We start from the raw sequence: 72089 nt of genomic DNA, 5'->3' as shown, positions 1-72089 counted from the left end.
CCAACAGCAGCACCAACAGCAACAGCAACAGCACCACCAATACCAAAACCAACAGCACCACCAACACCAACAGCACCACCAACACTAACAGCAACACCAACAGCAGCACCAACAGCAACACCAACAGCACCACCAACACCAAAACCAACAGCACCACCAACACCAAAACCAACAGCACCACCAACACCAACACCAACAGCAACAGCAACACCAACAGCAACACCAACAGCACCACCAACACCAAAACCAACAGCACCACCAACACCAACACCAACAGCAACAGCAACACCAACAGCAACACCAACACCATCAGCACCACCAACACCAACAGCCACAGCAACACCAACAGCACCACCAACACCAACAGCACCACCAACACCAACAGCACCACCAACACCAACACCAACACCATCAGCACCACCAACACCAACAGCAACACCAACAGCGCCACCAACATCAACAGCACCACCAACACCAACACCAACAGAAACACCAACAGCAACAGCACCACCAATACCAACACCATCAGCACCACCAACAGGAACAGCAACACCAACAGCACCACGAACACTAACACCAACAGCACCACCAACACCAACACCAACAGCACCACCAACACCAACAGAAACACCAACAGCAACAGCACCACCAACAGCACCACCAACACCAACACCATCAGCACCACCAACACCAACACCAACAGCACGACCAACACCAACACCAACACCATCAGCACCACCAACACCAACAGCAACAGCAACACCAACAGCACCACCAACACCAACAGCACCAGCTATAGCAACAGCAACACAAACAACACCACCAACACCAACAGCACGACAAATAGCAACAGCAACACCAACAGCAACAGCAGCAACACTAATACCAAAACCAACAGCACAACCAACAACAGCACTACCAATAGCAACAGCACCAGCAACAGCAACAGCACCAGCAACATCACCACCAAAACCAACGCCAACGGCAACACCAACAGCGGCACCACCAATGCCAAAACCAACAGCACACCAACACCAACAGCACACCAACACCAACAGCAACACCAACAGCTCTACCAAGAGCAACAGCACCACCAACACCAACAGCATCACCAACACCAACAGCAACAGCAATACCTACACCAGCACTAACAGCAACACCAACAGCGCCACCAATAGCAACAGCACCACCAACACCAATAGCAACAGCGCCACCAATAGCAACAGCAACACCAACAGCAACAGCACCACCAACACCAATAGCAACAGCGCCACCAATAGCAACAGCAACACCAACAGCAACAGCACCACCAACACCAACAGCACCACCAACACCAACAGCAACACCAACAGCAACAGCAACAGCACCACCAATACCAAAACCAACAGCACCACCAAAACCAACAACAACACCAACAGCAGCACCAACAGCAACAGCAACAGCACCACCAATACCAAAACCAACAGCACCACCAACACCAACACCAATAGCAACAGCAACACCAACAGCAACACCAACACCATCAGCACCACCAACACCAACAGCCACAGCAACACCAACAGCGCCACCAATAGCAACAGCATCACCAACACCAATAGCAACAGCACCACCAATAGCAACAGCAACACCAACAGCACCACCAACAACACCATAATACCAGCAGCACCAACTGCAACAGCAACACCAACAGCACCACCAAAACCAAAAGCACCACCAATAGCAACAGCAACACCAACAGCACCACCAACACCAACAGCAACACCAACAGCAATAGCAACAGCAACAGCACCACCAATACCAAAACCAACAGCACCACCAACGCCAACACCAACAGCAACAGCAACACCAAAAGCAACACCAACACCATCAGCACCACCAACACCAACAGCCACAGCAACACCAACAGCTCCACCAATAGCAACAGCACCACCAACCCCAATAGCAACAGCACCACCAATAGCAACAGCAACAGCACCACCAATACCTACAGCACCACCAACACCAACTGCAACACCAACAGCAACAGCAACAGCACCACCAATACCAAAACCAACAGCACCACCAATACCAAAACCAACAGCACCACAAAAACCAACAGCAACACCAACAGCAGCACCAACAGCAACAGCAACAGCACCACCAATACCAAAACCAACAGCACCACCAACACCAACACCAACAGCAACAGCAACAGCAACGCCAACACTATCAGCACCACCAACACTAACAGCCACAGCAACACCAACAGCACCACCAACACCAGCAGCACCACCAGCACCAACAGCAACAGCAACACCAACAGCAACACCAACACCATCAGCACCACCAACACCAACAGCCACAGCAACACCAACAGCACCACCAACACCAACATCAACAGCAGCACCAACAGTAACAGCGACAGCACCAATACCAAAACCAACAGCACCACCAACAGTAACACCAACACCAACAGCAACAGCAGCACCACCAACACCAAAACCAACAGCACCACCAATAGCAACAGCAACAGCAACACCAACAGCACCACCAACAGTGTCAGCAACAGCACCAAAACCAAAACCAACAGCAACACCAACAGCAACACCAACAGCACCACCAATAGCAACAGCAAAACCAACAGCACCACCAACACCAACTGCACCACCAATAGCGACAGCAATAGCAATACCAACACCAACACTAACAGCAATACCAACAGCACCACCAATAGCAACAGCACCACCAATAGCAACTGCACCACCAACAGCAACAGCACCAGCAACACCAACAGCACCACCAACACCAACAGCAACACCAACAGCAATAGCAACAGCAACAGCACCACCAATACCAAAACCAACAGCACCACCAACACCAACACCAACAGCAACAGCAACACCAACAGCAACACCAACACCATCAGCACCACCAACACCAATGGCCACAGCAACACCAACAGCACCACCAACACCAACAACAACACTAATACCAACACTAACAGCAATACCAACAGCCCCGCCAACAGTAACAGCGACAGCACCAATACCAAAACCAACAGCACCACCAACAGTAACACCAACACCAACAGCAACAGCAGCACCACCAACACCAAAACCAACAGCACCACCAATAGCAACAGCAACAGCAACACCAACAGCACCACCAACAGTGTCAGTGACAGCACCAAAACCAAAACCAACAGCAACACCAACAGCACCACCAATAGCAACAGCAAAACCAACAGCACCACCAACACCAACAGCACCACCAATAGCGACAGCAATAGCAATACCAACACCAACACTAACAGCAATACCAACAGCACCACCAATAGCAACAGCACCACCAATAGCAACAGCACCACCAACAGCAACAGCACCAGCAACACCAACAGCACCACCAACACCAACAGCAACACCAACAGCAATAGCAACAGCAACACCAACAGCACCACCAACACCAACACCAACAGCAACAGCAACACCAACAGCAACACCAACACCATCAGCACCACCAACACCAACGGCCACTTCAACACCAACAGCACCACCAACACCAACAGCACCACCAACACCAACAGCAACACTAATACCAACACTAACAGCAATACCAACAGCCCCACCAACAGTGTCAGCGACAGCACCAAAACCAAAACCAACAGCAACACCAACAGCAACACCAACAGCACCACCAATAGCAACAGCAAAACCAACAGCACCACCAACACCAACAGCACCACCAATAGCGACAGCAATAGCAATACCAACACCAACACTAACAGCAATACCAACAGCACCACCAATAGCAACAGCACCACCAATAGCAACAGCACCACCAACAGCAACAGCACCAGCAACACCAACAGCACCACCAACACCAACAGCAACACCAACAGCAATAGCAACAGCAACAGCACCACCAATACCAAAACCAACAACACCACCAACACCAACACCAACAGCAACAGCAACACCAACTGCAACACCAACACCATCAGCACCACCAACACCAACGGCCACAGCAACACCAACAGCACCACCAACACCAACAGCACCACCAACACCAACAGCAACACTAATACCAACACTAACAGCAATACCAACAGCCCCACCAATAGCAACAGCACCACCAACACCAATAGCAACAGCACCACCAATAGCAACAATACCACCAACACCAACAGCACCACCAACACCAACAGAAACAGCAACACCAACTGCACCACCAACAACACCATAATACCAGCAGCACCAACTGCAACAGCAACACCAACAGCACCACCAAAACCAAAAGCACCACCAATAGCAACAGCAAAACCAACAGCACCACCAATAGCAACAGCAACACCAATAGCAATAGCAACACCAATAGCACCACCAACACCAACACCAACTGCACCACCAACACCAACAGAATCAGCAACACCAACAGCACCACCAACAGCACCATAATACCAGCAGCACCAGCAATAGCAACAGCAACACCAACAGCAACAGCAGCACCAACACCAAAACCAAAAGCACCACCAATAGCAACAGCAACAGCAAAACCAACAGCATCACCAAAACCAACAGCACCACCAATAGCAACAGCAACAGCAAAACCAACAGCATCACCAAAACCAACAGCACCACTAATAGCAACAGCAACACCAAAACCTACAGCACCACCAATAGCATCAGCAACACCAATAGCAACAGCAACACCAATAGCAACAGCAACACCAATAGCAACAGCAACACCAAAACCAACAGCAACACCAATGGCAACAGCAGCACCATCAACACCAAATCCAGCAGCACCACCAATAGCAACAGCACCACCAACAGCAACAGCAGCACCACCAATACCAACAGAAACACCAACAGCAACAGCACCAACAACAGCACCACCAACACCAACACCAACACCATCAGCACCACCAACACCAACACCAACAGCAACACCAACACCAGCAGCACTAGAAATAGCAACAGCAACAGCACCACCAACACCAGCAGCACCAGCAATAGCAACAGCAACACCAACAGCAACACCAACAACACCACCAACACCAACAGCACCACCAATAGCAACAGCAACAGCAACACCAACAGCAACAGCAGCAACACCAATACCAAAACCAACAGCACCACCAACACCAACAGCACCACCAACACCAACAGCACCACCAATAGCAACAGCACCACCAACAACAGCACCACCAATAGCAACAGCACCAGCAACAGCAACAGCACCACCAAAACCAACACAAACAGCAAAACCAACTGCAGCACCACCAATACCAAAACCAACAGCACCATCAAACACCAACAGCACACCAACACCAACAGCAACAGCAACACCAACAGCACCACCAAGAGCAACAGCACCACCAACACCAACAGCACCACCAACACCAACAGCAATACCAACATCAACGCTAACAGCAACACCAACAGCACCACCAATAGCAACAGCACCACCAACTGCACCACCAACACCAACAGCAACAGCAATACCAACACCCACGCTAACAGCAACACCAACAGCACCACAAATAGCAACAGCACCACCAACACCAACAGCAACACCAATACTAACACTAACAGCAATACCAACAGCACCACCAATAGCAACAATACCACCAACAGCAAAAGCACCACCAACACCAGTAGAAACAGCAACACCAACAGCACCACCAACAGCACCATAATACCAGCAGCACCAGCAATAGCAACAGCAACACCAACTGCAACAGCAACACCAACAGCACCACCAACACCAACAGCACCACCAACACCAACAGCAACAGCAGCACCACCAACACCAAAACCAAAAGCACCACCAATAGCAACAGCAACAGCAAAACCAACAGCACCACCAATAGCAACAGCAACACCAATAGCAACAGCAACACCAATAGCAACAGCAACACCAATAGCAACAGCAACACCAAAACCAACAGCACCACCAATAGCAACAGCAACACCAATAGCAACAACAACACCAATAGCAACAGCAACACCAAAACCAAAAGCAACACCAACTGTAACAGCAGCACCATCAACACCAAATCCAGCAGCACCACCAATAGCAACAGCACCACCAACACCAACAGCAACAGCAACACCAACAGCACCACCAACACCAGCAGCACCAGCAACAGCAACACCAACAGCACCACCAACACCAGCAGCACCAGCAATAGCAACAGCAACACCAACAACACCACCAACACCAACAGCACCACCAACAGCAACAGCAACAGCAACACCAACAGCAACAGCAACACCAACAGCAACAGCAACACCAACAGCAACAGCAGCAACACCAATACCAAAACCAACAGCACCACCAACACCAACAGCACCACCAATAGCAACAGCACCACCAACAACAGCATCACCAAAAGCAACAGCACCAGCAAAACCAACACCAACAGCAACAGCAACAGCAGCACCACCAATAGTAAAACCAACAACACCATCAAACACCAACAGCACACCAACACCAACAGCAACACCAAGAGCACCACCAAGAGCAACAGCACCACCAACACCAACAGCACCACCAACACCAAAAGCAACAGCAACACCAACACCAACAGCACCACCAAGAGCAACAGCACCACCAACACCAACAGCATCACCAACAACAACAGCAACAGCAATACCAACACCAATGCTAACAGCAACACCAACTGCACCACCAACACCAACAGCAACAGCAATACCAACACCAACACTAACAGCAACACCAACAGCACCACAAATAGCAACAGCAAAACCAACAGCACCACCAATAGCAACAGCACCACCAACACCAACAGCAACACCAATACCAACATTAACAGCAATATCAACAGCACCACCAATAGCAACAGCGCCACCAACACCAATAGCAACAGCACCACCAATAGCAACAATACCACCAGCACCAACAGCACCACCAACACCAACAGCAACACCAATACCAACACTAACAGCAATATCAACAGCACCACGAATAGCAACAGCACCACCAACACCAATGGCAACAGCACCACCAATAGCAACAATACCACCAACACCAACAGCACCACCAACACCAACACCAACAGCAACAGCAACACCAACAGCAACACCAACACCATCAGCACCACGAACACCAACAGCCACCGCAACACCAACAGCACCACCAACATCAACACCAACAGCACCACCAACACCAATACCAACACCATCAGCACCACCAACACCAACAGCAACAGCAACACCAACAGCACCACTAACACCAACACCAACAGCAACACCAAAACCAACAGCACCACCAACACCAACAGCACCACCAACACTAGTAGCAACAGCAATACCAACAGCCACAGCAACACCAACAGCAATACCAACAGCAACAGAAGCAACACCAATACCAAAACCAACAGCACCACTAACACCAACAGCACCACCAATAGCAACAGCACCACCAATGGCAACAGCACCACCAATAGCAGCAGCACCAACAACATCACCACCAAAACCAACACCAACAGCAACAACAACACCAACAGCAGCACCACCAATACCAAAACCAACAGCACACCAACACCAACAGCAACAGCAACACCAACAGCACCACCAAGAGCAACAGCACCACCAACACCAACAGCACCACCAACACCAACAGCACCACCAAAACCAGCAGCAACAGCACCACCAATAGCAACAGCACCACCAACAGCACCACCAACACCAATAGCAACAGCACCACGAACAGCAACAGCACCACCAACAGCACCACCAACACCAATTGCAACAATCCCACCAACAGCAACAGCACTACCAACACCAACAGCAACAGTAATACCAACACCAACAGCAATACCAACACCAACACTAACAGCAACAGCAACAGCACCACCAAGAGCAACAGCACCACCAACACCAACAGCACCACCAACACCAACAGCACCACCAAAACCAGCAGCAACAGCACCACCAATAGCAACAGCACCACCAACAGCACCACCAACACCAATAGCAACAGCACCACGAACAGCAACAGCACCACCAACAGCACCACCAACACCAATTGCAACAATCCCACCAACAGCAACAGCACCACCAACAGCAACAGCACTACCAACACCAACAGCAACAGCAATACCAACACCAACAGCAATACCAACACCAACACTAACAGCAACAGCAACAGCACCGCCAACAGCAACAGCACTACCAACACCAACAGCACTACCAACACCAACAGCAACAGCAATACCAACACCAACACTAATAGCAACACCAACAGCACCACCAATAGCAACAGCGCCACCAACAGCACCACCAACACCAATTGCAACATCACCGCCAACAGCAACAGCACCACTATCACCAACAGCACCACCAACACCAATTGCACCATCACCACCAACAGCAACGTCACCACCAACAGCAACAGCACCACCAACAGCAACAGCGCTACCAACAGCAACACCAACAGCACCACCAATAGCAACAGCACCACCAACACCAACAGCAACACCAATACCAACACCAACAGCAATACCAACAGCACCACCAATAGCAACAGCGCCACCAACAGCACCACCAACACCAATAGCAACAGCCCCACCAATAGCAACAGCAACACCAACAGCAACAGCGCTACCAACACCAACAGCAACACCAATACCAACACCAATACCAACAGCAACACCAACAGCAACAGCGCTACCAACACCAACAGCAACACCAATACCAACACCAACAGCAATACCAACAGCACCACCAATAGCAACAGCGCCACCAACAGCACCACCAACACCAATAGCAACAGCCCCACCAATAGCAACAGCGCCACCAACAGCACCACCACCAACAGCAACAGCAGCACCACCAACACCAAAACCAAAAGCACCCCCAATAGCAACAGCAACAGCAAAACCAACAGCACCACCAATAGCAACAGCAACACCAATAGCAATAGCAACACCAATAGCACCTCCAACACCAACACCAACAGCACCACCAATAGCAACAGCAACACCAATAGCAATAGCAACACCAATAGCACCACCAACACCAACACCAACAGCACCACCAACACCAACAGAAACAGCAACACCAACACCAAAACCAAAAGCACCCCCAATAGCAACAGCAACACCAATAGCAATAGCAACACCAATAGCACCACTAACACCAACACCAACAGCACCACCAACACCAACAGAAACAGCAACACCAACACCAACAGCACCACCAACACCAACAGAAACAGCAACAGCAACACCAACACCAACACCAACACCAACAGCACCACCAATAGCAACAGCAACACCAATAGCAATAGCAACACCAATAGCACCACTAACACCAACACCAACAGCACCACCAACACCAACAGAAACAGCAACACCAACACCAAAACCAAAAGCACCCCCAATAGCAACAGCAACAGCAAAACCAACAGCACAACCAATAGCAGCAGCAACACCAATAGCAATAGCAACACCAATAGCACCACCAACACCAACAACAACAGCACCACCAATAGCAACAGCAACACCAATAGCAATAGCAACACCAATAGCACCACCAACACTAACACCAACAGCACCACCAATAGCAACAGCAACACCAATTGCAATAGCAACACCAATAGCACCACTAACACCAACACCAACAGCACCACCAACAGCACCATAATACCAGCAGCACCAGCAATAGCAAAAGCAACACCAATAGCAACAGCAACACCAAAACCAACAGCACCACCAATAGCATCAGCAACACCAATAGCAACAGCAACACCAATAGCAACAACAACAGCAATAGCAACAGCAACACCAAAACCAAAAGCAACACCAACGGCAACAGCAGCACCATCAACACCAAATCCAGCAGCACCACCAATAGCAACAGCAACACCAAAACCAACAGCACCACCAACACCAACAGCACCACCAATAGCAACAGCACCACCAATGGCAACAGCACCACCAATAGCAACAGCAACACCAATAGCAATAGCAACACCAATAGCACCACCAACACCAACACCAACAGCACCACCAACACCAACAGAAACAGCACCACCAACACCAAAACCAAAAGCACCCCCAATAGCAACAGCAACAGCAAAACCAACAGCACAACCAACACCAACAGCACCACCAATAGCAACAGCAACACCAGTAGCAATAGCAACACCAATAGCACCACCAACACCAACACCAACAGCACCACCAATAGCAACAGCAACACCAATAGCAATAGCAACACCAATAGCACCACTAACACCAACACCAACAGCACCACCAACACCAACAGAAACAGCAACACCAACACCAAAACCAAAAGCACCCCCAACAGCAACAGCAACAGCAAAACCAACAGCACAACCAATAGCAGCAGCAACACCAATAGCAATAGCAACACCAATAGCACCACCAACACCAACAACAACAGCACCACCAATAGCAACAGCAACACCAATAGCAATAGCAACACCAATAGCACCACCAACACTAACACCAACAGCACCACCAATAGCAACAGCAACACCAATTGCAATAGCAACACCAATAGCACCACTAACACCAACACCAACAGCACCACCAACAGCACCATAATACCAGCAGCACCAGCAATAGCAAAAGCAACACCAATAGCAACAGCAACACCAAAACCAACAGCACCACCAATAGCATCAGCAACACCAATAGCAACAGCAACACCAATAGCAACAACAACAGCAATAGCAACAGCAACACCAAAACCAAAAGCAACACCAACGGCAACAGCAGCACCACCAATACCAAAACCAACAGCACACCAACACCAACAGCAACAGCAACACCAACAGCACCACCAAGAGCAACAGCACCACCAACACCAACAGCACCACCAACACCAACAGCACCACCAAAACCAGCAGCAACAGCACCACCAATAGCAACAGCACCACCAACAGCACCACCAACACCAATAGCAACAGCACCACGAACAGCAACAGCACCACCAACAGCACCACCAACACCAATTGCAACAATCCCACCAACAGCAACAGCACTACCAACACCAACAGCAACAGTAATACCAACACCAACAGCAATACCAACACCAACACTAACAGCAACAGCAACAGCACCACCAAGAGCAACAGCACCACCAACACCAACAGCACCACCAACACCAACAGCACCACCAAAACCAGCAGCAACAGCACCACCAATAGCAACAGCACCACCAACAGCACCACCAACACCAATAGCAACAGCACCACGAACAGCAACAGCACCACCAACAGTAACAGCACCACCAATAGCAACAGCACCACCAACAGCACCACCAACACCAATTTCAACAATCCCACCAACAGCAACATCACGACCAACAGCAACAGCACTACCAACACCAACAGCAACAGCAATACCAACACCAACACTAACAGCAACACCAACATCACCACCAATAGCAACAGCGCCACCAATAGCACCAGCAACACCAACAGCAACAGCACCACCATCACCAACAGCATCACCAACAGCACCACCAACACCAATTGCAACATCACCACCAACAGCAACAGCGCTACCAACACCAACAACACCACCAACACCAACAGCAACACCAATACCAACACCAACAGCAATACCAACAGCACCACCAATAGCAACAATGCCACCAACAGCACCACCAACACCAATAGCAACAGCCCCACCAATAGCAACAGCAACACCAACAGCAACAGCACCACCATGACCAACAGCACTACCAACACCAACAGCAACACCAACAGCAGCACCAACAGTAACAGCAACAGCACCACCAATACCAAAACCAACAGCAACACCAACACCAACAGCAACAGCAACACCAACAGCAACAGCAACACCAACAGCATCACCAACACCAACAGCACCACCAACACCAACAGCCAAAGCAGCACCACCAACACCAAAACCAACAGCACCACCAACACCAACAGCCACAGCAGCACCACCAACACCAAAACCAACAGCACCACCAACACCAACAGCAACAGCAGCACCACCAACACCAAAACCAACAGCACCACCAACAGCAACAGCAACACCAATAGCAACAGCACCACCAACACCAACAGCAACACCAACAGCAAGAGCACCACCAACACCAACAGCAACAGCAGCAACACCAACACCAAATCAACAGCACCACCAACAGCAACAGCAGCACCACCAACACCAAAACCAACAGCACCACCAACAGCAACAGCAGCAACACCAATACCAAAACCAACATCAACACCAACACCAACAGCACCACCAACACCAAGAGCAACAGCAACACCAAAACCAACAACAACACCAATAGCAACAGCAACACCAATAGCAACAGCAACACCAATAGCAACAGCAACATCAACAGTAATAGCAACAGCAACACCAATAGCAACAGCACCACCAATAGCAACACCAACACCAACAGCAATAGCAACAGCAACACCAATAGCAACATCACCACCAATAGCAACGGCACCACCACCAGCAGCAACACCAATAGCAACAACAACACCAAAACCAACAGCATCACCAATAGCAACAGCACCACCAATAGCAACAGCACCACCAATAGCAACAGCAACACCAACAGCAATAGCATCAGCAACACCAATAGCAACAGCACCACCAATAGCAAAAGTACCACCAACTTCAACAGCAACACCATCAGCACCACCAACACCAACTGCCACAGCAACACCAACAGCACCACCAACACTAACACCAACAGCACCACCAACACCAACACCAACACCATCAGCACCACCAACACCAACACCAACAGCAACACCAACTGCACCACCAACCCCAACACCAACAGCAACACCAACACTAACAGCACCACCAACAGCACCACCAACACCAACACCATCAGCACCACCAACACCAACAGAACCACCAACAGCACCATAATACCAGCAGCACCAGCAATAGCAACAGCATCACCAACTGCAACAGCAACACCAACAGCACCACCAACACCAACAGCACCACCAACACCAACAGCAACACCAACAGCAACAGCAGCACCACCAACACCAAAAGCACCACCCATAGCAACAGCAACACCAAAACCAACAGCACCACCAATAGCAACAGCAACACCAACAGCAACACCAATAGTAACAGCAACACCAAAACCAACAGCAGCACGAATAGCATCAGCAACACCAAAACCAACAGCAACCCCAACGGCAACAGCAGCGCCATCAACACCAAATCCAGCAGCACCACCAGCAGCAACAGCACCAATAGCAAATGCACCACCAACAGCACCACCAACACCAACAGCACCAGCAACACCAACAGCACTACCAACACCAAAACCAACAGCATTACCAACACCAACAGCACCACCAACACCAACAGCAACAGCAACACCAACAGCAGCACCACCAACACCAACAGCAACACCAACAGCACCACCAACACCAACAGTACCACCAACAGCAACAGCACCACCAACAGCAACAGCATCACCAAAACCATCACCAACAGCAACATCAACAGCAGCACCACTAACACCAAAACCAACAGCACCACCAACACCAACAGCACCACCAATAGCAACAGCACCACCAACATCAGCAGCAACAGCACCACCAATACCAAAAGCAACAGCACCACCAACAGCACCACCAATACCAAAATCAACAGCACCACCAACACCAACACCATCAGCACCACCAACACCAACAGCAACAGCACCACCAACACCAACACTATCAGCACCAACAACAGCACCACCAACAGCACCACCAACAGCAACAGCACCACCAATACCAAAAGCAACACACCACCAACAGCACCACCAACAGCAACAGCACCACCAATACCAAAACCAACAGCACCACAAACACCAACACCATCAGCACCACCAACACCAACAGCAACAGCACCACCAACAGCATCACCAACACCAGCAGCACCACCAATAGCAACAGCACCACCAACAGCACCACCAACACCAACAGCACCAGCAACACCAACAGCAACACCAACACCAAAACCAACAGCATCACCAACACCAACAGCAACACCAACACCAACAGCAACACCAACACCAACACCAACAGCAACACCAACAGCACTACCAACAGCAACAGCAACACCAACACCAACAGCAACAGCAACGCCAACAGCACCACCAATAGCAACAGCAACACCAACAGCACTACCAACAGCAACAGCAATACCAACACCAACAGCAACAGCAACACCAACAGCAACAGCAACACCAACAGCAACACCAACAGCAGCACCACCAACACCAACAGCAACACCAACAGCACCACCAACACCAACAGTACCACCAACAGCAACAGCACCACCAACAGCAACAGCATCACCAAAACCATCACCAACAGCAACATCAACAGCAGCACCACTAACACCAAAACCAACAGCACCACCAACACCAACAGCACCACCAATAGCAACAGCACCACCAACATCAGCAGCAACAGCACCACCAATACCAAAAGCAACAGCACCACCAACAGCACCACCAATACCAAAATCAACAGCACCACCAACACCAACACCATCAGCACCACCAACACCAACAGCAACAGCACCACCAACACCAACACCATCAGCACCAACAACAGCACCACCAACAGCACCACCAACAGCAACAGCACCACTAATACCAAAAGCAACAGCACCACCAACAGCACCACCAACAGCAACAGCACCACCAATACCAAAACCAACAGCACCACAAATACCAACACCATCAGCACCACCAACACCAACAGCAACAGCACCACCAACAGCATCACCAACACCAGCAGCACCACCAATAGCAACAGCACCACCAACAGCACCACCAACACCAACACCATCAGCACCATCAACATCAACAGCCCCAGCAGCAGCAGGAGTGACACCAAGTCCAGCTGCCTTCTCCTCAACCGCCTGCCGCTCCAAAGGTCAGCGGGGATGAACATGGAGCTCCAGCTCGCAGGGGGCATTATCCCCAACACAGGCGACACAGGAAGACTATTAGCGTTCTTGACATGACTGAGCACCAGCGCCTTAGAGGCTCAGGCTTTCCCTTCAGGTAATTGCTGATGTTTGCAGTCCCCTGGAGGAAGACTACCTTCAAATGGACCAGGTGGGCACAGACCACCATCAGGGGGTCTAGGTCACCACAGCCCTGAATTTCTTCACCTCCAGCTCCTTCCAGGTAATATCTGCAGAATCTCACAATCCATTGCCCACAAGTGCGCCTCCCAGGAGATAGATGCCATTTTTGCCCTGGGCCACCATTTACGTCCATTTCGTTACTGATAAGTTGTCAAAATGAGAGGCCACTCAGGTTTTCTACACTAACTGGATTCCCACAGATCCAGGCAATTAAATACTACACAAATGTGGCAACCAAGGTGCCCTCAGGTCATCCAGCAGTGTCCACCAATCAGAAAGGATTCAATTTCATTAATATTCAACTAGTATGTGTCTACCAAAAGATTATTATGCATATATGCACAGGCTACCCAGGAAGATACATGATGCCTTTATTCTGCACCAGTCAAGTTTCCCACAAATACGTGCACCTCCAAGTAGAGTCAGTGGGTGAGGAACAAGGTCCTCTCTCCAAATGGCTAATGACACCTGTGAGGAGCCCCACAACCAACATCCAGAAAAGATCATCCATAGCCACATGGGCACAAGAGTGGTCACCGAGCAAACGACCGGGATGATAAAGCTGTGATTCAGGTGCCTATAGGGTACCCAGAATGATAGTGGGCTGCTGTCTTAGGCACAACAAAGCCCAGCAGAAAGGAATGGGGCTGCAGAAGGAGGGAGGCGATAACCACTCAAGCGAGGAGCATGAGGAGAGGCCTGAGGTGGCAAGGCTCACTTAGTTGCCAAGGATGGACTCATGCAGGGACATTTCAGCTAACCTGAGACACTGCAGTCACCTGGCACATGAAAAGGAAGGGAGGAGTGCGATCACTTTGAGCAGAATCCCCACTTCCATGTTCCCTTCCTCCATCTCCCCTCTCATGACCTGCCTTGTTTTTTGTTTCAATGATGCACACAGGCCGTCGACATTGTAGCTGAGCTAACTTTATTGAGAATGCACTTTCCTAACATGAACACATATCTGTAGTAACTGGATTCTATCAAGGCAGGCACCAACATGTGCTATCTGAACTTCAACCCCCAGGTCAGGTGACCCCATATCTAGTACGGAGTGCCGCATAGTATCTAATACTGAAGTCCACAACCACAAAGGTATTATCATGACATGGCCTACCCACACTTCCTTACCGGCCAAGAGATAGAGAACACGTTGCCGTGAGGCATTGAGCAGCCAAGGTGAGGCTTTCCTCCATCCTACTTAAACTGGCAGGTTGAATGCACAGGCTATTGTTTATTAGTGTTCCTGCACCCAGAAGTACAAGGTTAATTTTTAGAGACTTCTTGAAGTGCTACAAACGAGCATAATTAATGGAACCTTGCAATGGTAATTAATTCGGTCTGGGAACATGGCTGGTTTTGGAGCGGGACCAATTTCTAGGGCAATGCTTTGCAGTGTGATTTGGACAAGCTGAATGTGTGGGCAAATGCATGGCAGATGCAGTATAATGTGGATAAATGTGAGGTTATCCATTTTGGTAGCAAAAACAGGAAGGCAGATTATTATCTGAATGGCTATAAATTGAGAGAGGGAATGTGCAACGAGACCTGGGTGCCCTTGTACACCAGTCGCTGAAGGTTAGCATGCAGGTGCAGCAGGCGGTAAAGAAGGCAAATGGTATGTTGGCCTTCATAGCCAGAGGATTTGAGTACAGGAACAGGGATGTCTTGTTGCAATTGTACAGGGGCTTGGTGAGACCACACCTGGAATATTGTGTGCATTTTTGCTCTCCTTATCTGAGGAAGGATGTTCTTGCTATAGAGGGAGTGCAGCGAAGGTTTACCAGACTGATTCCTGGGATGGCGGGACTGACATATGAGGAGAGATTGAGTTGATTAGGATTATATTCGCTGGAGTTCAGAAGAATGAGGGGGGATCTCATAGAAACCTATAAAATTCCAACAGGACTAGACAGGGTAGATGCATGAAGGATGTTCCCGATGGTGGGGGAGTCCAGAACCAGGCGGTCACAGTCTGAGGATATGGGGTAGACCAGTTAGGACTGAGATGAGGAGAAATTTCTTCACCCAGAGAGTGGTGAGCCTGTGCAATTCGTTACCACAGAAAGTATTTGAAACCAAAACATTGTATGTTTTCAAGAAGGAGTTAGATATAGCTCTTAGGGCGAAAGGGATCAAAGGGTATGGGGAGAAAGCGGGAGCAGGCTATTGAGTTGGATGATCAGTCATGATCATAATGAATGGCGGAACAGGCTCGAAGGGCTGAATGGCCTACTCCTGCTCCTAGTTTCTATGTTTCTATGTTAAACCAGCGCAAGCAATCACGAAAACTCAATTGGCGTCAGGTTAATTTGAGCTTGGAGTTTCGCAATCTCCTGTACTGGCTTGGCTGATAGCGAGAGGATTATGCTAAAAAGAACAGCCCACCCTGGATGAAGTTCCAGGCCAATTTTGCTTTGCACATGTGGAAAAGACATCGAGGCTCAAGGAAACGGTTCAGAGGAAGACGACCAGATTGAAAGAAGTTGTGATCGTCTGTCCTGCCAATGGAGAGTCATTGGGTACAAGCACAGGGTAGAGGACTACAATTTTGTGATCTTATTTCCAGCCTCTTAAGGCTGTGTGCCAGCTGTTGAGCCTTAGTTTCTGCTCTGCAACCTTAAGTCCTCGGGTCGATCCTGATAACCAAGATCCTGAAGGATAGGTTGTCCTTACGTGTTCATTTTCAATTTAATGCGGAAATATAGTTTTCTCAACAATATTGTTAGATCATGGAAGTGTTGATCAGTGTTGGATGGATCAAATTGCCTGAAGCAATGCTTTAACCTTGATAAACTAAAATACTTGAAATGGAGATTATCTTCGACTTTATGGGCAGAATTTTGCCCTTGTCGGGCGGGCTCAGTGGGGGTGGTCAGGAAGCTGACCGCTGCCCGCGATCGAGGCCGGAAGGCGATTTCATGCTGGCGGGCCAATTAAGGCCTGTCCAGCGTGAAACGTGAGCAGCAACGCTCATCGCTGCTGGTGCGGGAGAGGGGAGGATGCCGGGCAGAGCGAGCCTGAACTTCATGCATGCACGGGAGTGCGCACTTAATAATCTCCCCGAGGCACAGAGCTGCCTCTGGGAGATGAAGTGTTTAAAAAAAAATAAAGAAATTAAAAATGTTATAAAACATGTCGCCTCTTGTGACAGAGTCACATGAGCAGGGACATGTTATTAATTCAATTTTTTAAAAATTTATTTTATTTTTATTTGCTTTAGAAAACTTCATCGCGCCCGTGGATGAGGTTTCCTAAAAAGTGCAAAGGCCGCTTGGCCTTTTCACCTGCCCGTTAACCGTAAGGTTGGACGGGCAGCGAAAAATTTATTTTAATTACCTTGTTATAGGCCTTTTATAAGACCATAAGACATAGGAGCAGAAATTAGGCCATTCGGCCCATCGAGTCTGCTCCACCATTCAATCATGGCTGATAAGTTTCTCAACCCCATCCTGCCTGAGGCACGGGGCCCAAAATTGCTCACAATATTCTAAATGTGGTCTGACCAGAGCCTTATAAAGCCTCAGCAGCACATCCCTGCTTTTATATTCTAGTCCTCTTTTTCTTTTTTTTCTTTTTTTTAATCTTTTAATTGTTGTTGGGCACACTGCCGACTCCGGCGCCCGCCCGCCAACCGAAATATCGCGCGACTGCACCCGACGCTCGCCCGATATCAACACGCGTCATTTTACACTTGAGCGGGTCGGGCGCGCGCCCACCAAGGTAAAAATTTTGCCCTATAGGTTAGTAGCAGGAAAACTAAGCGAGTAAGAGATCTATAACTAGGCTACTTTGAACTATTCTTGCAAACAACCCAATAGTGATGACAGTTTACTACAGTTGATTTTAACAGCTAGCTCAGTTATAAGCCGGGAAAAGGGTATGTGCATTGCATCAGTAAAAATATATATGAAAGGCTTTAGCCAGCAGTGAGAAGGGAAAGTTTATCAATGACTGAAAGAAGATCTAATTCTATCCCATTCATTCCATGATATCTTTAAAGTGGATTAAGAGTTACCCAGTACTATACCTAGCTCCTGCTAATTACATCTTTGAATTTAATTAGTTTATGAAGGTCAACCGAACATCTAAAAAAGTCATCGTGTATAAAACCACCAGTTGCAAATCGAAATCCAGCACATTATTCCTATAGTCTTTCTATTTGGGGTGGGGGTGGCAGGGATGGTAGCTTAGTGGTAATGTTACTGGACGAGTAACTCGGAGACCTGAAAATGCTCTGGTGACTTGCAGGGTGACCAACTCTTATGAGATAAAATAAGGGACATTTCAACCACTTGACTTGGTTTTGGGGGTGGGGAGGGGAGTTGCTGGCGATCATAAGAGGCGAGGGTAGTGTATTGGTGGTGAACATCAGAGTAGTGTGAGGTGCTGCTGACCATAAGGGTGGGTGGGGGGGTGGTGCTGTTAATCATAACTCCCCCTGGTGGCCAATGGCCACAGTGCACATGCTGACGAAAAAAGAGGCAAAGGCAAGAGGAGACTCCTGGCTCAGTCTCGCACAGGCTGTCCTAGAAATAATGGATAAAAGGCATCCCTTAAGGGGCACGGGACAAAATAAGGGATAATCCCTTAAAATATGGAACAGTTGGTCACGCTGGTGACATGAATTCAAGTTCCACAGCACTGGGAAAATTTAAACTCAGATAATTGATTAACCTGGAATAAAATGCTATTCTTATTAATAATAATCATGAGGCTCCCGGACTGTTGTAAAAATCCATCTGCTTCGCTCAGGAAATCTGCTGTCCTTAGCCAGTCTGACTTATGTATGACTCCAGACTCACAGCAATGTGGTTGACTCTTAACTGCCCTCTGAAATGACCTAACAAGCCATTAGTGCAAGGGCAATTTGGAATGGGCAATAAATGCTGACCCTGCCAGTGACACTCACAACCCTGGAACAAATAAAAAAAAGCGGTTTACAGCTCTATGCATTATTCAATTCAATCCATCCTTCAGATTTTAGATATGAACGGCTTTTACAGAATGTATTGACAGTTACACATTTTCCAATTGAGACCAAATCAGCCTGAGATTTCCACTGAAAAGGACCTTGCAAAGTGTAAAGCTAATCCTGACTATAGAAGCTGATATCGTCATCAACACTATAACACTACAGGAGGCTCCTGTGTCTATATGATTTTGAATGGCGTGAACAGCAGAACCCAAGATATGCACAAAATTCTGACTGACTTTCTCCCCCAGCCAAAGTCTGGAGCCCAGACAAACCTTTTCCATTTTCGTTACTTTTTTATTTTCTGAGTTCAGGCTGACACTCCAGCTAGACATTAAACTGAGACCCTGTCTGCCCTCTTAGGTGAGTGCAAAAGATCCCATGGCACTATATCAATGAAGAGCAGCGGAATTATCCAGTTTCCTTACCAATAGTTACCCCTTAATCAACATCACAAAAACAGATTATCAAAATTATCACATTGCGGATTGTGGGAGCTTTCTGTGCGCAAATTGACCGCCGCATTTCCCACATTACAACAGTGACGACAACTCGAGAAGTACTTCATTGGCTGTAAAGTGCTTTGGGACATCTGGTAGCCATGAAAGGTGCTGTATGCAAGCCATTCTTTTTCAGCCAGTTTTTAATCCACTTTTCCATTAATTCCATGAATCTTCTTTATAAAAAGCTTCTCATTAAATGTCTTCTGAAAACCCAAGTGAGTTATTAGGTTTCCTGTATCCATTAATTTATATATCGCCTCAAAGAACTTCAGTAGATTTATAAGCCAGACACTATTGCTTCTAAATGCACACAAATTACTTCCTTGCAACATCTATGCATCTTCGACTGGCAGCTCACACATTGCATTCATGCAGCCAGTTATGTGTCCTTACCAAGAAAGGCTCCTGTTTGCAACAACCTCTTTTTATTAACATGTTCATGTTTCTCAATTGAAATGTCAAGTACAGATTGAGTGACCAGAACAGGGGAACTGATTCATAACATTGTATGCTGCCCCAGACAGATAATGTATAAACACGGGTTGGATTCTGAAGTTAATAATTCAGTGCAAGCTGGTTCCTCATAATTTATGTTCTTCTACTGCCTATAACCCATATTCACCTTCCATTTCACTCTAAATTATATTTGTCAAATTTGGCCATTTGTCAAAACAGTACAAAAATTCCAAAATACCTCCCATTTAAAATGAGCAAATGGAGTCCTGGCATTGATCTGATCAAAATGCTCCCATGATGTTAGAGACCCAGAAGGCCAAATTAAACAGTTTCTAACTAGTGTCTAAACCCAGAAGCAAGATGACAGGTTTTGAAGCCTCTCCAAGTTTTCCATTGTTTCACTTGGCTTAATTGTACTCCAAAGTTCATGAACTTTATTTGGTTTTGGGGCAATTCTCCTTCTTAACGGCATGCCCTAGTGAATGTAAAGGTAGCGTTTTCCCAATGTGAATGGCACTTAAGTCGAAAATTAAACAGTAAAATACCAGGACTGCAAAGTTACAAAGTGGTTGTCAAATATGGCTGATCGTAGGAAATAAGAGAGTAAATATAAACCATAAACAAAGACAAAGGGTTAAACCCTGATTATTTATCAAAATAGACAGAAAAACTTCCCTTCTTAGTTAAAAAGTACAAAATCTACGCATTGTATTCGTAGTAATATTGTGTGTTTGCCAATTAGATTTTACCAAGTGTTATGATGTACAATGGCATGCAATTCTGTTTATTTTCACGTTAGATCTAGAAAAATGTGCAATTAACCGCAGTAATTTGTACACTCTTAGTATTCATTAACAGGATGGTGGAAGCCATGAGGAGGTCACTAATTATTTCCAACGTATTTTGGTAATGTACTCAGTCATGAATAATCAGCATGCATTACAAACAAAGTGAAAGAAAGGAAATCACTGTCAACAACAGTAGCTAAAAAGATGCAATCAGCCCTCTGGTTACAAGGGATTTATGGAGTAGAATAACAACAAAATAATGCCTTTTCACAGACTTACATTAGCATGTGCAGAGGTGACGCTTTGCCTGACCAGATGATTTTTAAACGTAGATACGCATGATCTAAGAAGTCATGGCCAATGCATTACTTATTTATTACCGCAGACATTTATGAAAGAGCCTGAAAAGCTAACATTTTTATCTTCTAGACATAATTACAGTGGATTCAACTTCCAGCTCAAATTTTTCAATAATTTATATCCGGCTAAAGGACAGAAAAAAAACTCAATGCCAGTCAAAGGAATGTAGCAGCAGATTAAAGCTGGAGATATGCTTATTTATTTCACTCACCTGCTCATATCCCGTTTTGACTAATAAACAAAAGCAACTTTAAATGGGCTACTCTGCAGAGAAATGGGGGTGGCTAATGAGATCCTCAGGTGCACATTGGGTACCGAGGTTCTGCATCATGGATCCTCATGGCCTTTTAAGCCACCGGTGCATATGATGCATGGCAGGAGTGCCTTTGATGCTGAGAGCCTGTCCGACTATTGCACGCTACATTCTTCGCTGGACTGAATTGCACGATAATTCAGGGATTATCCATATGTATTTGGAGCACTTTAAAAGCACTCCCAGTGCTCAATGCCCATATGAAGTGGGTGTCTTATGGCATGTTACTTGGCCACATTACATCAGTGACTACAGTTCATCAGCTGTAAAGTGCTTTGGGGCAGCCTGAGATCGGGCAAGGTGCTGAATAAATGCAACATAAATATTTTAAAAGCCCTTCTGTTACTTCCCAATACTTTGGATCCTGTCTTCAGTTGACTTGGTCCCTGCAGTAGGTGCTTGTGATGGCTAGCATCGATTTCAGTGTCTCTTAGCTGTTTAACTTTTTGTCAGAGACATTTTACCTAGTAATCGGTTCAGCTGCTTTGTTGATTTTTGAGAACAGTCTGGCTCATCCTGAGACAATGACCCTTGCTGATGGTGTGGGGAGAAAGAAATTGATGGTGAGGTACGGAGTTTAAGGTGAGAGCCAAAGAGCTTTGGCCTTCCTAGCATTTAATGGAGGAAATTGGGGCTCATCCAGGACTGGCTGGCGAGCAAGAAGCCAGAGGACAAAAGAGACAGTGGAGGGGTCGAGAGAGGTGGTGATGAAGGAGTGCTATCTGGCTGTCATCAGCGTACGTGTGGAACCTACTTTCACATCTTCAGATGGTGCTGCTGAAGAGCAGCATGAGGTTGACAGAGAGGAGGGGGCCAAATACAGATCCTTGGGGGCTCCAGAGCTAACAGTGCAGGGATGAGAAGAGAAGCCATTGCACGCGATTCTCTGTGACTGGATAGATAAGAGTGGAGCTGGGCAAGTGCAGTCCTGCTGGGCAATGGAGGAGAGGTATTGGAGAAGGAAGATCAACCGTGTCAAAGGCTGCAGACAAGACCGAGATGGATGAGGAGTGATTGTGCACCACCATTGAGGATGCAATTTGCGGTTTTAATGAAGACATTTTCGGTGTTTAAACAGAGGTCGAAACCTGACTGGCGAGGCTCAAAGGAGCTGGTGGAAAGATGGGCACAGATTTGGCAGGCAAAAATACTTTCAAGAGCCTTGGAGAGGAAAGGGAAGTTAGAGTTGGGACTGGTAGTTTAAAGGACTGAGAGGTCAAGTGTGGGTCTTTTGGGGAAGGACGTGATGACGGAATGTGGGGCAACTGTACCTGAGGAGAAGGACTGTAACATGGGGGCCAGGAAGGGACGGGGTTGAAAGAGATCCAGTGGATCTCATGGGATAAGATGAGCTCACAGAGGGCATGTGGAAAGATAGGAAAAGACATGCAAGCTCACAGTTGGGACAGGGGTGAACCTCAGGGAAGCCTGGCTTGGTGTGCAAGAGGAAGGAAGGAGTGCGGCAGAGAAAGCTGAATGGATGGGTCTCAGTAAAGATATCCACAAGCTCCTCACAATTGGTGTTGGTGGTTAGGGGGGGAGAGGGCAGGGTGAGGGGTTTAGAAAATTGTTGCTGGTGCAGAAAAGAAGCAGTTTATCTCTACATTCCAGGATAACCCTGGAGTGGTGAGCAGTTTTGATGAAGAAGAACAGGGCCCAATAGGACTTGATGTGGTCCAAACAGATCCATCCAAACACAACAGCATTTTCCTCCAATTACCAGGCACAGTGGTGCAGTGGCTATGTTACTGCATTATTACGACAGTGGCCAGGACTAATAATCCAGAGACTGTGCCCCATCGTGGCGAGTTTGGTGATGGGGCAGCATTTAATTGGCTGGGAGGGTGGTGGATGGGGACTCCGTGAACCTCCCGCCTCTGCCCCAATTAATGGTGGGCTTGTGGATGACCCTCCCATCCTGCTGCCAAGTGAGGCCACTACATGGGTAATTACTACCCGCTTAAGGGCCTCAACCCACCATCGCTGGTATTCAACGAAGTGTGAGTGGGAGACTCACCATGCAAACCCTGTTGAGGTTGCTTGTGGGCTTCCAAGATTGGAGTCCCTCGTTCAAAGATCATCAGTGCCTGATTGAGGGCCCTGTCATCAGGAAAGGAGGACCCACTAAGAGTCAAGCCCCTTCCCTTGCTGTGGAACCCTCTCCCCCGTGATCCCCACTCTGCCATCACTCACCTGTGGCCTGGCGTCCCTCGCTGATCCTGGGCCTTGGGTGGGTGCATTACCGGCAGCAGACACTGCTCCCTGGTGGTGCTGCCTGCAATGGCAGTTGCCTGCCCCTGATTGGCCTGCAGTTCTTGGCAGGCGGCACTTCCAACCCTGCAATCCTTGATCCCGGGGAAGGCCCACCCCTGCCCAGGTAAGTGAGGCACTTAATGTGGCAGGCCTTCCCAAAAAGAGGTGACACGGGGCTCTCGCCAGCTTTCTAATTGTTGAATGAGACCCCCGTCGCCTCCATTAAATGTCGTCCTATGAGTTCAAATCTCACCATGCTGGAGTCCAATCATCATGGCCCCGAAACATCACTGCAGAAGTTTCAATGGGCACCATTCTTAGCCTAACTTTTTCAGCTACCTCCCTGACGATCTTCCCTTGGTTGGCCAGAGGCCTACTCATCCTCCATTTTGGCTCCCTGTAGGCCTTAGTCTTTACCTAGAACTAGAAGGCATCCATCTCCTTCTTTCTTCGGGAGCTCCTGCCCCTCCCTCAGCACCTTCTCTGGTGCTGCATCATTCAACCTCCCCTCCGACCTTAAGTCTGCCTTCTTCATTTTAATAAACTAGTATATGTTCATTGGTATCTCTTTGTAAGGATAAGTAGGCCACCAGGAAAACTACAGATTTGCACAATTTAGACAATTTTGCTTCAAGGGGAAAGCCATTTGTACTTTATTTTGTGTGACAAGTAGCAGGGTCCATCTTTAAATGTTAAATTTCTCGTTCAAATTTAGGTAGGAGCCAGAGCAAGGTTTAATGGTTTGATGAGAGTAGCCTATGATGAGCATTCTGGGGCTGGAGTCTCTCATTTTGGAAAAGGAAGCAGAACAGAGGTATAATTTTCAACCACTTTAATGAAACACTAATGAAATTGTTGCAGTGCGCAGTGCTCCAAAGTGCCATTTGTGAGAAATGAGATTTTGTCATGGCAACAAATGCAGTCAATTGCAATACACCTGTAATAATGATCTTGTCACACTCCTGAAACTGTTAACAAGTCACTTGTTCCCTAAAAATGTTGAAAAGCCCATAAATGCAGCTGCAAAGCGTGCAGTTCTAACTTAAAATCTCATGACAGTGACAACAATCAATGCTGGAAAGTGAAGCGATGTAAATAATTTTTGATAGAGCAAGCCTATTTGCCAACAAGCAATGGAGGCACAGTGTGCAAAAAAAATAAATCACAGACAGCGTCAACACTGCCTCCATGATATACAGGACCTGGCAAGAGGTCCAAAGGAAGGTTTATGACTTAAAGGATAGCAAGGCATGAATTTTAGCTTAGGGTACAAGCATTAGGCAGAAATGAACATGAGCAAATATTGTAGCTCTAAAAGAAATGCGCAAATCATTGCTCTACTGACAACGCTGCACCAACTATTAGCATTCCAGCGTCTATAAGGACGTAACAAGGAAAGTATTAGATTGAAAGTAAATATAGGAGGGTTAAGCATATCTTATTATACCTGAGGGGAGGGATTGCAAGCAGGAATTTCAATAAGCTGAGTCATCGTGTCTCAAACTTGTATGTTTGGGGAAAAATGTTCACACTTAACCAAAGGACACAGTGAACAACGGCTGGTGAACTTGCAGATTTAAACGGACAGACGTCAACAACAACTTGCATTTATATAGTGCCACTGATGCAATAAAACATCCAAAGTGCTTCACAGGAGCATTATCAAATAAAATTTGACACCGAGCCACATGAGGCGATATTAGGGTAGGTGACCAAATGCTTGATCGAAGGAGGAAAGAGCACCTTAAAGGAGGAGAGAGAGGTACAAAGGTGGAGAGGTTTAGAGGGGAATTCCAGGCAGCATAGGAACATAAGAACTTAAGAAACAGGAGCATGAGTAGGCCATTCAGCCCTTCGAGCCCCCTCCACATTCAATGACATCATGGCTGATCTTCTAGTTCAACACCATTTTCCTGCACTATCCCTGTATCTCTTGATGTTTCTAATATGTAGAAATTTATCAATCAGTCTTGAACATACTCAATGACTGAGTCTCCACAGCCCTCCAGGGCAGAGAATTCCAAAGATTCACCACCCTCTGAGTGAAGAAATTCTCCTCATCGCAGTCCTAAATGGCTGAAGGCCTGACCACCAATAGTGAAGTTGGTAATGTGCAAGAGACCAGAATTGGAGGAGCACACAGACCTCGGCATGTTGGAGGTGGACGCAGAGACAGGGAGGGGCAAGGTTACGAAGGGATTTGAAAACAAGGATAGGAGTTCTAAAATTAAGTTTTCACCAAGTTGGGAGCAAGCACAGTTCAGAAGCAATGGTGCCATTGTTCCAGAAGGGGAGCCTAGAAGGCTTTGGTACTGCACTGAGTGTAAAAGTTGACAGTATCAGTAATTAGATATTCTATAATTTGCACAATAGGCTACATGAACATGTCCATACATACTGATTATGTACAAGACCATAATAATGTGTCTAATCGCAATGCGTAAGTACACTTATGAACTCATGATGTACCATCCGTTCTCTTCAAGAAGCAATAAGAACCCAATGGACTACCACATATACTACTTGGCACCACATAACAGAGCACCAGCTATTAGCATAGTTATGCAAACTGTAGGAGCTTATATATTAATAAGAGTGTGGAAATATAGGATCCAGCTCTGCCCATTGGCAAAACAGAGCTAGTAATTATACTAGTTGATAAGCAGTAAGTTAGTGGATGAAATTCAGCATACTGCATGCCCCAACTAGTCATTGTAGAGCCATGGATCTGAGTAGACTGTTTTTCAGATGAAGGCTGATAGAACAGAGGTATTTTATTGAGAATCATTTTCCACCTTGAAAATGTCATTGAAGGCATGATCTATGTAATGGACAAGGTTTAAAACAGCCAAACATATTACTGCCATCCCTCACAAGTAAAGCTATGGAATGTTAAGGTAATTATGAAGTTAATCCAAACTGGATAATTAGGATACCCACAAGCTCGTGGGTGAATGAATTAGCCCTTTGATTTCAAAATGATTATAACTAATTATATATGGCAGACAAATAATAAATAGATATAAGTAGTTGTAGGCAGGGTTACCTAGCACCCTGAATAACAGATAACTAATAGAATTACCAAGCAAAATGAATAGCAGGAGTTACAAAGGCAGTTCAGTAGCCTCCCCATATTTTAGTATTAACTGAATGGTTGATTACAAAATAATAATGAAAATCAGTATCTGAATCTGCTATAAAATGACGAGATTAATGGAAGATTAAGCATAGCCAGTAAATTAACAGCATTAGATTTAATTTCTAGATAGCCAGCTGGTGAAGGGTAGCAATGAAACCAATCTTTACTCAGCCTTACATTTATTTGCAGAGTCAAATATCACAAGCATACACCTCAGCCACACCACAGTTTCAATAAGGGTCTCTTTATTCATGCTCAATGGAATATGAGTTAAAGACAACCACCTGTATACAATTGAATGCAATTAATATTAGGTACAAATATATGAACTAGGAGCAGGAGTGGGTCATTCAGTAACCCCCCAAAGAGCCTGCTCCACCATTTGATAAGATCATGGCTGATCAGATTGTAACCTCAACTCCACTTTCCTGTCCACCCCCTGTACCCTCTAACTCCCTGTAGATAGCCAGTTGTCTGAATAGATGAGAGTCTATGATCCTAGTTTTAAAGAGGGCTTGGTATGGTGCACGCAAGCACAAAGAGAGCACCACATGGGGAAGCCGGTGACATGGAGGCCAGGCTTATATTAACGACCAGCCCTTATTTACATATGCATTCCCAAATTCGTGCAAAAACCCAGACATATTGGCCTGAAACTTCCGAGTTCCGGGACAGTTGTTATGGCCACAACCGGTGTTAATTGCTGCGCAAACCAAATCCCAGAGGGAAACTTGGCTTACGGGCCATACCCTTTTCTTTTCGTATTCTGAAAATGTGTAGAAGACACAGACACAAGGAGCAGTAAGAGACCCAGTAACACTTCTGGATTTTAAAACATTAAAAGTAAAAGTTTTATTAACAAGAATAAAAGAAAACTTATGCACACAAGATTACCGTTGCACAATTAAGGTCAGTCTTATAAACATTCTCGCCAAAAAGACTCTCCACTTGGTCAGACCCACAAGTAAACACCTTCCAGGCAACAGTCCCTTGTAGATGTTTAACTATAAGAAATCCAGTAATATCACTCAAAGCAAATTGCTGTAGCTTTAATAGAGGCATACAACATGACCTACAACTCTCTTCCAATCTGCTGTGGAGTCCAAACTTCAGAATAAAACTGCTTGTTGCAGCTCAAGGCTTTTCTGGCTTGACTTAATGGCTGGTTCAAACGGCACCTCCACCCAGCCCAGAGCTAACAGCTCTCAACTCAACAGATCAAACAGCTCCAGCTGCTACCTCAACAGCTCAAATAGCAACTCTAAAATACCTTTTTTCCCTTTTCATCTCAGTTTCCATTGTTCTCATACTTCTTTGAAACTGAAATCCTTCCAAATATAAAATCTTTCATGTCTCCATTTTGCCTTTGCTTTCAGATCAATGAAATATATTACCCCCTTTCCATTTACCTGTGGAACTCTTGCAAGATGCAAACATGTTTCTTTATACCGCTGGCTCCCTTTTGATATTCAAACAAACTCTCAACTTATTTGAACATGCAAATGTTAGATCTAACCTATTTACTTGTACCTCAAATCTAACACCTCTATCCTTTTCATGTTTCAACCTCCCCAGACAACTTATCTATTCTTAATCTCTGCCCAGCTTAATTAAATCATACACACACACACACAGACATACACAGCCTTTTCCACAGAATAACATAATATTCCCCAAAAATATTTTTTTTTAAATCAATTTCTCTCACAATGCACCTGGAAAGCACCCCAAAGATGCATCGGGGAACTGCCCCCTCCCAACCCCAGTATTTCCCAGGTAAGGATTGCACAGCAATTGCCCAGGAAGTTCAAACTTCCATTGGGCAATTAACCTGCACTGGGCACCATCCAATAATGTGATTTAAATCACAAACATCAGATGGTTCTGAGTGTCTTACAACAATAGTTACCAAGAAAGAGTTAGAAGAATTAAAACAACTTCTAGCTTCTAGGTTACTGTAGCACTGACCCATCCCCAGCCTCCTATGGGACTATCCCTACTACCCCCCACCAAATAACCTCCTGACCCCCCCGATCCCCCATGGGACACTGCCTCAAGTACACCCCCACATCCCAACTGCCCTCCCCACCCACTGACTACACCCCCACCCCCCAACTGCCTCCCTTCCCCTCAACTAACCTCCCAACTGCCCACGAAACATCCCCCCCCCCGCACCCCGCCCCCCCCCACTGATCACCTGACCCCCCTACTGATCACTCAACCCCGCCTCCACTGACCAAACCCCCTCCCCCCACCTCCCCACTGGCCACCTACCTCCCAATCCCACTACTGGCCACCCAACCACCGCCTCAACCCATCCTACCCCACCCCTGCCTCCAATCCTGACCACTTACCTTCTCCCTGGCTTCTCAGTGGCTTGATCTTTAAACTTCCCTGCTATACGGCAGTTAGTGCTGTAAGAAGGGAGGCATGTCCTCCTTCCTTCCGATGCCGTAGCGCTGGCCAGAAGGCCGTAGCCACCCACTGCACCACATAGATCTCGCCCGGCCTGAGTCGGAAGGTCAGGTGAGGTAGGAGCGGCTGGATTTCCAGGTAAGTAACTAGGTGCAGAGGCAGCCCGACTCAATTGCCAGAAGTTACGGCCCATTCACTCAAGGCCTATGAGTGGGAGCAGGAGTTTGACAGCAGGAAACGAATGCTAAGAACCCAAAGGAATGGCCCTCGGCTGTCACTGTGGGGTGGGCTAGAAGTGATCAGAGTTCGAAGGGAGGGCTTCATGACTTCATGGGGTGGGTGCTCTGGCCATGATCAGCCGGGGCAGAGGACTCCTTGTTACAATCAGGGGATGAGGGAGGGTTCAGGTTTAGGGAGGCGCAAGGTTTTCTCATGGGGCCATGGAGGAGCACACTCTTAGCCCATTAAGTAATCCTAAATTAACATTTTAAAACTTATCTGCTTATCTTCTGACCCACATTCCACCCAGCAGGTCTGGCCTGTCGGAGAAGCCACTGCTCCCCACCCTGCTCAAGCCTTCAACTATAACTGCCAATCAGGTCCTGGTGATACCTTCAGACCCGATCTGCACATTTAAAGATGGACCCTGCTGCCTGCCAGTGAGTGTCCCTCTCACTTTCTCAGAGGAGCAGGTTAAAATCACGGAGCACAATCAAAAGGGGGTAAGTGGCTGCTCTTATTTCAACCATCATCCACTCACTCCCCAGGCCCAATATACACCAGGCAGGGTTAGTTAAAATTGTGCTATATGTGCAGTGGTAAGTAATGCCCAGGACATAACTGATCTTTTCCCTATTGTCAAGCAATTGAGTTGCTGACTCTTCTTTCCTTGGAAGCCAATGTTGACTCCGAGAAGTTGACAATTGAACCTCCCTCAGTAGAAGGGTAAACCCTGGGTTACTCTGTTATCATTGAGTTAACCTTATGCACCGTTCACTGAATCTAGACTAACTGGCTTAAACTTCACCATATCTCAGCAAGCAAACATTTAAGTGACATGCTTATTGCTATCTATAACTGGCTACTGTAACTATATGATCAGACATCTATACCCTCCTCCTTTCTGATGTGGATACACTTTGGAACTGTCTAGACATCTTTCAACATATGCTAGCTAAAGATTACAAGGGCTGAAGTGGATAACACCAGGGAACAGGCAATTATCCCGTGTCCATTGATTTCACCACAGGCACAATGCCAACCTTGCGCTGCCACCTCATTTTCGCAATGGCTGTGTACACATCCAGCATTCCCCGCACTGTTCAGCAGGGCTCCCAATATCGTTTGTGCCAAATACCACTTAAAGTTTGCCCGCACCTCTTAAAGGGGGATAAAAACAGGAAGCGCTGGAAATGCTCAGCAGGTCTGGCAGCATCTGTAGGGAGAGAACGGAACTAAAATTTCAAGTCGCATGTGGCTCTTCTCTATGCCGTCGAAAGATGGGGAGGGGGAAGGAAGAGCAAAAGGGAAGGTCCAGGATAGGGTAGAGGGCAGGAGAGATTAAATGACAAAGATGTCATGGAACAAAAGGCAAAGAGAATGATAATGGTTCTATTAAAGAAATGAAGTATTTGTCCAAAATAAGCGTGAATGGCAGAATAATGAATATTTCCAGCTGAGAGTATAAATATGAAAACAAGATTCCGGCTAGCACATGGCATGATATCAGAATTAAAATGTGGGCAGAATGCATGTTCTGAAATTGTTGAACTCAACGTTGGGTACAGAAGGCCAGGGTGGAAGATGAGGTGCTGCTCCTCCAACATGCTGTGAGTTTCACTGGAACACTGCAGCAGGCCAAGGACAGAACTGTGAGCGTGAGAACAAGGTCAATACACCTGGGGCAGAATCTTTGGCTCGGCGAGCGGGCCCCGCCCCCGCTCGCCGAGGCCTAAAGTAATGCAGGGCCCACATTGGGCGTGCGCCCCAACGTCACTGCGCGTCATTCAGATTTTCAGTTTGGTGGGCGCGCGTCTGAGTCGTCTGCGCGCCCGCCAAACTGTCAAAGGCCTATTAAGGCCAGTTAATTATCAATTGAAACAATTAACTGAGCTGCCCGTCCAACCTTAAGCATGAATGGAGAATGAAGAACGAAGAATGAAGGAGATCGGAAAACCTGACTAGATCTATACGAAACTATATCAGATACCAACTCATCTTCATTAAATTGAAAGAAAACTCCTTCCGTGCAGTTGACCAGTCTGATAGAAGAGTTCACCTCTCTTGGTCTCAATCACTGCAAACATCCATGTAGGCATCCTAAAGACTTTTAAGATGATGAGACATGAATACATAACCATGCCAGACTTAAATAAAAATGGAAAATGCTGGAAACATTTGTTACAATTATGAGGTTTACAAGTTCGTAATATTTCGGGATGGAATATTTAATTTAGAATAAAAATAAAAGTGGGTCATGCGATCTGTTCTGAAGTCTGCAACAGGCCTGGATGACCTAGTTGTTAAAAATTAAAGGGAGGCACGGGTTGTTATTGTGGGACAAAGGTGTAATGTGTTCACATTTGGACACAGTGGTAGCAGCATCTGTGCTTACATTGGTTGGACTGGTAGTCTCCAAAGTCCCAGGAACATATTAAAAATGGCCGGTTAGAAATGATTATACTTTGAACTGTCCATCTGATTCCAGGATAAGATAGATTTTGTGTCTGAAGAATAGCTAATCAGCAGTTCTATCCAGATGCAAAGGCCATGTGATTCGCATTACCATGGAGATGGGTCTTGAGAGGGGAAGGGTTTCTAAGATATCCCTGAAAATTCACAGACACAGCCTGCCAGGATCAGGGAGAGATAGAGCAACTAGAAGCCAAAAGCCTCTATGGTTCACCGTGCAGAAATGCAGATGGGGGCTTGTGCTTGGATTGAAAAGGACAAATTCCTGATGATTTAAAATGAAGCTGGAAGATTTGCCTAGAGGGAAAACCACCAAAAAAATCCCCTCACTGTGGAAGACTGTTCTGTGGCGAAAGGTCATCAGGCTGGGAAAGGGAAATAATGGAAGCAAACCCTCTGGAGCTAAGAATCACTTTTGATTGGTTCCAGGAGAATTTAATGTCTACTTAAGGGACAGTGTAAAATATACCTGTGAAGCGGATTTTCAATTGTGTAAAAAGTGAAAGGACAAAACTCTGTTCTGTAGTTTAAAGAATAAGTGGTCTACATCAATAGTGTTTAATCCATAATGCTTTTTGTCTGTTTGTTACAGTTAAGGTCTTAAAATGTAAAATCTTGTTGTACAATCCTTTCAGCTATCAACTGGAAGTTTGAATTTCTTTTTTTAAAGTTATCAATCTCCACAAGGATCATAAAAACACTCAACAGGACTGGCAGCATCTGTGGAGATACAAACAGAGCCTCCATTTCAGGTCGATGACCTTTTATCAGAAGAGCCTTTGTTTCTACTCTGCCCAATTCTCTATCTTTCTCCAGCCAAGGTCATGCTGAGGACCAGATACTGTGTGACATATTCACATACCATTAACTTTAAGGTTGTGCCTTCAAAACAAGTCTTCCATCACAAGTAAAGAATGCTTTGTTTATATACACAGGCCTTCAATTTAGTTAGCTGTTAAAGTTTCATGCTTTAATTAGCTTTAGTCGCTGTGAATCCCCAGTATTCAGTTTAACAACTGACTCCATTTTGGACCCCTTTAAGTTGAAAACCATTTTGAGAACACTTCTCAGGTCCAAATAATACACAGGGCCTTTAGTTGACTTTGTGTGCCATCGCATAGCCCTGCAGTCCATCGCTCTCACCTTTGAGTCGGAAGGTTGTGAGTTCAAGTCCAATTCCAGAACTTGGGCATGTAATCCAGACAGCAGCTTCAGTGACACAGGGCACTATCAGAAGAAAGTTAGAGAATTCTCCTGGTGTCCTCCATCAATAACAGATTAATCGGTTATTCACCTTGCTTCTGGGCACAGCTTTGCTGACTAAACCTCTCACATAATAACAGTGACTATGCTGCGAAAGTAATTCATTGGTCATGAAGTGCTTTGAAGAAGCCTGAGGACATTATATGGTGTGCTGCATAAATAAAATAACTTAATTTCTTTAAAATGAAAGTGACATCAGACCAAGAGCAAGCCAAACAAAACACATGCAGAATACATAATAAACATAATAGGATTGCTAGTGAATATGTCCAAATGAAGTGAATTATGTCCTATACTCTGGAAAAACTGGCAAGCAACACTCACTCACTGATCCCCCTGTCTGCAATGTGTGGGTTGCTGCTCATTAGGTCTATGCAATATGCAGCATGCATACGAACATATGAACATACAAGCGAACGTGCGAGTTAGGAGCAGGAATAGGCCACTCAGATCTTTGAGGCTGCTTTGCCATTCATTATGATCACAGCTGATCTGACTGTAACATCTTACCTACCCCAGATAACCTCTCACCCCCTTGTTTATCAAGATTCTATCTAGCTCTGCCTTGAAAACATTCAAAGATTCTGCCTCCACTGACTTTTGAGGAAGGAAGTTCCAAAAGCTCGCCACCCTGTGAGAGAAAAAATTTCTTCTCATCTCTGTCTTAAGTGGGCAACCCCTTATTTTAAAACAATGACCCCTAGTTCTAGATTCTCCCACAAGAAGAAACTTCCTCTCCACATCCACCCTGTCAAGACCCCTCAGGATCTTGTATGTTTCAATCAAGTCACCTCTTACTCTTCTAAACTCCAGTGGATACAAGCCTAGCCTGTCCAGCCTTTCCTCATGAGACAACCTGCCCTTTCCTGGTATTACTCTCGTAAACCTTCTCTGAACTGCTTCTAATGCGTTTACATCTTTCCTTAAATAAGGAGACCAATACTGTACACAATACTCCAGATGTGGTCTCACCAGTGTCCTGTACAAATAAAGTATAACCTCCCTACTTTTATATGCAATTCCCCTCGCAATAATTTTTGCTAATCTTCACTGGAACATATTCTAAAGCTCTGCCCGATTTGTCCATGCATCCATAACATTTCTTTAACATCCAATAAGTCTACTCAGTCAGAGCCCTGGTTCACCCAGGTGCCTAGTTGTGACAATTCTCTACTGCCGTATGGCAGATTGTGCACAAGTGTCATCAGCCATAGCTGCACCATAACTGGTGCATAACTGAGACAAGTCAACTATTCATGGCTCCTTCTTTTTCTAGCTCTAACAGATGTGGAAAGAAGAAAAGCTAACAGGAGAGGAGAGTGCGAGAGGAGGACCCTGGGACAGGCAGTCAGCAGCACCTAGAGGAGAATGCGAGAGGAGGGCCCTGGGACAGGCAGTCAGCATCACCTAGAGGAGAGTGCGAGAGGAGGACCCTGGGACAGGTAGTCAACAGCACTTAGAGGAGAGTGTGAGAGGAGGACCCTGGGACAGGCAGTCAGCAGCACCTAGAGGAGAGTGCGAGAGGAGGATCCTGGGACAGGTAGTCAACAGCACTTAGAGGAGAGTGTGAGAGGAGGACCCTGGGACAGGCAGTCAACAGCACTTAGAGGAGAGTGCGAGAGGAGGACCGTGGGACAGGCAGTCAGCAGCACCTAGAGGAGAATGCGAGAGGAGGGACCTGGGACAGGCAGTCAGCATCACCTAGAGGAGAGTGTAAGAGGAGGACCCTGGGACAGGCAGTCAGCAGCACCTAGAGGAGAGTGTAAGAGGAGGACCCTGGGACAGGCAGTCAACAGCACCTAGAGGAGATTGTAAGAGGAGGACCCTGGGACAGGCAGTCAGCAGCACCTAGAGGAGGGCCTGTTTCTACCTGTCAGAGCCGAAGTGTGACATCAAACAAAAACAGGTAAGTGATTGGTAGGTATCTCTTCCATGTCTCTTTTGATTGGCCAAATGGCTTAAATCAGGAGACGTTATTACAGTTGAAGAGTACAGTTAAGAAATTCACTTTTAAAATATTTGACATCCAAATTAATTAATTAAATAGAATAGAGATGGCTGGGCAGGCGATGTGTTGCAGCTGTAGTGTGTGAGAGCTGGTAGACACTGCTGCGATCCATGGTGACCACATCTGCAGCAAGTGTTGGCTGCTCGAGGAACTTGGGCTCAGAGTTGATGAGCTGGAGTCTGAGCTGCGGACACTGTGACACATCAGGGAGGGGGAGAGCTACCTGAACGCTGTGTTTCAGGAGACAGTCACACCCGTTAGATTAATTACATCAAACTTGGACCGTGGCCAAAGGCAGGAAGGTGTGGCTGTAAGTGAGGCAGGTATGGGGTTAAAAAATTTAGCTTTGGAGGAGCCTCAGCCGCTGCTCTTGTCTAATAGGTACGAGGTTCTTCCTCCCGATGTGGACAAGGACACACACTGCAGGGAGGATGAGCGAACTGACCACAGTACCGTGGTACAGTGTGCCATTCAAGTGGGGGGAGAGAAGAGAAATGTAGTTGTAATAGGGGATAGCATAGTTAGGGGAACATATGTACTGTTCTCTGCAGCAAAGATACAGAGTCCCGAAGGCTGTGTTGCCAATCTGGTACCAAGATTAAGGACATCACTTCTGGGCTGGAGGGACTACGAGCAGCTCAGAGATAAATTAAAAAGCAGGAACACAAAGGTAATAATCTCCGGATTACTACCTGAGCCATGTGTAAATTGGAGTAGGGTAAATAAGATTAGAGAGATAAATGCATGGCTCAAAGATTGTGTGGGAGTAATAGGTTCTGATTCATGAGGCCCTGGCACCAGTACTGGGGAAGGAGAGAGCTGTTCCACTGGGACGGGCTTCATTTGAACCATGCTGGGACCAGTGTCCTGGCAAATTGTATAAGTAGGGTTGTAGATAGGACTTTAAATTAATTAGTGAGGGGGAGGGTTCAATTGAAGGGAAGTTTAAAAAATCAAAAAGAAACGAGAGAGCAGAGGTGCAGGGTTGTGACGAAGCGAACGGTAATCAAAGTGTGACAGGAAGGGGCAGAAGAGTGCAGCAGAAATCAGAACCAGAATAATGGTAAAAAGTCAAAGCTTAAGGCTCTTTATCTGAATGCACACGGCATTTGTAACAAGATAGATGAGTTGATGGCACAAATAGAAATAAATGAATATGACTTGATAGCTTTTACAAAGACGTGGTTGTAGGTGACCAAGGCTGGGAACTTAATATTCAAGGGTATTCGACGTTCCGGAAAAATAGGCAAAAAGGAAAAGGAGGTGGGGTAGCTTTGTTAATAAAGGAAGGTACCAGTGCAGAGGTGAGTAGTGATATAGGTGCAATAGATCATGATGTGGAATCAATTTGGGTGGAAATAAGGAACAGCAAGGGGAAGAAGTCACGGATGGAAGTCATCTATAGGCCCCCGAAGAGTTACCTCCCTGTAGGACAAAGTATAAATCGGGAAATAATGGAGGCGTGTAAGAAGGACGCTGCAATTGTCATGGGTGATTTTAATCTGCATATTGACTGGACAAATCAGATTGGCAGGGATAACATGGAAGATGAATTTGTAGTGTGCATCAGGGATTGTTTCTTAGAGCAACACGCTGCAGAACCTACCCAGAAAAAGGCTATTTTAGATCTAGTAATGTGTAATGAAGTGGGATTAATAAAAGATATCGTAGTTAAGGATCCTCTCGGGGCTAGCGAACACAACATGGTAGAATTTCACATTCAGTTTGAGGGTGAGCAACTCGGGTCTCAAACCAGTGTCCTCAACTTAAATAAGGGCAATTGCAGAGGTATGAAGAAAGAACTGTCTAAAGCGGGCTGGGAAAATAGACTAAGGGGAGGTCAGTGGATGAGCAGTGGCAGACATTTAAGCAAATATTTCATAACGCTCAGCCAAAATTTATCCTGGTCAAAAAGAAGGACTCGATGAGAAGGATGAACCACCCGTGGTTAACAAAGGTAGTCAAGGAAAGTGTCCAATCAAAAACTAAGGCATACAAAGTGACGAAAACTAGTGGTAGGCCAGAGGATTGGGAATTTTTAAGGAACCAGCAGCAGATGACTAAAGAGCCAATAAAGAGGGAGAAAATTGATTATTAAAGTAAATTGGCAAGAAATATAAAAACAAACAGCAAGGGCTTCTACCAGTATGTAAAAAGAAAGAGAGCGGCTAAAGTGAGCGTGGGACCCTTGGAGGATGTGACTGGAGAACTGAGAACAGGAAACAGGGAAATGGCAGATAATTTCAACTAATATTTTGCATCGGTCTTCACAGTGGAGGACACTATAAACATTCCAAAGATATCAGATAAGCAAGGAGCTAATGGGAGGAAAGACCTTGTAACAGTCCCTATCATGAGGGACAAAGTATTTGGAAAACTAATGGGACTAAAGGCAGACAAGTCGCCAGGACCTGATGGCCTGCATCTAAGGATTTTAAAGGAAGTGGCTGCAGAGATAGTGGAGGGATTGGTTGAAATACTCCAGAGCTCACTGGATCAGGGAGGGTCCCAGCAGATTGGAAAATCGCTAATGTGACGCCCCTGTTCAAGAAGAGAAGGAGACAAAAAGCAGGAAACTATAGGCCTGTCAGCCTAACATCTGCTGTTGGGAAAATGCTACAGTCCACTATTAAGGAAGAAATAGCAGGACATTTAGAAAAGCTTAATGCATTCAAACAAAGTCAACATGGTTTTGTGAAGGGGAAATCATGTTTGACAAATTTGCTAGAGTTCTTTGAGGATATTACAAGCAGAGTTGATAAAGAGGAACTGGTAGATGTAGTGTCTTTGGATTTCCAGAAGGCATTTGATAAGGTGCCACATAAAACATTATTGCACAAGAGAGGAGTTCAGGGTATTGGGGGATTGATTGAGGATTGGTTAACACACAGAAGACAGAGAGTCGGGAGTAATGGGTCTTTTTCAAGTTGGAAAGACGTAACTAGTGGAGTGCCACAAGGATCAGTCCTAGGGTAAATGGAATGTTGTCCTGTATTGCTAGGGGGATGGAGTTTAAAAATAGGGAAATCTTGTTACAGGGTATACAGGGTGTTGGTGAGGCTGCACCTGGAATACTGTGTACAGTTTTAGTTCCTCGTATTTAAGAAAGAATATATTGGCATTGGAGACAGTTCAAAAGAGATTTCACTAGGTTGATTCCTGGAATCATGGGGTTGACTTACCAAGAACGGCTTAACAGGTTATGCCTTTATTCATTAGAGTTTAGAAGAATGAGGGGTTATCTTATTGAAACGCATAAGATTCTGAGGGGGCTTGACAGGGTAGATGTTGAGAAGATGTTTCCACTAGTGGAGGAATCTCGAACTAGGGGACAGAATGAGGGGACAGTCATTTAAAACTGAGATGCGAAGGAATTTCTTCTCTCAGAGAGTAGTGAATGTCTGGAATTCTCTACCCAGAGAGTTGTGGAGGCTAGATCACTGAAAGTATTCAAAGAGGAGGTAGATAGGTTTTTTGAAATATTAGGAAGTTGAGGAGCTGGCACAAAAGAGGAGTTGGGGCCTGGGACAGATCAGGCATAATCTTATTGAATGGCGGGGCAGGCTTGAGGGGCCGAATGGCCTACTCCTGCCCCCATTTCTTATGTTCTAACCGTTACACTTTGTTCTTTTTGCAAAGTTGGCATTGCTACATTTTCTTCCCGGACATATCCAGTCACCATTGCAGAAGCAAAGATCCTTTCCAATTCCATTGAACGGGGCTGAAATCAGAGGGCTGCAGGCAGCTCATTACAGGGAGCGAGTGAGAGAGAAAATAAACTTTTTTCAAGTGTTATACTGGCCATCACATATAAAGGGCAAATCTCATTTGCATGGAAGAGCTGACTGTAAAGGCTTGGGACTGCACTTCTGCTATTACTGCAAGATGTTACACATACTTTTCCTTCATGCCCCTCAACAAGGGTTTAACAAGCTCAACTGGGGTTTCTTGAATTTTTAACTAGCGTTCTTCAACCTTGCTGTTCAGGGGTGGGAGAGGTCAGATTAGAACTTCATACGGAGTTGCTTTATCCATTGACATTTCCCCCCTGACAATCCAACACCTACATCAAGGACAACGCACACTGAGGACCTTCTGCAACTTTATTCCAGCAGGATTTTGGAACTCAATTAAACTTCACTCACTTAATCTGATTTAACACAGATTGACATCCCTGATCCAGCTTTCAGGCAAGCTCATTTTTATTACACAAAAACAGAAAATGCCGGAAAAACTCAGCAGGTCTGACAGCGTCTGAGGAGAGAGAAACAGAGATGACGTTTTCGAGTCCGTATGACCCTTCTTCAGAACGGCATCCACAGTATTTTGCTTTTACCTCATTTTTATTCTGTTATGTTGACACCTGGCACACAAAAATGTTAATCTCCACTTTGAATTTCTATCTTGCATCACAGAAGGTTTGAATAGAAATAAATAGGTTACAATATCAAATCAATCCCAAAAGTTTAAGCCTAGTATCAGGTCTCTAGTAACAGAGTTTCTAGCAATGCTTTCATCTGAAAATTATATGAATATCAAATGCTTTAGAACCAAATTATCAAGATGACTATTATGGATTCACCACATTGCATTGTGTTATTGCTATTGATAAGTACTGAACTGAAGCTTTATTGCTTAGCCTTTAGAGGCTAAGAACCTCTCATTATAATAAATCTTACCCTCTTCTAAGTGGAACTTCTGACACCTAATATAACAGGGAGTGTAGTAAGTGGCCTTGTAGTAGTGATTCTTCTGCACAATTCATATGCAGAGTTAAAAATGGTTGAGTTTGTTGTGCACACTCCTCTTGCATGATTGACACTGGTTTATAACTTCTGAAGCTGAATCCAAAGTTCAAGCTAACTCAGGTTCTCATTCCTACAGTCAAATAATTCAATCCCTATTTTTCCACGAAATGACTTGGAGAGACTCGATTTTTATCATTCGCCTCCAGCGCAGCAGATTTGAACCTTTGGGTGAAACCGTCCTTGCCCGCTGGCATTGGGCGTGTTCGGTAGTATGAGCAGACAATATGGCGAGAAGGCCAAAAATCAGTTTCACAACGTCGTGAAACCGGTTTGGGATTGTCCACTCCACCCACCAATGGCGGGCCGCGTTTCCCTCCATCGGACATTGGGAGTCTAATTGTAATACATCCGAATATCATTATAAGCCCAGCCCGCTGGAATCGTCCTCTACTCCCCTTTGGACCATCTGCCCACGTTGGCGTGCAATCAGCATACAAAAGGCGTGAACTCGGTGGGTACACTTTGGGGGGAACACAGGGGTGAGTGCGTGGTAACATTGTGGAACCTCGCCCAGGTCGCCTGTTGGGTTTCAAAGTCGAGGCATGTTGGGAGTTGGGGGCGGAGGGGGTTGGTGGCAAGGGCTACCCTGCAGTTGAGGCGCGTTGGAGGGGGTAGGGCTGCCCTGCAGTTGGGGCACGTCGGAGGGGGGGGATGGGCTGTCCTGCAGTTGAGGCACATTGTGGGGGGAAAGGGCTACCCTGCAATTGAAGTGACTTGGGGGGGTGGGGGTGGGGGTGATGCACAAGAGTTGCCCTGTGGTTCAAGGTAGCGCACAAGCAAGTGCGGGGTGGTGGGGGGTGGGTTGTGGGGGGGTGGGGGTGGGCGAGGGAAGCAGCCATGCATTAGCTAAACCTTGTATAAAAAGTGACCATTCCTCTGCAGCTGAGACAGTTCAGGCACAGTCACATTAACATGCTTAGAGTGGGGCCTCTAGTTTATCTGCCCACTCAAGCAACACAGAGGCATCAAGTGCCAGCAAGTTCTCCAGAACTTTTCACCTCTCGGCCACAGGCTGCAAACTAATGAGCATTTTAGTGGACTGCAGAACAGTTGGACGGCTGGGCATGTTGTACAATCTCCTTGCTAAATCTGGCCATGGAGCAGTCACTGGTGGAGGTTCTCTCAGCCCCTTGTAATGTCATCATCCCGGTTTGGACCAGTCATCCCCCATGGTTCGAGTTAACAGTGCAGCCTTGCAGTGCAGGTTAGGAGAATGCCTGTGCCTGAGCTGGGAGCACAGCATGCAGTCCAGTGGGCAAAGCTGCCACCAATCGGTCAGGCGGAGTGGAGTTATGGGCAGCCATGCAGCCTGCTAATTGCTAGCCACCCAAGTGTTGGACAGCACTCCCTGGAATGCATTAAGGGGCCTTCAGGCTTAACCAAGAGAGGCTCTTAGTACACCCAAGCTAACCCACATGTCCTCTCTCTTTCACCCTGCAGGAGTACATCAGGATCATGGAGCCTGGTGAACTAGCTGTATGCCTCGTGGCATTTAGAATGTGAAGACAACTGAGGAGAGAGTGACTGAGGCTCCTGGCTGCTCAGAGGGAGAAGCAGCACCCTCTGGAAAAAGGAACGGCTGGGGCTCCCACACATGCCACCGAAGAGCCACAGCGAGCCATCGCTGGTCAGCACCTAGCTAGACCCAGGGTCTATAGATGCCGCCTTTCATTCCTGTAGATGACCGAGAGCCAGTGTCACCGGAGACTGTGCGTATCTAGGGAATTGGTCAGTCATATCTGCCAGCTACTGCAGGATTTGGCGCCACGGGGCCATGGAGGGCATCCATGGCCAGTGGCCGTGAAAGTGACAGTGGTGCTCAGTTTTTACGCCAGTGGCTCCTTTCAGGGCTCCACAGGTGACTCTGTGGGATCTCACAAGCCTCCACCCGCAAATGCATACTTGAGGTCACGGATGCCATCTTCACGAGGGCACACAACTTTGTGCATTTTGCCCGGGACCAGAACAGCCAGGGTGCAAGAGCAATTGGATTTGCCCAGATATCAGGTTCCCCACAGGTGCAGAATGCCATCGTCTGCACTCCCGTGACACTCAGATCTCCGTCACAACACACAGTCAACGATATCAACCGCAAGGGATTCCATTCGCTGAATGTGCAGCTGGTGTGCAACCACCACAAACGCAACCTGCAGGTCTCTGGACGGTTTCCAGGGAGTGTCCACAACTCGTACATTCTCAGTCAGTCACAGATCCCTGATGTCATCCAGAGGCCACAGAGGCTGCAGGGATGGCTGCACAGGGCACAGGGAACAGGCCCTGGACTGTGACGCCTGCCTTTATCTTGTGCAGAAAGGTTTAACATCTGAGTGACACGAACACTGCTCATCAGAGCAAGGAGCCATAGGCAGGGAGACATTCTTGGGAGTTTATTGACAATAGTGAACATTATGTACAAGTGATTAACACTCATGCCTAGGTTGTGCAACTACATCTTCTTAACTTTCCTAACCCTGCCGCTACTTCCTGGTGCTCCCCGGACATCCACAGTGGAGGTGGAGGCAGCCTGCTGACTGCTATGCCTTGTCTGTGATGACCTTGGCGGGCGTCCTCTGGAGGGCTGAGACCTGGTGGGCCCGACCTGCTTTCGGGGTCCTGCTGTGTGGCAGTGGCACCCTCCTTGGCCTGTGCAGCTGGATCTGCTGAGGTCACAGGAAGAGAGGATTCAGACGGGCTGGACACTCCTGGGATCACCTGGATGGATGGCCCTGGGGGGTACACCTGCTGATCCACCATCCTATGGGTGCCTGAAGGCCCCTGGCTGACTCCTTGAGGAGAAGGGGAAGCTGGAGTGAGATCGTGCTGCCCAGCACCCCTCTCGCATGCACATTGTTGGAAGCCAACTATGGCATCAGCGATGAGATTAAGCCCACACAGCAGTTCAGGAACGATGTCCTGGACCAAGGTCTGCATGGCAGCTGCCATCCTGCCAGTGTTGTCCTCGGTGCATAGCATGCCGGCACTATCGCCTCAGACTGAAGGTGAACGGACTCCTCCATCATGCCTGGCAATCTGAGGAGCTCAGCAGACATCCCTTCCTGATGCTCCCCAGCTTGCCTTTGCAGCTCCAGCAACTGAGGTATGATCGACTCCAGAGGCTCATCATCTGACTCAGACTCAGCAAATTTATGGCCTCCAGCAGTCCTCTGAGTGTCAGGCACCTGGGAAGTCCTTGCCGCTGCCTGCTGCAGATCAGACAGTGCGATGTGTTCACCAGATTGTGATCCCGAGGCTACTGTAAAGCTAGGTCCCACCGAAGTGTGTGTTTCTGTGCTGATGGAAGGTGTGAGTGAGCGCTGTGATGGGACTTCAAGGAGGGTGCATCCAGATTCCTCTTCAGAAGTTTCTTTGGGGCTTGATTGGAGGCCTTGGGTCGTGAACTCTGCTGGCTGTTTCCCAGATGTTCCTGTGGAAGCAAGGAGAGATAATTAGTGCATGGCAACAGCATGGTTGTCTGATGGAGGTTGCACTGCTGGATCCTCACTTGGTAGAGCACCACCGACCTCATCGTCAGCACAGGACTGGTCCAGATCCTTGCCGGCCAGCTGGATGGCTCTGTTTTCAAAGTCTGTAGGACCTTGATTTCCGGCATTCCTCCACCAGCCCGCGACCTTTCCCTCTTGTTGTGTGCCAGCCTATCCTGCATGAATAAAGATGGAGAGAGTGTAAACAGGGTGCCTCAAAGCCAGATGATAAGTATGCCTGGCATGTGTCGGTGGTGAAGTTGTGTGTGAAAGAGTGAATGGTGATGTCCCTTGAACTGGCAGGGAGTTCGGGCCATGTGGATGTGTGATGGGTTTGTGAGTGTGTGGGTTGAGGGTGATGAGAAGCGTGACTTACCCTGGTGGAACGGAGGAGATAATTCATCCTTTTGCGGCACTGGGTGGCTGTCCTCTTTTGAAGGGCATTGGCACTGACCACCGTTGCCACCGCCTCCCAAGCCAGATTAGTGAGGTTGCTGCCCATCCAACAGCCAGAGCTAGGGTAGAGGACATCACAGTGGGCCTCCACGGTGTCCAAACACCAGGTTACCCACCTGCTACCGCACTTAGTGCAAATCTGGGATGATTCCGCCCTTTATGTCAAATGTCTACGCATCTTATTCCTGATGTAGAGCACTTACACATTAGAGGGAATGGTAGAATAATGGTAATGCTACTGGACTAGTAATTCAGATAACTAGACTAATGTTCAGGTGACATCAGTTCAAATCCCAGCATGGTAGTTGAGGGAATTTAAATTCAATTACTAAATCTGGAATAAAATGCTACTCACATTAATAATAATCATGAACCTACCAGATTGTCACAAAAGCCCAACTGGCTCACTAATGCTCCTTAGAGAAAGAAATCTGCCATCCTTATTCTCTCTACATGTGACTCCAGACCCGCATCAATGTGGTTGGCTCTGAAGTGGCCTAGTATGCCACTCACCTCATAGGCAAAGAGGGATAGGCAGCGATTCCCACATCCCAAACATACATTTTAAAAATCTTCACGAGGGCTAAACTTGATATGACATGAAAAGCGGTGCGATGACTGTAATGATTACTGCCCATTGATAATGATGGAGGCAGCATACCAACTCAGCTCAAGTCAATGATTTCAGCGCCCAACAGCTAACTACGCTGTTGATTGGCTTGATGCATCAATATTGTAAGTGACTAGCACCGCTTAAAGCCAGCCTTAAAAAAAAGAGGGGCATTGCGGCTGAACAAGTGCTAGGAGTTGCTATGGTTGAAGAGAATCTGACCCGGAAAACATTGAAAAATGGCACAACACGGGAAAGAGTGGGCTCCAAGGTTTTCAGTTGCTGCCTTAGTGGAGGAAGTGCAGAGGAGGAGAAATATCCTGTATCCCCAGTGGACCAGGAGACCCTCCAGATATATGTTCAAAGGCATTGGAAGCAGTTAGCCATGGACGTCAATTCCAAAGTTAAAGTCAAGCCATGTGGACCTGGTGCAGTGCCACAATCTCTGTCAATCAGGACTCATCCCTAACATTCACATGCTCCACTGCACCCTCACAAAGATAGCATTAGCGGAAGTCCCACATCCACGTCTCACAGCGTACACACAATGGCTGCTATTCAACCATGAAGGCCACATCACCCAAATAGATTGCACTCCACTCACTGACACACTTCCCTCTCTCTTGCAGGACAAAGTGGCACACAAGCAGAGGCATCAGGAGCTAACCAGAGGGGGACAGGCATACCTGCATATCCTAAACCCTTGGGAGGAGAATGGTGCAGGCCGTACTTGGGGTGGCCATTGATGAGGCAGTGGTCATGGGTGGAGCTGAAACCATCGAAGAAGATGGGATTCTCATACTCAATCCATTATCTCAAATTGCATGATGCCCTCATCCCACACTCTCGTCTGATTTGCAAGCTATAGATGGTGTAAGCAAGCACCTCTCGCTTTCTCTCAATCCCCACATCACAACCTTACCCCAGTGCCTTTCTCCTTTTAGATAACCAGGAATTTCAACCAGGCCAGGATGTGAAGGAAAAGCAAACAGAGAGTGATGATGAAACCATCACTCAATCTCACACTCTTAGGGCAGAGTTTTACAGCCCATCCTGCCGGTGGGATTTTCCATTCCCACCAAGGTCAACGGGCTTCTGAATGACTCATCGTATTTAGCAGCCCCACCACCGCCATGGTGAGGCCGTAAATTTCCGCCCCTAGCTACCAGCTCAGATACTGACACTGAGTAATTTAGAAGAGAGCATAGAGGTGAGATCTGCATGTGGCGAGATACCAAACACCAACGACCTGGAGCCATGGTGAGCATCAAGAATAGCACAAGTGCCAGCTCACCAGAGGGTGAGGTTATACAAGGCTGGAGAGGACTCAGATGAGCACTTCAGTGGGGCAGTCCACAGAAGCACACTGATGGGTAAGCACAACAAGATTCTCAGTGTATTGAACATACGAATTAGGGGTAGGAATAGGCCACTCGGCCCCTCAAGCCTGCTCCACTAAGTAAGATCACGGCTGATCTGTTTGTCGCCTCAACCCCACATTCCTGCCCACCCCCGATAATCTTTCACCCCCTTGTTAATCAAGAACCTATCTAGCTCTGCCTTAAAAATATTTAAAGACTTTGCTTTCTGCCTTTTGACGAAGAGATTTCCGAAGACACACAACCCTTTAGAGAAACAATATCTCCTCATCTCATTAATTGGGAAGGCATATGGTAAACGTTAAGAAACATGGAGGAGTCCAGCAACTACTTGGCACAGGCCTTTGCACAGACATCAAAAAGAAAGATTTGCATTTATATAGTGCCTTTCACCACCAGCAGACATCCCAAAGCACTTTACGGCCAATTAATTCTTTTTGAAGCACAGTCACTGTTGTAGTGTGGCAACCAATTTGTGCACAGCAAGCTCCCACAAACAGCAATGTGATAATGATCAGATAATCTGCTTTTTTGTGCCGTTGACTGAGAGATAAACATTACCGATAGACCAAGGAGCACTCCCCTGCTCTTCTTCGAAATAGTGTCATCCACCCACCTGAGAGGGCAGACAGGGCATCATTTAAACATTTCATCCAAAAGACAACACCTCCAACAGTGCAGCCTTCCCTCAGTGCCGCACTGGAGTGTCAGCCTAGATTTTTGTGCTCAAGTAGCTAGAGTGAGACTTACACCTACAACTTTGCGCCTCAGACACAAGAGTGTGACCAACTGAGCTGCAGCTGACATGGCTATGAATTACAGTGTATAAAGGCCTTTGCAGTGGGTCACAACATGCAGTGCAGCAATCCTCCTACAGATTACTGGGTTGGATCGCCAAGGCACCACGCCAAGGGAGTGGCAGTGGCTCTGTGGACCATGAGCCTGGGAAGGCAGCGTTTGTCCTCTTAGACATGCCACTCCACCAGTGCCCTTGCTGTTGGCGGTCAGTTAGGCAGCTCAGGCTGCAAGAGGTAATACAGGGCCCTCAAGGCTCAACGTTGTTCAAGATCATCCTTCAAGGCCATCTACAGTCTTCTCCATTGAAAGCCAGTAACCTTCCACCAGCCACACTGCTTTCATTGGGGTAGCATTGCATAGAAGCACTAGAACAGGCAACGGCACACAAAAGACAAGCACAAAGGGAATGCACAAGGGTAATTATTGATTTTTATATGCAACATGACATGATTTCATTCATAAATTTGGTTTGGAATATTTATTTTGTGCTGGCTTTTATTTTTCCATTATTTTATTCAAAACGGAAGGGAGACAGAAAGCAGGAAACTACAAGTCAGTTTAGCTTAACATCTGTCATCGGGAAAATGTTAGAAGCTATTATTAAATATGTTATAGCAAGGCACTTGGAAATATTCAAGATAATCAGGCAGAGTCAACATGGCTTTGTGAGGGGAAGTCATGGTTAACCAATTTATTGGAGTTATTTGAAGAAGTAACATGCTGTGGATGAAGTCGAGCTGATGGATGTACTGCACTTAGATTTCCAGAAGGCATTTGATAAGGTGCCACATCAAAGGGTATTGCGAAAAATAAAAGCTCATGGCATAGGGGGTTCACATATTGGCATGGATAGAAGATTGGCTAGCTAACAGGAAGGAGAAGGTAGGCATAAAAGGGTCTTTTTCTGGTTGGCAAGATGTAAGAAGTGGTGTGCCACAGGGATCAGTGCTGGGGCCTCAACATTTACAATTTATATAAATGATTTTGATGAAGGGACTGAAGGCGTGGTTGCTAAATTTGCCAATGACACAAAGTTAGGTAGGAAAGTAAGATATGAAGAGGACATAAGGAGGCCACAAAGGATATGGATAGGTTAAGTGAGTGGGCAACGATCTGGCAAATGAAGTATAATGTGGGAAAAAGTGGAATTATCCATTTTGGCAAGAAAAATAAAAAAGAAGCATATTATCTAAATGTTGAGAGATTTCAAAGCTCTGAGATGCAGAGGGATCTGGGTGTCCTACTGCATGAATTGCAAAAGTTTAGTATACAGGTACAGCAAGTAATTGGGAAAACTCAGAATGTTATTGCTTATTGCAAGGGGGACTGAATACAAAAGTAGGGAGGTTATGCTTTAGTTATATGGGGCATTGATGAGACCGCATCTGCAGTATTGTGTACAGTATTGGTCTCCTTATTTAAGAAAGGATGTAAATGCATTGGAAGCAGTTCAAAGAGGTTTATTAGACTAATATCTGGAATGGGCGGGTTGTCTTATGAGGAAAGATTGGACAGGTTAGGCTTGTACCTGCTGGAGTTTGGAAGAGTAAAAGGTGACTTGAGTAAAACCTGAGGGGTCTTGACAGGATGGATGTGGAGGGGATATTTCCCCTAGTGGGAGAATCTAGAACTAGGGGGTCATTGTTTAAAAATAAGGGGTCACCCATTTAAGACAGGGATGAGGAGAAATTTTTTCCCTTAGACTGATGTGAGACTTTAGAAAGCTCTTCCTTAAAAGGCAGTGGAGGCAGAATCTTTGAATATTTTTAAGGCAGAGCTAGATAGATTCTTGATAAGGAAGAGGGTGAAAAGATACCGGGGGTAGGTGGGAATATGGAGTTGAAGTTACAATCAGATCAGATGATCCTATTAAATGGCGGAGCAAGCTTAAGGGGCTGAGTGGCCTACTCCTGCTCCTAATTCGTACCTTCATACGTATCTTCATATGTTCCTATGCATTGTGGCCAAGCAGACGTTGTGCTAGTCAGTGAAAGGGGGAAGGCGAGCAGCGTGGGGCTGTCGGTGAGTAGGGAATTGAGGTTATGGTTACTGGTTCATACTCAAATGAGTTCTTCATGGCCATACAAACATGGTAACATAGATACAGAAGTAGGCCATTTAGCCCCTTGGCCTATTCTGCCATTCAGTGAGATCATGGCTGACCTGCAACCTAACTCCATTTATCCTTTACCATATGTTCCCTTATATCTTTGGCAGATAAAAAACTATCGGATTTAAATTAACAACTGATCTGGCAACAATTGCCATTGTGAAAGAGAGCTCTAAGCTTCTACCACCCTTTGCCTGAAGAAGTGCTTCCCAATTTCACTCTTGGTCTGGTTCTAATTTTTTAATATGCCCCCTGGTCCTAAACTCCCCAACTAGCAGAAATAGTTTCTCCCAATGTAGCCCATCTGTTCCCCTTCATATCTTGAAAACTTCAATCAAATCACTCCTTCACTTTTTTTAAATTCCAGGGAACATAACCTTAGTTTGTTTAATATCTCCGCGTGGTTTAACCCATGGAGTCCAGGTATCATCCTAGTAAGATAACGCTGCACCACCTTGGGGGCTGCATTCAGAAAGAGTCTGTTTAAGTTCTTTCCTCCTTCCTCCCTTCCTCTTCCTTCCCCCCACCCACCCCCCCCCCCCCCCCACCCACCCCAACCCCCTTCTCCTGCTCTTGCCCCTTAGCTGCTGGCTGTACGGCTGGTGGAAAGAGCTGTCCCCACCATGATGGTGAGGTTGTGCATCATACAGTGAACCACCACAAACCTTATTGTGCCGAGCGATACTGGGCTCCTCCAGGGCAGTCCTGGCAATGGAAGCATTATTTCAGCATGCTAATGGTCTGCCCCATCACAGTTTCTGTGACAGCATGCAGGGTGACTTTAATTGTACGCATGTCCTGCACATTTGCATGGATTGTGCACTGGAAGACATCAGCCACATCTTCAGCAGACATCCCTTGTCACCCAGCAGCCACCCTTTGATTTGCTGTAGTCGCTCATTTGCAGTTGGCAGAGTGGACTATCACAGAAGGAAGGTACCAGGTTTGCTGCCAGGATACTGGGCATTGACCTCCATGATTTGCTGCCTATGGTCACACCCGAGCTGGGCGTTAAGAGAGTGGAATCCCTTTTGCTTCCCGCAAAGGGCAGAGTTGGCAGGAAACGCCTACAAAGTTATGTGCATGCAGCCAATGGCATCTCACACCCTGGGGCTGCCTGCAGCCCTAGCAAAACCACATGCTTGCTCTGCCTGTTTTTCTCCAGCAAGATAGAATAAAATATAATTTGCTCTCATCGTGTAGCGAGCCATGGTGACCTCCTTGTGTGGACAGTAAAAGCTAAAAATTCAGCATTTTTTTACTTCCTGGTTTGCTGTCTGTGAACATCCCTTGACTGGGCAGCAGATTCCAACTGATGTTGGGAAAGGGGAAATCCATCTCGCAGAAAGTACCAGATCTTTGCAGGCAACTTTTTTATTTGAGTCAACAGTGCTTTACTGCTGACCTTGAAATCTGAGCCAGTATATACCACAACTCAATACTCATCCCTTTGACTGATGTTGCATCTAACCTGACAGTGCTTTACTGTTACTGCATGCAAGGTGGAAGTGAGGGATGAAAAGACAAAAATTCATTCTGCATTCATGATTATATGAAACTATAAAGGGACACAATTTACCAAAGGACGCTACTCCAAATAAGACTAAAAGCCCAATTTTAAAAACCACTCCTGACAAGAATAACAAATGTGGGGCATTCAAACAGGCCCAAGTGCGTACCTTTCCATGCACAATCACTATCTTGCCTGTTGCCGATTTAACTCCCAGGCTTTGGGAGGCACTTGAGGTGTTCACCAAAGGCAGGCGAGGCTCTCATAAATATTCAAAAGTTGGGGTTCAATGATGTCTTCTTCTTCAGTTCTCTGCCTAAGGGTAGGTCTGACCCAGAGTGCCACTTCTACCATGGTAAGGGCAATGAGGTAGGTCCCAAATCCACCCCAGCTTGAACGGGGATTGAGCCCCAAGCTATTGACATCAATCTGATCCACACTTGCATTCCAGACAACTGAGCCAACTGGCCCCCACCGAGGAGTCCGAGTTGCTGTGGCAACATACACTTTTACATGCATGTTGTCGCCTGGAGCTATGGATAGTGATGGTAAGGGCTCCAACATTCGTCCCATCGCATGGCTGATCAGGAATCTCTCCCAATCTTACCGCCTGCCATTGGCGTGTGTTGGAAGGATTTGCAAGTTGAAACTCAATCTGTTTGGCTATTTTTATGAATACACCTTCCTCGACCACTCAATCAGAAGCCCGCCTAAAATTCTGCTCCTTCCCTTGTTGATTTCCTCATCATTCCAGCTGGATTCAGGCTCCTTAGTCAGCACATTCCAAACCCACGACCACTGCCATCTAGAAGGACAAGGGCAGCAGATGCATGGGAACACCACTACCTGGAAGTTGCCCTCCAAGCCACTCACCATCCTGACTTGGAAATATATCGCTGTTCCTTCACTGTCGATGGGTCAAAATCCTGGAACTCCCCTGCCCTAACAGCACTGTGGGTGCACCTACACCATATGAACTGCAGCGGTTCAAGAAGGCAGTTCACCACCACCTTTTCAAGGGCAATTGGAGATGGGCAATAAATGCTGGCCCAGCCAGCGATGCCCACATCCCTTGAATGAATTTTTTAAAAGTCTTTGATAATGGTAATGAGGCACGATGGCAATAGCCCAGTGTCACTCAACTCATCTCCATCCTCCACCATGCTGCACTCATGCCCCAGGGTGAAATTGAGTCATAAATCACATTTCTGCAATATATAGGTTGCCTGCTCACGACGCAGCATTCATATTCTTAGTCATGATTGACAGCTACTTAACGCCCCATTGATTAGCAAAAGTAGTAAGAGGTGCAAAATACCAGCATAATAAAAATGAAACAGGCCACAAACCTTCCAAAAAACAGCAGCCAACTTATCACACCATTGCATTCCTACTTCCTTGCAGATTTCAGCATCCCAAAAAAGACATTTGACAGCTTATCAAAGTCAAGCTTATTAATGAGTCAGTTCATGTGATCTGTGAAAGTAAAATTGGGTTTATTTTATTGCACTATTTTTAATTGGATTTATTTACTCATGTTAATCTGCCAAAAGTTAATTAGCTGGATACGAATCTTTAATCAGGCCTGATGAGCTTTAGAGCCAGCTTGTGCATTTGAGGTGATGCTAACTTTACTACACCATAGTTCTGACAGCACAGTAGAGAGTTCTCCCTTCTGTCATTAAGAGTTCAGGAAATGCCAAGGAAAGATATGGCATGGTTAATACGTAGCATTTTAGAGTTTAATGTGCTCTGCACTTAACATATGCAGCGATGTCCAAATAGAGCAGCGGGAGAAGCTGCAATGAATTACCCGAATAAAGTTAGTTTCTGTTAGGAGAAAATGTTAGCTGCAGAATTTTCCTGTCTGTTTAACAATCTAATAGTGAGCAAGGTCTAAACTATCATTAACTAACTAGTCATATGCAACACCACAGCTGTGTTGTGTGAGAATTGTTTTTCTATATTAGCCAACCTGTTAACTTAATTAGTTGCAGAATCAACACAGATGTCAGCATTATGGGGTGCCTAGTACGAAATAAAATTGAAGTTTGGTGACTTAATTTCAATGCAAATCAGCAATATTTAATTAAACAATAATTATTTTTTTTTTGCTGCATAATTTAAACCAAGTATGAAGCATCAATAAACAATGCCCTGGCCTCTATAAAGCAGCCTTTGAATTGATTTTATTAGTTTGTTTAATGATTTAGTTATGGAAAACTAATTTTAAAAACATTATGAAAATAAAGTGCAAGGCAGACACGTAGAATGTTTCATGCCTGTTCGAAATTGATCTTTTGCGTCAAGTCCCTCCACCCTATTTAAATTAAAACTAAAAATCCATACATTGAAAAGGTATTCAAAGGGGTATGTTAGTTTGATAGATGAAAATTAGTAAGGCATGATTGTATTGCATAGAAGTGAACCTGAAGGTTGTCTACAGGAATATTAATAATACAAGTCTTGTCAGGGGAGAATTGGGGTCAATAAGTGGCCAAAATGGAGATCTATTGGTGAAGGAAGAAAGCATGGTGGAGGTACTAAATGCATGTTTTGCATCGGTGTTTAGCAAGGAAGAGGATTGCCAAGCTACAGTAAATGAGATGGTTGTCGGGCAGGCAGTTCTTACATGGATAAAGCTCAGGATCCCATAGGCTAACAAAGCAGTTAGTTAAGAAAATGGGATCCTGGGCTTTAAAAATAAAGACATGGAGTAGCCAGGAAGTTATGCTGAACCTATGAAGAACTGGGCACCATGCACACTTTAAGGAAAGACATGAAGGCTTTGGAGAGGATACAGAAGGGACTTACTAGAATGATTCCAGGGATGAGGGATTACATTTATGTGGATAAATTGGGGTTGTTCACCTTAGAGAAGACCAAGAAGGGATTTGAAGAGGTGTTTAAAATCAAGAAGGACAGAGTAAATAAAGAGAAACTGTTTTCAGTGACTGAAAAGTCAAATGGCAGAGGGCACAGATGTGAGGTGATTGGCAGAAAGGCCCTAGGTGAAAGAGGAAAAGCATTTTTTTGCAGACTGTGCAGTTTAAAATGTCTTGGCTGGTAGGGTGGTGGATAGTTTTAATAATTGCCTTCCTAAGGGAATTAGGTAAATACTTAAAGGGGGAAAAGAGTCACAGAGGTATGGGGAAAGGGGCAAGGGAGTGGAACAAACTGGATGGTTCTTTGAAAGAACCAGTGCAAACTGAAGTGAAAACAAAATTCTGACAAACACAATGGGATATACATTTGGTTTTGAAATAGGTTAACTAATAAAGCACCAAAATGGTCTTAACTGAACAATGTTCCCTGTGACTGTGACCATGGAGCATTATTTTTCCTCATCCTCCAGACTTTTCTTTGCAGCTCTGACACAGTTGGCCACACCATTCTCCTTCAACACATCTCCTCCATTGTGCAGCTCAGTCAGATCTACTCTTGCCTATCCCATTGTTGGAAGACCATCTCCACCAATGGCTTCTCTTCACAACATGACACCATCAGCTAGAAATGCTGATGAGAGGTCAGTCAGTCTTCCCTGATACCTTTTCCAAAGCTTACTAAAACACCTTTTTGTCTTTCAGTCTTCAGTTTTGATTGAAGGTAACACACCCAAAACTTCCTGGGGTAGAAGTTGGTTTTGGGCAGCATTGATAGCAGAACTGAATATCAAGTCGGGCGGTCGATGCGATCATGTCTGTTTAGCATCTGGCCCAAGATCAATATCTACCCCCTGACTTTTCTTTTCTATTTACTGGTACTGACTGACCTGTTGTGTATTTCCTGTGTTTTCTGTTTTTATTTCAGACTTCCAGTATCTGCATTTTTACCTTTTTTAATTTTATAGGGAGGTGGATTATGTTCCCCTCAATTTTCTTAAAGGAATTTAAGTCTGTGAGCTTTTCCTCATAGGTTACACAGTTTTCATTCTCCTCCGAACCTCACTTAAAGCAGCTAATCAGTAATTTAAACCAATTATCAAATTACAGTCTGATTTAGTTTTAGCAGTTCCATTCAGTTTGTTTAGCCACGTACAAGAATTCGGACATTGCTTCTTGTTAATATTGCTTCCATTCAATAACAATTACTGAAGCAACTGGTGATAATGGAGGAAGGTGAAGATCCTCTTTTAGGGGGAGAATAGAGCATGGGGAAGGATTTTTCTTTAAAGCGGTGGTAGAGGATTATTTGAGCGAGAAGGTAAAGAGGGAAGAATTAATCTTAGATCATTTGGAGAGGAGCTGAGGATAAGAGTAGTGATCCTAGGTAACAATAAGCTGAAGGATGAGATATGGAGTGATAGACCAATGAACATCAGTGAAGGAAAGAATAATAAATTGTTGGAAGGAGAAACACGCTGAATGTGTGTAGATTTTATTTTTAAGTGTGCCAAACATTAAAAATTAATTTACAAACGAGAGATATTATTTCGAATAAAGCAACACGGGGCTGATTTTCCCTTAACCTACCCAGTAGGAACCCAATAGGGTTCAGGTCAGTCATGTGACTTACATTCTACTCCAATTTTACTCTGCATTGATTTCAATATAATCACGGTGGATTTTAACTATTCTCCAATGGGTTAAACTACGACAAAATGTTATGATGAAAAAATAGGGAAAAGTTCATGGTTTGTCCAGAATTATTTTCTTAATCAATTTATTGCATTTCTAACTAAGAACGTTGCAGCGAATCATCTGGTTCTAAGCAACGAGGCAGAACAAGTAAAGGAGCTGAAGGAAGAACACCTGGAAAATAGTGACCACCATCTCATTAGATTGACATTAATAATAAATAATGAAAAAAATTGTTGGAGATGAAAGTCTTGAAACCCAAATTAATTGACTGTAATAAGTAAAGCCCAGCAAACCAACAGCAGGAGATATTTATACACATGATGGTTAATATACAAGTCTGACTAGGAACATAAGAAGGTGTGTCAAAGTCCAGGGTCTGTAGGTAAACAGAAATGTTAGAGTGAAAGTTAGAAATTTAAGGGTGTAATGCAGAAAGAAAAAGCTGAGATTTATACAGGAAAGTTGGGTGCGTATGAAAATTGAAAATAAATGGAAATGCAAGGATTTGTATAAGCACAGAGGTAACAGAATAGTTGAAGAAGGGTCGGCCCCGCTAATGGTGAATGTGGTCAACTTATACTTCAAAGTGAAAGTTGGAATGATGGAATAGCTGATGACAATAAATATTGAGATAGACACGTTATAAAAGCTAATCGTCTTCAGCATCCTTCCATCATAAAGATGATGGACATGCAGCAAATTAAATCCGTTGGTAGGGGGTAGCTTCATGTGGTGCACTGATGGCCAAAGAAACCAATCAGTAAGAGACAGGTTCTGCCACAAGTGCCGCATATGAAATGGTTATCAGGGGTCATTGTTGGATGTTGTTTTCGATGTTGTCCACAGCGGCTTGGCAACGGTTGCCACTGATTGTCATGGTGACGCATGCCAGCCCAGAGGTGATGTCATCTTTTTCCTCTGCCATTGGCTAGTGTCTCCCAGGCCAGAAAATCAATGTTTAGGACCCTCATGTCACACTTGCATTCATCCCCAAAGCAGGGCTTTGTCCATCCTACTGGTCTTCAGGCTCTGGCTACCTCATCATACAGAAAATCTTTGGGTGTGCGACCATCCTGTGTAAGTGTCCGAGCCAGCGAGGTCATCTCTGCTTGATGAGTGCCGATATGTAAACTTATTTGAGTATTTATAGGGGTATGTAAACTTTATAAAAACAAATAGGACTAAAAACATCAACGTCACCGGCCAGGCCAGCAGGCTTGCAACACAGCAGACTAGGATATGCTGGGGAAGAGATAACAGAAGCAATAACCGTAATTTTCAAAAGATCTTTGGCAACGTCACAGGTTAGAAAGGTAATAAAAAAGAACACCAAGCACTCAGCTTTATTTCTAGAGAGATAGAGTTGAAAAGTAGAGAAGTTATGCTAAACTTGTATTGGCCCTTGGTTAGGCCCACACTTAGAGTACAATGTGCAGTTCTGGTTGTCATATTATAAGAAGAATATAGAGGCACCGGAGAGGGTGCAGAGAAGATTTACAAGGGTGATACCAGAAATGCCTGGGTATACACATCAGGAAAGGATTAACAAGCTGGGTTTCTTTTCCCTTGAAAAAGAAGGCGGAGGGGTGACCTAATAGAGGTGTTTAAAATTATTGAAGGTTTTGATAGAGCGAAGACAGTGAGAATGTTTCCTTCTGTTGGGAACAGCATAACCAGAGGCCAACAATACCGTTGCCATCAGCTGTCCCTCAATTTGAGGATGACATCTACGCAGGGCTGCGAGTTTCTGCCATAGGTCTTCATGTTACTGACCAGGCAGATTCTCACCCCACTGACCTTTAAGCATATAGAGGGACAGGACGTCCTATGAAGCAGTGGGATCCAAAGTGCAGGATTTACTTCCTTTTCTTTCCTTCTCTGCTGCTCTGCCTCATCATTAAAATGTTGTGAATCAAAGCGTGATGGACAAATTGTCATCATTTTGAACAATTGGTAGCAAGCTGCTCCCAGTCATCAATGTCAATGCTGCCACGATTCAAAGAGAGCTTTATAGTGTCTTTGAAGCGTTTTCTTTGTCCTCCCCTCGAACGCTGGTCAATTAAGAGTTGAGGAAAGAGGACCTGGTGGGGGAGACAGTTTTTTGACCATCTAGACTCAGTGTCCAGTCCATTGAAATTGATTTTGCAGTTTTGTCTGACTGCTTGTGGAGTTGGCTTCAAGAATGACACTAACATTTCTTCAAAGGTCTTCCCATTGACTCCAGGGTCAACGATGGAGACATTACTAATGATATTTTTCTGGGGTTTTTATGTGTCACTGATACACAGTCCAGGTCTCATTAAAGTACGTGAGTGTAGTGACAACTGCTCTGTACATTGGAACTTTTGTTGACTTGCGAAGGTCTTTGTTGTCAAACACTCACTGTCATAGTTTGTAGAAATCTGAGCTAGCACAAATGATCCAGTGTTGGGTCTCTGCTTCAACTGTGGCCTTTCAAGAGAGCTGGCTGCCAAGGCATGGGCAGTGGTCAACATATCCCAGGCTATCAGTATAAGATAGTCGCCAAGAAACCCAATAAGGAAAACTCAGAAGAAATTTCTTTATCCAAAGAGTGATAAGAATTTGGAACTCGCTACCACAGTGAGTGGATGAAGCGAATAGAATAGATGGATTTAAGGGAAGCTAGACAAGTATTTGAGGGAGAATGGAATAGATGGTTTATGAGGATAGGTTTAAATGAGAGAAGATGGGAGGAGGCTCAAGTGGAACCTAAACACCGGTATGGACTGGCTGGGCCAACTAGCTTGGTTCTGTGCCCCATATAATTTCAATCATGCCCATGGTGCTGGGTGTCATATATTACAAACCTAATAAAGAAAGGCAAAAGGATAAGACAAGAAATCGCACAGCAATTAGCTTTACCTCAATTGTAGGCAAACCTCTTGGCCCTGAAATTCCAAAAGGCTCCCACCAGTCTCCTGCCATACCTTCATTATTATTATTATTATAGGGAATGTATCTACCTGAATACAGGAATGATTAAGGGATAGAAAGCAAATATTAATGGTAAATGGGTGTTTTTCCGATTGACAGAGTTGATATATGGTGGGATATTTTTTGTTTTCCAACATCCCACCAGCCCTCACCCCTCATCCCCCTCACCACTCCACACATTTCCCATGTCCCACCCATGCCAACCTATGCCACCTCATACCCCCACCCACCCCCATGGCAACCTATACCCCATGACCAACATATGCCCCTCCACCCAAATCCATGGCCCCTCATACCCTCTTTTGCAAACCCATGCCCCTCAACTCAACCCAATGGCCCTTTATAGCCATATGTCAATCTAGTACCAACTCATGCAGACCTATGCCCCCCACCCAAAACATCCTTTTCCCTCCATGCTAAATCACCTTGGATCCACCATGGGAAAATCTCAAGAGCCATGCTGACATAAAATAAAGTTGTGTGTCTATTGATGACATCACTATTTTAAATTTTTAAAAATTCATTGATAAAAACCGTTCAATACATAGAAATTCCCTTAACTAATCGCTTATGAAAACAAACATTTCTATTCTATCACCACTTGGAGCTGTCAATAAAACTGTTCACTTAACAGGCACCCCACTGTGATAATGTTAGTTTGTAAAATCAGTCATTGCAGCACAAATGCTTTAGTGATAACCCTCAGGCTTATGTCAACAGACAAAATGAAATATCAAGCACTGATTTATTTTTAACGTCAGAACTTTTTAAAAATGTAAATCTCAGTAGAGTTAAATCCATTGGCAGCTTTGACAGTTCCAATGAGTTTTTGACAGTTCTTTGACAGCTTTAACAGTTCTTTGACAACTTTGACAATTCCAATGAGCTTATGCACTTATTACGCACAATCATGTTTACTTTTAACAACCCCAAAGGTGCCTTACCTTTCCCAAAGAGTTCCTTACTTCTCCCAAAGATGTCCTAGAACAATATCCTAAAGGGCACCTTGCCTCTCCAAAGGTATACCCTGGCTATTCAAACAAATCCACCAAGTTCAGACCAGTCTAAACCACATCAGTTTAGACCAGGTTTCGACCTGGTCTAAAATGCATACTTCAGGTTTCACAATCTTGGTCTACCAAAATCCCACTTCAGCAGAAGCAGCTGATGATTAAGTGGCCAGCTGCCTCCTTAAACCAGGAATGCGCAAACCCCAGCCCAACTCCAGTCCCGCCCCTGCGAAAATAGGAAATGCCGTGCTTGGGGACGGGACTTACCGTTTTTGGCCATTTCCGTTATTTTTGCCACAACAGAGAGCCTCTCCGTTGTTGAATTTATACAAGATATTGGTTACACTACAATTAAAAAGGATTATCTGCAGTTCCGTGTGCCCCATTTTGGAAGTCTATTATAGCCATGGAAAGAACAACTAGAATGATACATTGAATAAGAGGTTATAGTTATGAAGCAAGGCTCTTTTCCCACTGAAACAGTGAAAGTTAAGGGGAAATCTATTAGCGGTTTCCCATGTCATGGAGATTTTGAGAGGGTAAAGATTCTTTCCCTTTGTTGGTGAATCACTAACTAGGGACCTAAGAGGAACAGCATAAGCAGAAAGGGGAAGTTAAAGAAATTAGCACCAAGGATTATTAAAAGTGATCAATAAACAGAGATGATAACCTCACTTTAAAGAAAATTGGATGTTTGAAAATGGAATTGCAGAATAAAAGTAGGAAATGGGACTAGCCAGCTAGCTAGCATGGACACAAGTGCATTGAGCTGAGTGACTGCCTTTCCTGCTGCATTTTCTATGACTGTAGAAGTGAATTATTATTTTCAATGACCACTTTGGTTTAAAAAATGATTAACCAGCATCTGCACTGATTCAGAAAGATATATTACCAGAGAATTCTCTAGGCACTGTCTCAGAAGACCATAAATACATTTAGAAAGAAATCTTAGGCCAGAAAGTTCCTCTGGCAACTTTATGAGAACTCCCCTCGTCAGCTCACTTTTGAAGAATTTTTTGGCCATTATAATAGCACACACATAAACTCGTTCACCCGAGTGTGAAGAGACTATGAGATCATTAGGCTAAAATCACACGGCGTAAATAGAACATTGATACATTCATATGAAATTCCTCCTCCTGATGTTTTAATTAAGGCTTTTATCCTGGGTTATTGCTCTTGTTAAAGTGCTAGAGAAATTGAATGCAATGTTAAGATATTTGTATGCTATCATGTGTGTGATAGTATTTATGCTGCTGGATGAATGGGCCATTTCTGTCATGAGCCCCTAGCCACTAGTTGGTTCTACTGTGACAAAAGTATAATAATTTTCACAATATTTTTCTGGTTTATTGTGAAGTAGGTTTATGGGGGTAAGTATAGTTGGGTCTGTCTGTGAGATTTAATTACATTTGGACTCAAGTAGACTGCAAGGTTGAAATCATTAAAAGAAGCTATATGCTTGACATGCTAATGAATAAACATGGATGCTGACTTAGCATGTAAGGTTTGAAGGGAATTCACATTTTTAGATAAATGAAAGAGATCTTTGTCTGTTTACAAATAGCCAGATAAGCAAGGCTAATGAGTATGTTTATTTTTCCCAGAGGCTACTGACAATATTGGCAACGTGAAAGTTTTTATATTATGAGGAAGATACAGTTTCAAAGACATATAGAACAATAGAATTTATACATTAAAAAGAGTGAAACATATATAAAGGAGAATGAAAGGCTATGTGGAGGAAGGCCATGTAAGATCTAACAGGAGTGTGTGAAATAGCCTTAATGAAGCCTCCAGCCATGTGTGCATAAGCCTGCAAAGTAACAAAACTGAAGTTGGGGAAAAGCCATTTGGAATCCCACTGTTGCGTGGGTATTGTGTTAACTTGCTGATTCTGTTTTAAATCTAAAATTTATTTTGGACTGTTGCTTTAAAGGGGGTGTAACTGTGAGTCAGGTTAATTAAGAATTTTAGGAGTTGTTACAGTAGTAATTGTTGTCTTATGTATGTGCATGAAATCTTTTATTTTGTTAATAAATATTTTAATTTAATTTTTAAAATCTCTAAAGGTCTTGGTGGACTTATTACTTCTAAATTCAGTGCACACAGCTTCTCATAATAAATACAAATTGCAAAACTGTTGTGGCAGCGTGACCAAGTTTCCTTTGTTGATTTGGTCCGCCTAGCACACACACCTGACACATCATAACGCTAGGAACTAGAGAATGGTTATACAGGGATCTCTCAGTCAATCATATCCATTGCTCTACAGGGGGTGATTGATGCACTGGCGACAGAGTTTCTGAATATGTAACCCTAAAGAGGGGGAGCACCACCCAACATAGAGTTTATCACATAACTTTTATTTTCCAAATTGTTGCTGATATTGACTGCAAATGATTGTATGCTTTCACTTATATTCCACAGATATTTTATCTGAATGTGGCCTCGTGGAGGGATGATCACATGGAACAAGCACTTACTTCCGGAATCATACAAACTTAAATTGCAGGAGGATATTCAGCCCACCGCATGTGTGTTGGCTCATTGGAAGAACAATTTAGATTTGACCCACATTTCCACTTTTTGTCAATAATTTGACATGTTCCTCCTCCTCAAGTATCCCGTTTAAAATTATTTATGGAATCAGCTTCACTACCTTTTCAGGCCAAGAGTTCCAAATCCTGACAACTCTCAGTGAGAAGAAAATTCTCCTCATCTCCCTTCTAGTATTTTTTCTAATGATTTTGATGCCCTGGCTTCTAATTATTGACCTACTCTCCAGAGGGAAATTTTTCCCCTATTTCCTCTATCACAACCTCTCATCATCTTGGAACCTTTTTTCTTCTAAAGGGACTTATCCTCACAACCAAAGTCCCTCATCCCTGGTGACATCCTGGTAAACATCCTATGTAAACTTCTTAATGCCTTTATACCTCTCTTGAAGTGCTCTGAATTGTCCATAATACTCCAGCTGAGGTCAAACAATGATTTGAAAACTTCTGGTATGATCAGTTTGCTTTTATTTTCCATTCCTCTATTTATAAATTCATGAAATCCATATACTTATTAGCTTGTCCTGTCACCTTGACTGATTTGTATCTTTGGACTCCAAGGTCTCTCTGCTCCTCCACACTTTTCAAGTTCATACCGTTTACAGTAACCTGTCTTTCCATATTAGTCCTCCCAAAGTCCTTCACTTCCCATTTCTCTGCATTGTCCTCCATCTGTCATGCTTCTTCCCATTTCACCACCCTGTCTATGTCATCCTGAAGCCTATAACTAACCTCATCATGTTCTGCTCCTTTGACAAGTTTCATGTCATCTGCAAACTCTAAAATGTTTCTCCCTACACCCAAGTCTAAGTCATTTGTAAACATTGAAGAGAGTAATGGAGCAAAAACTCAGCCTTGGTGGATACCATTGCAAACCACAACCCAGTCTGAACCAATTTTGTATTTATGCCACCACAAACCCCTTAATTCCACAGGATACAATCTTCTTAATAAGCCTCCTGTGTAGCACTTGCTAAATGCCTTCTGAAAGTCCATATACACAATATCTACTGCATTATCTTGATCAATCTTGTTCATCAAAGAATTCATTCAACAATTTAACTTTACAATCCATGCTGGCTCTCCTTGAGTGGCCCATGTCTTTCCAAATGTGAGCTTATTTTGTCCCTGATAATGGTTTTCAGTTACTCACCCACCACCAATGTTGGATTGGCTGGCCTTTAGTTTCCTACTTTATCCCTCTCCCCTTTCTTAAATAGTCGTATTACATTAGCAGCCCTCCAGTCCTCTGGCACTACTTCTGTTTCCAATGAGGATTGAGAAATTGTGACTAATTCTTCTGTTATGTCTACCTTTGTTCTTTCAACATCCTAGGATGCATTCAATCTTGACCAGGTGACTTACCAACTTTTAGTAATGCTAATATTTTTAATATATCTCCTCTATCTATTGCTATCCTGTCCATAAAATCTCTTAGAATTTTATCATCTGCTTCCTTTGTGAAGATGGATGCAAAGTGCTGATTTAATGCTTTTGATCTCCGTCTCTGCATGAAGATTTTCCTTTGGGCTTTAATAGACCCAGCATCTTCCCTAGCAAACCATATATGTAGAGCTAAAGGGTTAACTCTGACAATAGATACTGAGCATGTGCGTAAGGAACTATGTCACAGTGATGTTACTGTTATAGCACAGCGGATGGTAAGTGCTGAGCTGCTCAAATCCCAGAGGGAAACTTGAAACAGCTGCCACAACTGTTTGCAGTTTGTACTTTATTTCGAGATGTGTGCCTTGAATTCGGTAGTAATAAGACCAGCGAGCCTTAGAGGTTTTTTATAAAACTAAATTAAACATTTATTAGTAGAAGTAAAAGGTTTTTAAGCACGTACATAGGTCTACAAATTACTACTATAATAACTCCTAAATCTCCTAATTAATTTAGTTCCCAGTTACACCTCCATTAAGGCAACAGGAAAACAAAATAGATTTCAAGAGACCCAGGCAAAGCACACAATACCCTGGATAGTGATGTTCACAGTGAGTTTTCTTAGCTTCTGTTCCTACAGACAGCAACTTGACACATACAGGCTGGAGGCTTTTCACAGTTGTTAGATCTTAGAATTCATTCTCCTTACACATAACCTCATCTCCTTTATCCATTTTTAAGGTAAATTCCATTGTCCCAATATGTCTTTGCAACTTTACTTTTTCCATAAAATAAATCTTTCATAGTACTCATATTATCTGTAATCTTTGGGAAAAATAAACACACTGTTTGGCTCAACTTCCTGTAACTAGGTGTAACATTCCAACATTTCTTTGAAATTCAAACTAGGCTGGTTTATCTAAAAATGCAAATGTTCCTCACACCTCACATCCTAAAACTTCAGCCATGTTTACATATTTGGCATTTCAAAACTAGCTTCTCTTTTGATAACACAAAAGCTCCAGGCCAGCTGTCTGCATTTCAATTAAAACCCCCTCACACACATCCACACAGAGAAACTAATCCAAACCCCAATACCTTTACAATAAATCACAATAATATTATGAATATTATTATATTTTCATGACAGTCACCCACTGAGAGAAGATGAAAGAAAAGTATCTTAGAGAGTAGCTCTTAGAGAGTAATGTCTTGGTATAACTTAATCTTTATAAATAGTATGTAAATAAATATATTTTCAACATAAGACCATCACTACCAGCAAGATCATTTCGAGAGTAAGAAATTATTGAATCCCAAGATAAAACCGCAATAACACCATGGACTTTAATGTTTATAAAAAAAATTTTATGGCTCAATTTAATGTTGCCTCCTAATCTTTAATGACCTCTCTTTGCCTCCTGTATTAACTTTCTGGATTCCTCTTGTGGTTTACATAAATCCTCCTTCACTGAATCTTTCTCCTAACATTTGATATATGTCTCCTTTTTCTAATTTTATTTTAACTTTTATTTCCTTTGTCATCCAGGGTACATGTACTTTGGACCCCTTCAAAGGAATATGTTTAGTTTGTACGTGAACTGTCCCTTCCCCTGAATTCCCTCAATTTCCCTGTTTTGGCTTTACCCTACAATTGCCTTTCCAATCTATTGGTGCTAGAACCCTTTGTAAATCACTGAAATTAGTTCTTCCCCAGTTCAGCATTTTTTCCTTCAGTATTTTTAGTCTCTTTCCATAACTATCTTTGACTGAATTTTTTGGGATCACTCTTAGCTAGTTGGTCTGTTACTGTAGCACACTCCACCTGCCCTACTTCATTTTGCAGAGCCAGATCCAATACAGCCTCTTTCTTTGTGACAGGAGACATATTGACCAGCAAAGCTTTCCTGTTCACATATCAGAAATTCCTCTCCTCCCCTACCTTGAGCATTCATGGGGGAGGTGGTGGCATAGTGGTATTGTCACTGGACTAGTATTCCAGAAACCCAGGGTAATCCTCTGGGGACCCATTTTGAATCCCACAGCCAATGGTGAAATTTGAATCCAACAAAAATCTGGCATTAAAAGTCTGATGATGACCATGCAATAACTTTTGTAAAAACCCATCTGGTTCACTAATGTCCTTCAGGGAAGGAAATCTGCTATCCTTACCTGGTCTGGCCTATATGTGACTCCTGACTCACAGCAATGTGATTGACTCTTAAATGCCCTCTGAAGAAGGGCAATAAGGGGTGGGCAATAAATGCTGGCCTAACCAGTGACACCCTCATCCCATGAACAAATAAAAAAAAATGTTTTCCCAATCTATATTGGGGTAATTAAAGTCTCCAAATACTAATATCCCATTTTTGTTACACTCTTTTGCTCATCTATATCTTCCTCAGTGTCGGAACTGTATAAAAAACTGTCAACAATGTAATCATTCTCCTGTTCTTCAAACAAACCAAATAGATTAAGTCCTCGAATCATCTCATAAATCCTTTCTATTTAGCACCGTCACATCATCCCTAATTGATACTGCCACTTCTTCCTTATCAATTGATATTCTGTTTTCTATTCTCCTGTGAAGGACCTTGGGGGTGTTTTATTACTTTAATGGCATTATAGTGGTTGAAGTTGTTGTTGCTAAACTTCCTGAATACTTAGTAACCAGGAATATTAAGAACCCATTCCTCGCGTTGCTTGAGCCATGTTTCAGTTAATGCAACCACCTCCTAATTGCATAGAGCAATTTTGGTCTTCAACTCACCAACCTCCTTATTTAGAATACAGCCATTGACGTGCTTATGTTTTAATGCCTCCTTTGTCACTTCAGCTATTTCCTCAGTCTGGTCCTGACAATTTTTGGGGCGTGACTAATTTTACTGTTGTTTACAGCTCTCTGTCCTCTGCCCTCATTTCTGCAAACTTAGTGGTACCCTGCCCCGGCCAAAATAGTTGAGACCTCCCCAGCAGTACCAGTTAACTTCTCAGCGAGAATATTTGTGCCCAGCTTCGTTCAGGCGCGACCCATCCATCTTGTACAGATACCTCTTCCCCGAGAACTGGTCCCAATGCCAATAAGAATCTTGTATCCTCCCTCCTATCCTATTTCTCCAGCCATGCATCCACCTGCATCATCCTCCTGTAGTCATGCTCACCAGCGTGTGCCACGAGGAGTGATTCTGGGATTATTACCTTTGAGGTCCATTTTTAAAATCTTTTTCCTTGCTCCTGAAACACTGTCAGGAGGACTTGAAAGCTGAGATGCTACAATAGTAGAAAATCAACTAATGGCACTAGAAATTATATCTGCCAACCTGAGCCACAATAGAAATGACCATCAAGGGAATTTCAACATTGAAAATTGAACAATTTAACCTAACAAACTGCCACTTGCCTGTTACCCACGAATCTGCTCACTTTAAATGTCGGTTTCAATGTCATTATCAGATTTATCCATTTCTCGGCTTGTGCCCCAACTCTGCCTAATCGCTCTCACAGACTCACTGCCGTCAGCTCTCTTTTATATGTTGCTTGTTGCAATGCTACCCCTCAGATTTGTCCTCTCCTATCGCCATCTTTCTCCCCACCACCGTGCTCTTGCGGCGGCCCTGGCCTGCTGGGTGTATGCCAAACCCATTTGCAGGCCTGCTCAGAAGCTGATAAGAAAGAAAGCAAAGATCGTTTTGAAGTCCACGTCCTACAGTAACACAAGACCAGGTTTGGAAGCTCAATCTGCGTGAGATTAAGGGCTCCTAATGTCACATGTACCAATTCACCACACTAAAAAGACAATGCCGGGGTCACAGACATAGACTGACAGAATTATTAAAATGCACAGTGAACTTTATTTTAAGAGCATTAACTAAAATAGTTCTGGGGACCCGAGTGATGGTGGTTAGTCATTGTTTGCAACAATAAATCACAACAAAAAATATGCAACAGAAGGCTTAGTGAATCATGAAAATGTATCCAAAGTAACAGATGTTGTAACACTTGGAATTTGTCACACCAGTCAATATCGCACCAGTATATTCAAATGGTATTTCAATAAAGAAAATGTACTGTATAATTCACTTTAGTGTCATCACACCTCTGTATTTCAAGGAAAACAGAATATTCATGGGCAGGATTTTCCCCATGGCGGGCAGCCGCGAAATGGACCACCGCCCGCAATCGGTCTCCAACCGCAATTGCACGTTGGCAGGCCAATCAGGGCCAACCAGCATGAAACACGTCTCCACTCTGGCCAGGGAGGGCCAAGTGGGGGCAGGGGCCTGTCAGCCGCAGGGCCCAATGGCGACCCGGTGGTCGGTTTAAAAGCAGCCTAGGCAGCCCCTGGAAGGCTACCACGGAAGACATCCTCTCAACCTTCACGATGGACTCAAGTGTGGCTGGACACGCGGGTGGGAGGGTAGGTTGGGTGGGCACTCGGCCCACCCCCCCGGCTTTTCTGAGGAATGCCTCGCCATCCTGCTGGAGGAGGTGGCTGCCAGGAGCGACACTCTAGTCCCCAGGGATGGGAGGAGGAGGCCACCGCACCTCACCAAGAGGGCATGGTAGGAGTTGGCAGCAATGGTGAGCAGCCATGACGTGGTGCAGTGCCCATGGGTGCAGTGCCATAAGAACGTTAGTGACCTGCTGCGCTCAGGAAGGGTGAGTATCATGTTTGCGTGGGTCAGTGTGAAAATGTATTAAGGTCTGGCCATCGCCCAGTGGACCTCAGGGGTGTTAGAGTCTGAGTGTCAACTGTCAATCATGCCGAGCTGGCCAAGGGAGCGAGTCCTGGCTCCTTGGACTGAAAGCCTTGGCGCTTGAGGGCCACTGCTCGGACATGCCCTACCAGGTGTTCCTCAGCTGGGGTTGGCCAGGCTGCAATGGCGCTGCAGGTACAGAGTGGACTAATCCACGCTCCTCTGTTGTTTCAGGAGAAGATGGCCCACAACAATATAGAAAGGCCGCGGACCGGCAGAGGCCTTGCTATCCTCCTAATCCTCTCAAGATACGAGCAAGACACCCTGGAGCTCGAGAGCCAGCATGCTCCATGTGCAACCAGGCGTGGAGTGGCGGGGGTGCCAGACAATGGTAAGAGTGCAGTGCACAGAGGTGAGACTTTCTGTTTGTGCAACTATTCCAGTGTAGGCTCTTCATTGATGTGAGCCTCGAACCTGGAGTCCCCACTGATCATTGAAAGATGGTGGCACTGTGATGCAGATCTCCATTGTCTCACCAGGGTGCCTGGCATGCACAGTGACAGTGTGATGACTTTAACTAATGACATGTCCTTCTTTTCCCTTTTAGATTCACCAGCAGGCGTTTATTGTCCGGACCCCAGAGGACCACCGGGAATCATTTGCACCTGTGTCACACCCGCTCCCTGAAGCAGGAACCAGCGCAGATACCAACACCTCAATGGACATTAGAGTGATGGCTAGTATCTCGGTGCACATTGGTGAAGACACTTCACAATCGTTTGAGGTGCAGGCGGAGGCAGAGAGTGCCCAGGGCGCCGGCAGTTGGAGGACTGCTGGGAACCAGCACGATGCCCTGTCGAAGGCAGATGTTAAGCTTCTGGAGTCGCCCATTAGGTGGCAGATGCTGGATGTCCAGCGAGATGTGTGAGAGGATCTGGCGGAGATCCATGAGGATATGTGTGCCATGGTCTCTGTTGTGGAGGAGTCCATGCAGTGTATGAGCACTGCTTTGACCATCCTGGTTGAGTGCATTGCCTCCTCCAGTGAGAGAGTGGCAACTCTCATGGAGAGGCAGCAGCAGGGATAGAATCAAGGGTTTCTGGGGCTGCGTTTGGACCTGCAAGGCCTCACACAGGCACTGACCTCAGGTTGGCAATGTCATTGTGCGAGATGGATGGGGCACCCAGTATCCCAGCTAGGTGCCCATCCATCAATGGTGTGCAGGGAGGTCCACAGCGACCTCTCGTTGGTGCATGAGCTGCCTGTCATCTCTATGGACTCCTCTCAGGGCGCTCTAGATAATGCCAGCAGCTCCTCCACCCCTCCGCCAGTGACCGTGGCATCTAATGAGGCTGTGATGACTGGGGAGATGCCAGCCGTGGCACTGGCCGCTCCCTCCCAGGTGGGGCCAGCACAGACTCCACTGGACAGAGAACGACTGCCAAGGTCATCGAGGCCAACAAGACAGCAGGGTCAGCAGGCAATCTCTAATGCCGGTGCCAGTGAGGGGAGAGCACTCGCAAGAGTAAGTTAAAGTCACCATGAGCACAAGAGGGATAGGTCACAGGTGATTTTATGTTTATTTATGTTTACTATATCTATACTAGTCTGGGAATGAAGACCAGAGAAGTTTATGTATATAGTTTGGAATTGTCAGAATGAGATAAATTTTTCTTTTGTCATCATGGCCTGAGTATGAGTCACCTTTTTATTTTATTGCTGCAGGGTACCCCAGTATGTAATGCTGGACACAAGTGGCTCTGAACTTTATTGCACAGGCACTGAGCATTCTTTGTGTTTAAATGAAAGGGTCCTTTCAGACATCCGGGATGGAGGTTCCAGCCCTGGCATGTGGTTGAAGCTGATCTTTGGTAGCCTAGCTGAAGGAGCAATCAAGGTGCCCCTGGTGTCCCTGCCTCCCTGGAGGCTACCAAGGCCTGCCTCCATTCCCTCAGTATTCTCCTCACCGTGCTCTTCTTCTGACTCACTACTGGACTCATCACCTGTGGCCTGTGCAGCTGCGTCAAGATCCTCTTCCTCCAGTGGGTCTCCCCTTACCAGTGCCAGATTGTGGAGAGCACAGCATGTGACCACTATCAGTGACACCCACTCTGGTGGGTATTGTAGTGCTCCCGCTGAATGGTCCAGGCATCGGAAGCATATCTTGAGAAGACCTATGGTCCTCTCTATCACCACCCTTGTGGAGGCATGATTCGTATTGTAACGCTGCTCTGCCTCTGCTCTTGGATGGCGGAGAGGCGTCATGAGCCACCTCTTCAACGGATAGTCCTTGTCACCCAACAGCCAACCATCCAGTCAGGCTGGAGCACTGAAGAGCCTTGGCACCTGGGAGTGTCTCAGGATGTAAACGTTATGGGAGCTGCCAGGGTACCTTGCACAAACTTGCAGAATCTGCATCCTGTGGTCACACACAATCTGCACGTTCATGGAGTGGAAGCCCTTCCTGTTGACAAAGGCACCCGGCTCACCCGCTGACGCTTTGTTAGCCACATGTGTGCAGTCGATGTCGCCCTGGACGGGGGGGAAGCCAGCAATCACTGCAAAGCCTCTGGCTCACTCAGCCTGTCTGGCCTCATCCATATGGTGAGGAATAAAGGCCATTACCTGCCTGAACAGAGCATCTGTCACCAGCTTGATACAACTGTGGACAGCTGATTGGGACACTCCACATAAATCCCCCACTGAGCCCTGGAAAGAGCCGGAGGCATTGAAGTTGAGGGCCACTGTGACCTTCAGAGCCCCTGGCATGGGGTGTCCACCCACAGAGTCATAGCTGTTCTCAGGCCCAATAATCTGACAAATGGAGGTCACAGTCTCCCTTGAGAGGCGGAGCCTCCTTTGATATTGCACCTCAGACATATTGAGATGGCTGCATCGCTGCCTGTAAATCCTGGCAGCAGGATAGTAGCATCTTCAACGATCCTTTCCGGCTTGGACTTCCTGCTGGCCCTGCGCCCCTTGTGCCTGCGCCTCTCCTCCCACAGGTCTCTCCCCTGGAAGCTGCAGTGGGACACGCAGCCTCCTCTCCCTTCTGCCCCCCTCTCCCTCCTCAGAGGAGGTGCCACCAGCTGAAACCACAATCCCCATTACCAGGATGATGAAAGGCTGTCTGATACCTGGAAGGGTCCACACGGTCTGAACCCTCCGGGAGCCTTGGAGACACCAATAAGCCCTGAGCTGGAAATGCTAAAAATGGAGTCCTGAACTGAGGTGAAGCTGCCAAGTACCAATAAGCACCCAGCAGCAAACTATCCCCAAAACCCCTCACTACTCACACTGGCAATGCTGCTGACCCTTTTGATCCCGCCCTTGGATGATGTTTGTGACAATGTTGGCTGGCCGCCTGCCCGTTTAGTCCATGCGATGAGCTGGAGATCGCAGGGGTAAGGAAAAGTCCCATTTAATTGGACTCTTAACGCCTTTAAA

Source organism: Cetorhinus maximus, chromosome 4 (genome assembly GCF_964194155.1).
Source record: "Cetorhinus maximus chromosome 4, sCetMax3.hap1.1, whole genome shotgun sequence".
In the NCBI taxonomy this organism is placed as follows: Eukaryota; Metazoa; Chordata; class Chondrichthyes; order Lamniformes; family Cetorhinidae; genus Cetorhinus; species Cetorhinus maximus.
This window is presented reverse-complemented; position numbering follows the sequence as displayed.